Genomic DNA, 72089 nt, shown 5'->3' with positions numbered 1-72089 from the left:
CCTTGTTTTTGTCCTAAAAAAGGAAACCAGCCAAATAGCCAATAGGAGTCCTGCCCAACCCCGGGAATTTGGAGCGACTAGGTACAAATAATTGCGGTTGATTATATCAGCGGTTAGATAATACGTCAACCCCCGCTTCAATCCCCGCTTCAATTGGCAGTTCCTCTTCTCTGCATACCCCGCTTAAGTGTCCACCATCTTCATCGTCCCCGGCAGGCCGCGCTACACACTGGCACACACTCTGCAGCCATGTTGAGCGACAACGAGGACGACAGTTCGGCCAGCAGTCTGGCGCCCGATGATAGGTCAACATCGGAATCATCCCGCTCGTCTTCCATGAGTCCGGCATCGAGCCCAGACCTCGATTATATCTGGTTCATGGAAGGGACGCCGCCTCCGGACGAGGAGCCATCGGAGGACGAAGAAGAGGACGACGATGATGATGAGGAGGAATGGTCGAACGAGGAGGAGGATGATGACGACAGCAACGACGATGACGACGGCGGCGGCGATGAAAAGCCAGCGATCAGCGGCGAGAAGCATCCTCGCCAAGATGATGTCGCGGGGCCATCCAACAACAACAACAACAACAAGAAGAAGGACTAAATTAAGCCGACTGTGTATATCTCTGTTAATCTCATCGCAGACGGTTAGTAATATGTATTCAACGGAGATCTTCTACATTATCGCCCACAGGTTGGTTTGTTGAACTGTGTGCCCTCACGAGCACACACTTCACAAAAAAAAGACCGTACGGGCTGTCTATAATGATCGCACACAATTCTGATTACCGACCTGTTTGTCGGGTATCACACACATCTTGTTACGCCAAATCGTTTGTGTTCACCTCAATCATCGCAAATGGTTCATCGGAGTGAACTGTATGCCGTATATCACACACACCTTGATCTGGCTGCCCGTTTCTGTTGTTCTGTCTCATCGCAAACAGTTCGTACAGATCAACCGTATGCCCCTCATCACACACGCAACTAAAATCTGAACCGTGTTTGATGTATCATTCATCGCAAATGTTTTGCATCTTTTTTGACGGTTTTTTACATCACCGTTTGCGATTAATGCATCGCACACAGTTTCGTCAAAGGGTCTCTGATCGTAATGTCGCGTTAGCAGCATCCTGCAGTAGTGTCTTCTTTTGCTTGTTGGGATCTTTCCCGTGCAAATAGTTTTCTCGTTTTTGCTTTTTCCTCTTATTTGCTTGTTCAAGAAAACCAGAAACTCCAAAAATATTTCAGTGTGTTTCTCTGAATTTCTTTTCTCTTTATCGAGTCGTACCAAGGAGAAGACCACGATGAAAATGCTGAGTGGATCTCATATGCATAATTGTTGATCTAACAAAGAGCCTAGTTTACCTTGTCTTCTCTTGTTGAATAAAATGTTTGCAGATTCCAGCTTAGTCCACGGCACTCTTGCACTATTATTATTTTATTATCGTTCGGTCGCGCAAGTGAAAGGCAATAATGATGACATTCGATGAACTAGCCGTGGCAGAGAGAAATGGGTATGAACACGACTTGTTCTATTTTTGTAAATATGTTTAACCTAGTTCAGCCCATTATGATCAAACATGTTTGCAATGACAATTAGAGATTATAGTTTCTCATGCCATACATAAGTAGCTAGGAGTGGATAATGATTTATCTTGGATGTCAACATTGCATTAAAATGGTTGTGATGTAGTATGATGATATGGTATCCTTCTCTAAATGTTCGAGTGGCTTGACTTGGCACATGTTCATGCATGTAGTTGAATCAAAACCAACATAGCCTCTGTGATATTTATGTTCATGGTGTTCATATCCTAATCATGCTAGTGTCCAATGTTACTTATGCATAATGCATGTTCATGACCGTTGTTGCTCTCTAGCTGGCCGCTTCTCAACCTATTTGCTAGCCTTCGCCAATACTAAGTGGGAATTCTGCTTGTACATCAAAAACCTTGAACCCAAGCTATTCCAGATGAGTCCACCATACCCACCTATATGCGGTATTACCCTGCCATCCTAAGTAAGTTTGCATGTGCCACCTCTAAAAACTTCAAATAAATATCCTTTTTGTGTGCCTGAATCGTTCATGGAATGACAGGAGGTAGTCGATATCTTCCATGCTAAGCGGGTTATTCTCTGGATGAGTGTTTGTTCACTCACCATCACACGAGAAAAGGGTGGTAATAGGATGCCTAGTCCCAAATTGCAAAAAGAATTGATCTTTCAAATAATCAAACAAAAACTCCCAATGGAGTCATAACCTTTACTTTATCGCTTGGGAACCGCCACTAGCATGCTTAGCATGGAAGATATTGATAACTGGTAGTCGTGAAGTAAAAGAGAAGGGTGCATGTCTCAAAATATATTTCACCTCTGTTTTAAAAAACTTGAGCTCTGACACCTCTACAAATCACTGCTTCCCTCTGCAAAGGGACTATCTATTTACTTTTATGTTGTGTCATCACCTTCTAAAACAAGCACCAGAACCTGAGAGCACTGGTGTCATGCTGATGCATCATGTGTAGCTAATGTTGGGTGCATCATGACTGGATCTTTTCTACCACGAATTACAATGTTTGGTCGCTGCTTGACCTTTGGAGGTGCTCTGCGTTTATGTTTTGCGGTCTCAGAAAGGGCTAGCGAGATACCACTATTGTCATATTATATCATGGTTGTTTTGATAACATGTTGCCGTTTGAGATATCTTATTATTGCTCGCTAGCTGATTATGTCATTGATATGAGTTAATATAACTTTTAAGAGTTATTGTCGACATGGTTAGTTATAATATTGGCTGAAAACATGGGTGTTGTTTAAGCTTATTTATGCAAACAAGAGCAAAAGAGTTCGTAAAAGTTTTTCTTTTTCACTTTCAGTTTATCAACTGAATTGCTTGAGGACAAGCAATGGTGTAAGCTTGGGGGAGTTGATACGTCTCCAACGTATCTACTTCTCCTAACGCCTTTCCTCTTGTTTTGGACTCTAATTTGCATGATTTGAATGAAACTAACCCCGGAATGACGTTGTTTTCAGCAGAACTGCCATGGTGTTGTTTTTGTGCAGAAATAAAAGTTCTCGGAATGGAACGAAACTTTGCGAGGATTTTTTATATCAGTAAAGAGAATTTCTGGAGCCAAGAACCATCGGAGGGGGGAACCTGGGTGGGCACAACCCACCAGGGCGCCCCCCCCCCCTCCAGGCACGCCCAGGTGGGTTGTCCCCACCTGGTGGCCCCACAGACCCTGAAACCTACGCTATAAAATCACATTTTTCCAAAAAAAATCAGGGAGAAAGGATTATCGCGTTCCACGAGGCGGAGCCGCCGTCACCTCCTATTCTTCATCGAGAGGCCAGATCTGGAGTCCGTTTGGGGCTCCGGAGAGGGGGATCTTCGTTCTTTGTCATCACCAACCCTTCTCCATCGCCAATTCCATGATGCTCCCCACCAGGAGTGAGTAATTCCTTCGTAGGCTCGCTGGTCGGTGAGGAGTTGGATGAGATTCATCATGTAATCGAGTTAGTTTTTTTAGGGCTTGATCCCTAGTATCTGCTATGTTCTGGGACTGATGTTGTTATGACTTTGCCATGCTTAATGCTTGTCACTTTGGGCCCGGGTGGCATGATTTCAGATATGAACCGTTTATGTTATCACCATTGTATCCATGTTCTAGATCCGATCTTGCAAGTTATAGTCACCTACTACGTGTTATGATCTGGCAACCCCGGAGTGACAATAGTCGGGACCACTCCCGGTGATGACCGTAGTTTGAGGAGTTCATGTATTCACCGTGTGTTAATGCTTTGTTCTGGTTCTCTATTAAAAGGAGGCCTTAATATCCCTTAGTTTCCAATTGGACCCCGCTGCCACGGGAGGGTAGGACAAAAGATGTCATGCAAGTTCTTTCAATAAGCACGTATGACTATTTACGGAATACATGCCTACATTATATTTATGAACTGGAGCTAGTGTCATATCGCCCTAGGTTATGACTGTCACATGATGAATATCATCCAACAAATTACCGATCCAATGCCTACGAATTTATATTATATTGTTCTTTCTTGTTGCACTTGCTATAAAACTACTGCTATCACTATTACCGTTACTATTGCTGCTATCACTATTATCAAAACTATCATACTACTTTGCTACTGATCACTTTGCTGCAGATAATTAATCGCCAGGTGTGGTTGAATTGACAACTCAGCTGCTAATACTTACAAATATTCTTTGGCTCCACTTGTGTCGAATCTATAAATTTGGGTTGAATACTCTACCCTCGAAAATTATTGCGATCCCCTATACTTGTGGGTTATCAGCATCGCACACGCAACTAAAATCGGAATCGTGTTTGATGGCTCCACCATCACAAACGTTTTGCATCTTTTTTGATGTTTTTTTACATCACCGTTTGCGATTAATGCATCGCACACCGTTTCATCAAAGTGTCTCTGATCGTAGCGTTACGTTAGCAGCATCCTGCAGTAGTGGATTCTTATAAGCGGTTCTATAAGCCCATAATGCATCATCACGTTTCTTAGACCAATTCTTTCTAGATCTATTAATGGTCTTTTGCAAAATCAACTGTATTTCTCTATTGCTCAGTTCAACTTGACTACTAGATTGAGGATGATAAGAAGATGCAATTATATGGTTAACATCATATTTAGAAAGGAGTTTATGGGAAGCACCATGAATGAGATGTGAACCATCATTAGTCATTAAATATCTAGGGACTCCAAACCATGGAAAAATAACTCCTTTAATCATTTTAATAGAAGTGCTATAATCAGCACTACTAGTTGGAATAGCTTCTACCCACTTAGTGACGTAATCAACAGCAACTAAAATTTGTGTATACCCATTAGAGGAAGGAAAAGGTCCTGTATAATCAAATCCTCAAACATCAAATGGCTCAACAACAAGTGAATAATTCATAGGCATTTCCTGACGCCTACCATTATTACCAATTCTTTGACATTCATCACAAGATAAGACAAACTTACATGCATCCTTGAAGAGAGTAGGCCCTTAAAAACCAGATTGTAATACCTTATGTGAAGTTCTATCTCCAGCATGGTGTCCTCCGTAAGCCTCGGAATGACACTTCCGTAGAATTTGTTCATGTTCATGCTCAGGTATACAACGTCTAATAATATCATCTACTGCTTCATAAATATGTGGGTCATCCCAGAAGTAATGTCTTAAATCAAAGAAGAACTTTTTCTTTTATTGGTATGTGAAACTAGGTGGTATATATATTTAGCAACAATCTAATTAGCATAGTCTGCATACCAAAGAGTATTATGAGAAGCATTTGTAGCAGCTAATTGTTCATCAGGAAAACTATCATCAATAGGTAGTGGGTCATCAAGAACATTTTCTATTCGAGACAAATTATCAGCTACGGGGTTCTCGGCTCCCTTTCTATCAATAATATGCAAGTCAAATTATTGTAGCAACAGAATCCACCTAGTGAGTCTAGGTTTAGCATCTTTCTTTTCCATAAGATATTTAATAGCAGCATGATCAATGTGAACAATTACTTTAGAATGGACAATGTAAGATCTGAATCTATCACATGCAAACACAACTGCTAAAAATTCTTTCTTAGTAGTAGCATAATATCTTTGAGCACTGTCTAGACTAGCATAATGGATAACACTTAATTTCTTATCAACTCTTTGTCCTAGAACAACACCAACAGCATAATCATTAGCATCACACATAATCTCGAAATGGTAAGTTCCAATCAGGTGGTTGAAGAATGGGTGCCGGCCTTCTTAAGTATTTCAAAGGCTTCTACACAATCATCATCAAATACAAATGAAACATCTTTTTGCAAGAGATTAGTAAGAGGCATAGAAATTTTAGGGAAGTCTTTAATAAATCTCCTATAGAAACCATCATGATCAAGGAAACTTCGTATACCTTTAATATCTTTAGGACATGGCATTTTCTCAATTGCATCAACTTTAGCTTTATCTACTTCAATACCTCATTGAGAAATTTTATGCCCCAAGACAATACCTTCATTCACAATAAAGTGGCACTTCTCGCAATTCAAGACAAGATTAGTTTCTTCACATCTCTGCAAAACTCGATCAAGGTTGCTTAAGCAATCATCAAAATAAGTACCGTAAATGGAAAAATCATCCATGAAAACCTCAACAATCTTTTCACAAAAGTCAAAGAATATAGCAGTCATACATCTTTGAAACATAGCAGGTGCATTGCATAAATCAAAAGGCATACGTCTATAAGCATAAGTTCCAAAAGGGCAAGTAAAAGTAACTCTAATATTACTTTAACCATAGAAAACATTATGTTCAACTTTAATTTGTTCAGGGAGTCTAGGCGCTCTAATATTACTTTTGTTAACCACGGTTCAAACTTAGCATGTTCCTTAATCCTAACAGGAAAATGTGGTTTCTCATATAAGCAGTAGGCACAACTGGATCAACATTGTAAATGACACTAATAACCCACAAGTATAGGGGATCAATTGTAGCTTTGATAAATAAGAGTTTCGAACCCAACGAGGAGCTAGAGTTAGAATTTATATTCCCTTCAAATTCTATTAACCACCGATACAACTCTATGGACATTTAACGTTCGCTTTACCTAGAACAAGAATAAAACTAGAAGTACTTTGTAGGTGTAAAGGGATAGGTTTGCAAGATAATAAAGAACGTGAAAATAAAAATTAGGTGTTATTTTACTAAAAGTACAATTAGGTTAGTATAGCGAGTGTGGAAAACTGGTGGTAGGATTTGCTGAATTGTCCCTGAGCAAATGGCTAAGTTACTAGACCGATAGCAAGTTTTTATGTGGGAGAGGCCACTGCTAGCATGTCATCCCTTACTTGGAATTCTATGCACTTATGATTGGAACTATTAGCAAGGATCCGCAACTACTAACGTTCACTAAGGTAAAACCCAACCATAGCATTAAGATATATTGTTCCCTGCTCAATCCCATACGAATCAATTTCTATGGTAGGAAGAAGCTTTTGTCACTCTTGGCCTCCAATGCATAGTCCTATCAACATACAACTAACCCTAAGGTGTGATCCACGCGCGCACTCATATGCTGGGCACCAAAGGACAGCAACATAACCACAAGCAAAGTAAACCAATCATAGAAATTCACCAATCACCCGAAAGGACAACAAAAATCTACTCAAACATCAAATGATGGCAACACATCATTGGATAATAATATGAAGCATAAAGCACCTTGTTCAAGTAGGGGGTACAGCGGGTTGCAGGAGAGTGGACCGCTGAATATAGATGAGGAAAGGTGATGGAGGTGTTGGTGAAGATGATGGAGTTGTTGGAGTAGATCGTCGTCACACAATGATTGCCTCGACGGTGTTCGGGCACCACCGGGAGAGAGTGGGAGAGGGCCCCCATCCTTCTTCTTCTTCCTTGGCCTCCCCCTAGAAGGGAGGAGGGTTTCCCTTATGGTCCATGATCTCCATGGCTTCCGGAGGGCGGGAGCCCCTCCGAGATTGGGGCTCTCTCTCTCTCTCTCTCTCTTCTCTTGTATTTCGCGTTCCTGTTTTCTAGCCCTTCACCGTTTCTTAAAGTCTCGGAGATCCATAACTCCGATTGGGATGAAATTTTAACATGATCTTTTCCGGATATTATCTTTCTTGCGGCGAAAGAAGGGGGTCAACCGACTTACGAGGTTCTCACAAGCCACCATGATGTGCCCACCCCCCCCCCCCCCCCGGTGCACCCTGGTGGCTTGTGGCCACCTCAAACACCGTCTTGCATTGATTCTTCCTCCCAAAAATCATATATATTCTAAAATAAATCTTCGTAATTTTTATCATGTTTGCACTTCATTTGATATGGATATTCTATGAAACAGGAAAAAACATGCAAAAAACAGGAACTGACGCTGGGCACTGGATCAATATGTTATTCCAAAAATAATATAAAATGTTGCCAAAAGTATATGAAAGTTGTAAAATATTGGCATGAAACAATAAAAAATTATAGATACGGTGGAGACGTACCAGATAGTTTCATATTTAACTATAACTGGTTCCTCAGTCTTTTCTTTAATAGGGGGGTGATATTTAAACCACTTCTCCTTAGGGAGATCAACATGAGTAGAAAATGATTTACAAAAGGAGGCTACTATCTCAAAGTCAAGTCCATATTTAGTGCTAAACTTATGAAAAGCATCGGTATCCATAAAAGATTTAACACAGTCGAACTCAAGTTTTATACCTGACTCTTTACCTTTGTCGAGTTCCCAATCTTCAGAGTTGCGCTTAATTCTTTTCAGAAGATCCCATCTGAATTTAATAGTTTTCTTCATAAAGGTACCAGTAAAAGAAGAATCGAGTATGGTTTGATCATTATGAGAAAGTTGAGCATAAAAGTTCTGTTAGATAATTTCTCTTGAGAGCTCATGATTGGGGCATGTGTACATCATGTACTTAAGCCTCCCCCAAGCTTGAGCGATATTTTCCCCTTCATGAGGCCAAAAATTATATATATATATATTTCGATCATGATGAACTAGATGCATATGATAAAACTTCTGATGAAATCCCAATTTCAATCGGTTCCAATCCCACATTTCAATATCATCACATAGCCAATACCATGTCAATGCCTTTGCCCCCAAAGATAAAGGGAAAACCTTCTTATTAACTCCATCTTCGGATAAATCTGCAAGCTTAAAATAATCCACAAACTTCATCCACATAGATTAGGTGCATATCACGATGTATTGTTCCATCTCCTACATAACGTTTAGTTAGCAGTTTCTCTATCATACCCAAAGGAAATATCCTAATAAATATTTTCAGTAGGTGCACTAGGTTGAGGAGTCATGTCTACTACGCAACCTTCTCCTTGTAGACGTTGTTGGGCCTCCAAGTGCAGAGGTTTGTAGGACAGTAGCAAATTTCCCTCAAGTGGATGACATAAGGTTTATCAATCCGTGGGAGGCGTAGGATGAAGATGGTCTCTCTCAAACAACCCTGCAACCAAATAACAAAGAGTCTCGTGTGTCCCCAACACACCCAATACAATGGTAAATTGTATAGGTGCACTAGTTCGGCAAAGAGATGGTGATACAAGTGCAATATGGATGGTAGATATAGGTTTTTGTAATCTGAAAATATAAAAACAGCAAGGTAACTAATAATAAAAGTGAGCACAAACGGTATTGCAATGCGTTGAAACAAGGCCTAGGGTTCATACTTTCACTAGTGCAAGTTCTCTCAACAATAATAACATAACTGAATCATATAACTATCCCTCAACATGCAACAAAGAGTCACTCCAAAGTCACTAATTAGCAGAGAACAAATGAAGAGATTATTTTAGGGTACGAAACCACCTCAAAGTTATTCTTTCTGATCGATCTATTCAAGAGTCCGTAGTAAAATAAACGAAGCTATTCTTTCCATTCGATCTATCATAGAGTTCGTACTAGAATAACACCTTAAGACACAAATCAACCAAAACCCTAATGTCACCAAGATACTCCAATGTCACCTCAAGTATCCGTGGGTATGATTACACGATATGCATCACACAATCTCAGATTCATCTATTCAACCAACACAAAGAACTTCAAAGAGTGCCCCAAAGTTTCTACCGGAGAGTCAAGACGAAAACGTGTGCCAACCCCTATGCATAAGTTCACAAGGTCACTGAACCCGCAAGTTGATCACCAAAACATACATCAAGTGAATCACGTGATATCCCATTGTCACCACAGATAAGCACATGCAAGACATACATCAAGTGTTCTCAAATCCTTAAAGACTCAATCCGATAAGATAACTTCAAAGGGAAAACTCAATCCATTACAAGAGAGTAGAGGGGGAGAAACATCATAAGATCCAACTATAATAGCAAAGCTCGCGATACATCAAGATCGTATCTCCTCAAGAACACGAGAGAGAGAGAGAGAGAGAGAGATCAAACACATAGCTACTGGTACATACCCTCAGCCCCGAGGGTGAACTACTCCCTCCTCGTCATGGAGAGCGTCGGGATGATGAAGATGGACACCGGGGAGGGATCCCCCCGCGGCAGGGTGCCGGAACAGGGTCCCGATTGGTTTTTGGTGGCTACAGAGGCTTGCGGCAGCGGAACTCCCGATCTATTCTGTTCCCCGAAGTTTTTAGGGTATATGGATATACATAGGCGAGAGAAGTCGGACAGGGGAGCCACGAGGGGCCCACGAGGGTGGGGGCGCGCCCAGGGGGCATGCGCGCCTCCCTGCCTCGTGGCCACCTCGAAGCTTCCCTGACTTCAACTCCAAGTCTCCTGGATCACGTTCGTTCCAAAAATCACGCTCCCGAAGGTTTCATTCCGTTTGGACTCCGTTTGATATTCCTTTTCTGCGAAACACTGAAACAAGGGAAAAAAACAGAAACCGGCACTGGGCTCTGGGTTAATAGGTTAGTCCCAAAAATAATATAAAAGTGCATAGTAAAGCCCATTAAACATCCAAGATGGATAATATAATAGCATGAATACTTCATAAATTATAGATACGTTGGAGACGTATCAGCATTCCCAAGCTTAATTCCTGCTAGTCCTCGAGTAGGTAAATGATAAAAGAAATAATTTATGAAGTGTGAATGCTAGCAGGTGCATAAGTTTGATCAATGATAATTTCAATCACCTTTTCTAGCATCATTATATATCATAACAGTAGCTCATCTCATAAAGCTTTTCATGATCAAGTAACAAGCTATTCACATGCTAAAGTATAGATCATAAACTTTCTTGAAAACTAACAAATCGTGTTATTAGTCATCAAACAATTACAATTCATCTTATTTTCAGGAAGAGTCTATGTCAGAGCTTTGATTGAGCAAATCCCACATACTCAACTATCATATAGTCTTTCACAATTGCTAACACTCACGCGATATTTATGGGTTCAAAGTTTTAATCAGACACAGAGAAAGATAGGGGCTTATAGATTCGCCTCCCAACCTTTTACCTCAAGGGTAATGTCAACAATAATAGCTCATGATGCCTTACATCCAATTGGATATATATATCAGAATCTTTCCAACACAATGTGCTTGCCAAAGGATAAAATGTAAAAAGGAAAGGTGAAGATCACCATGACTCTTGCATAAGGTAAAAGACAAGAATAAAAGATAGGCCCTTCGCAGAGGGAAGCAGAGGTTGCCATGCGCTTTTATAGTTGGATGCACAAAATCTTAATGCGAGGGAACGTCACTTTATATTTCCACTTGTAATAGGGACCTTTATTATGCAGTCTGTCGCTTTTATTGCTTCCATATGACAAGATCGTATAAAGCTTATTTTCTCCACACTAAAAGATCATACATATTTAGAGAGCAATTTTTATTGCGTGCACCGATGACAACTTACTTGAAGGATCTTACTCAATCCATAGGTAGGTATGGTGGACTCTAATGGCAATACTGGTTTAAGGGATGTTTGGAAGCACAAGTAGCATCTCTACGTGGTGCGAAGAATTTGGCTAGCATGAGGGGGAAAGGCAATCTCAACGTGTTGGGCGATCCATGACAATATACTTTATTTCGGATATAAGAAAACATAACCCATTACGTTGTCTTCCTTGTCCAACATCAACCTTTTAGCATGTCATATTTTAATGAGTGCTCACAATTACAAAAGATGTCCAAGATAGTATATTTATATGTGAAATCTCTCTTCCCTCAATATTCTTTCATGAATTGTTCAAGTGACCAATACAATGTTTGCTAACCTTCAATAAATTTACCACCTCTACTTCTTATATGTGAAGTCATTACTCCCCATGGGATAAGCATACGACACATATATAATTTCAGATTTATGATATTCAAATCATTCAACTATTTACTCATAGGATATAAGTGAAGCACACGAGTAAATGACAAACTACTCCAAAAAGATATAAGTGAAGATCAATGAGTAGTTAAATAATTATTTAGCTATGTGAAGACTCTCCCATTTAATAATTTCATATCTTGATATTTTATAAAAATAGCAAGCAAAACAAAATAAAATGACATTCTAAGAATAGCAAACATCACGTGAAGAAGCAAAAACTTAGGATCAACGAAACTAACCGATAGTTGTTGAAGAAGAAAGGTGGGATGCTAACCGGGGCATCCCCAAGCTTAGACGCTTGAGACTTCTTGAAATATTATCTTGAGATTCCTTAGCCATCCCCAAGCTTAAGCTTTTGTGTCTCCTTAATTCTTCTCATATCACGGTCTCCCTAAATCTCAAAAGCTTCATCCACACAAAACTCAACAATGACTCGTGAGATAAGTTAGTATAAACCAATGCAAAAACCTTATCATACTCTACTGTAGAAAATCACTAAAATTATTTTTCAACATTGCATACTAAATGCCTCTGCATATTTAATAGTCCTATCCTTAAATAAATCATTAAACAAGCAAACATATGCAAACAATGCAAACATAACAGCAATCTGCCTAAACAGGACAGTCTGTAAAGAATGCAGCAAGATCCATACTTCCCTAGCTCCAAAAATTATGAAAGAAAATTCCCACTGTAGTAAATTTATCAGATCTTAATATGCAAAAGGTTTCAACATTTTATCACATTCTTACTTTTCTAGGGAATTTTTGCAACAGCGGTAAACTTTCTGTTTTCAAACAGCAACATGTATACATGCAAAATAAGCATGGTAAAGGCTATCCTTGACATTTTTATTGAAAATAGAGATGCAAAACATTATTCTAAATAACAGAAAGCAAATACTAACAAAATAAAATGACGCTCCAAGCAAAACACATATCATGTGGTGAATAAAAATATAGCTCCAAGTAAAGTTACTGATGAACGAAGACGAAAGAGGGGATGCCATCCGGGGCATCCCCAAGCTTAGGCTCTTGGTTGTCCTTGAATATTACCTTGGGGTTCCTTGGGCATCCCCAAGCTTAGGCTCTTGCCACTCCTTATTGCATAGTCCATCGAATCTTTACCCAAAACTTGAAAACTTCACAACACAAAACTTAACAGAAAATCTCGTGAGCTCCGTTAGTATAAGAAAATAAATCACCACTTAGGTACGTTGTGAACTCAATCTAAATTCATATTGGTGTAATATCTACTGTATTCCAACTCCTCTATGATTCATACCCTCCGATACTACTCATAGATTCATCAAAATAAGCAAACAACACATAGAAAACAGAATCTGTCAAAAACAGAACAGTCTGTAGTAATCTGCATCAAACGCAAACTTCTGGAACTCAGAAAAATCTACCAAAATAGGAAGACCTAGATAATTTTATTATTGATCTACTTCAATTGGAATCAGTATTTTATCACTTTCTGGTGGTTTTTAACAATTGTTTTCGTGAGCAGAAAGTTTCTGTCTTTATCAGCAAGATCAAATAACTATCATCCAAGAAGATCCTATAGGTTTTACTTGGCACTTTATTGAAACAAAAGCTATAAAACATGATTACTACAGTAGCTTAATCATGTGAACACACAAAAACAGTAGGGGTAAATATTGGGTTGTCTCCCAACAAGTGCTTTTCTTTAATGCCTTTTTAGCTAGTCATGATGATTTCAATGATGCTCACATAAAAGATAAGAGTTGAAACATAGCGGGAGCATCATGAAGAATATGACTAGCACATTTAAGTCTAACCCACTTCCTATGCATAGGGATTTTGTGAGCAAACAACTTATGGGAACAAAAATCAACTAGCATAGGAAGGCAAAACAGGCATAACTTCAAGATTTTAAGCACATAGAGAGGAAACTTGATATTATTGCAATTCCTACAAGCATATATTCCTCCCTCATAATAAATTTCAGTAGTATCATAACTAATTTCAACTATATAACCATCACATAAAGCATTCTTTTCATGATCTACAAGCATAGAATTTTTATTACTCTCCACATAAGCAAAATTCTTCTCATCAATAGTAGTGGGAGCAAACTCAACAAAATAACTATCATGTGAAGCATAATCCAATTGAAAATTAAAATCATGATGACAAGTTTCATGGTTATGTTTATTCTTTATGGCATACGTGTCATCACAATAATCATCATAAATAGGAGGCATGATTTCATCATAATAAATTTGCTCATCAAAACTTGGGGGACAAAAAATATCATCTTCATCAAACATAACATCCCCAAGCTTGTGGCTTTGCATATCATTAGCATCATGGGTATTCAAAGAATTCATACTAACAACATTGCAATCATGCTCATCATTCAAAGATTTAGTGCCAAACATTTTAATGCATTCTTCCTCTAGCAATTGAGCACAATTATCGGAATCCTTATTTTCATGGAAGACAATAAAAATATGAAGCATATGAGGCACCCTCAATTCCATTTTTTGTAATTTTCTTTTATAGACTAAACTAGTGATAAAACAAGAAACTAAAAGATTCGATTGCAAGATCTAAAGATATACCTTCAAGCACTCACCTCCCCGGCAACGGCGCCAGAAAAGAGCTTGATGTCTACTACGCAACCTTCTCCTTGTAGACGTTGTTGAGCCTCCAAGTGCAGAGGTTTGTAGGACAGTAGCAAATTTCCCTCAAGTGGATGACCTAAGGTTTATCAATCCGTGGGAGGCGTAGGATGAAGATGGTCTCTCTCAAACAACCCTGCAACCAAATAACAAAGAGTCTCTTGTGTCCCCAACACACCCAATACAATGGTAAATTGTATAGGTGCACTAGTTCGGCGAAGAGATGGTGATACAAGTGCAATATGGATGGTAGATATAGGTTTTTGTAATCTGAAAATATAAAAACAGCAAGGTAACTAATGATAAAAGTGAGCACAAACGGTATTGCAATGCGTTGAAACAAGGCCTAGGGTTCATACTTTCACTAGTGCAAGTTCTCTCAACAATAATAACATAACTGAATCATATAACTATCCCTCAACATGCAACAAAGAGTCACTCCAAAGTCACTAATAGCGGAGAACAAACGAAGAGATTATTGTAGGGTACGAAACCACCTCAAAGTTATTCTTTCTGATCGATCTATTCAAGAGTCCGTAGTAAAATAACACGAAGCTATTCTTTCCGTTCGATCTATCATAGAGTTCGTACTAGAATAACACCTTAAGACACAAATCAACCAAAACCCTAATGTCACCTAGATACTCCAATGTCACCTCAAGTATCCGTGGGTATGATTACACGATATGCATCACACAATCTTAGATTCATCTATTCAACCAACACAAAGAACTTCAAAGAGTGCCCCAAAGTTTCTACCGGAGAGTCAAGACGAAAACGTGTGCCAAACCCTATGCATAAGTTCACAAGGTCACTGAACCCGCAAGTTGATCACCAAAACATACATCAAGTGAATCACGTGATATCCCATTGTCACCACAGATAAGCACATGCAAGACATACATCAAGTGTTCTCAAATCCTTAAAGACTCAATCCGATAAGATAACTTCAAAGGGAAAACTCAATCCATTACAAGAGAGTAGAGGGGGATAAACATCATAAGATCCAACTATAATAGCAAAGCTCGCGATACATCAAGATCGTATCTCCTCAAGAACACGAGAGAGAGAGAGACAGAGATCAAACACATAGCTACTGGTACATACCCTCAGCCCCAAGGGTGAACTACTCCCTCCTCATCATGGAGAGCGTCGGGATGATGAAGATGGACACCGGGGAGGGATCCCCCCTCCGGCAGGGTGCCGGAACAGGGTCCCGATTGGTTTTTGGTGGCTACATAGGCTTGCGGCGGCGGAACTCTCGATCTATTATGTTCCCCGAAGTTTTTAGGGTATATGGATATATATAGGCGAGAGAAGTCGGTCAGGGGAGCCACGAGGGGCCCATGAGGGTGGGGGCGCGCCCAGGGGGCAGGCGCACCTCCCTGCCTCGTGGCCACCTCGAAGCTTCCCTGACTTCAACTCCAAGTCTCCTGGATCACGTTCGTTCCAAAAATCACGCTCCCGAAGGTTTCATTCCGTTTGGACTCCGTTTGATATTCTTTTCTGTGAAACACTGAAACAAGGGGAAAAAACAGAAACTGGCACTGGGCTCTGGGTTAATAGGTTAGTCCCAAAAATAATATAAAAGTGCATAGTAAAGCCCATTAAACATCCAAGATGGATAATATAATAGCATGAATACTTCATATATTATAGATACGTTGGAGACGTATCAAGGAGCAAATCTTTGTACATCTGGTCTAGGTGAAGATACCCCGAACAAACCCCTCAAAGGATTGTTTTCCATAGTAACAAGTGACATTAAATTTCAGCACGTAATATAAATGTTTCCTTACCAAATTCCACTCACCAAAGGCGCTTCACTCCCTGACAACGGCGCCAGAAAAGAGTCTTGATGACCCACAAGTATAGGGAATCAACTGTAGTCCTTTCGATAAGTGTCGAACCAACAAGGAGCAGAAAGAAATGACAAGCGGTTTTCAGCAAGGTATTTTCTGCAAGCACTGAAATTGTCGGTAACAGATTGCTTTATAGCAAAGTAATTTGTAACGAGCAATAAGTAGTAATGGTAACAAAGGTGTAGCAAGGTAGCCCAATCCTCTTTGTAGCAAAGGACAGGCCGGAACGTTCTCTTATAATAAGCAAAATGTTCTTGAGGACACACACGAATATCATCTAGTCACTTTCATCATGTTTGTTTGATCCGTGTTCGCTACTTTGATAATTTGATATGTGGGTGGACCGGTGCTTGGGTGTTGTTCTTACTTGAACAAGCTTCACAATTATGATTAACCCCTCTCACAAACAACCGCAATTATGAAAGAAGAATTAAGATAAATCTAACCATAGCATGAAGCATATGGATCCAAATCAGCCCCTTACGGAATAACGCATAAGCTAGGGTTTAAGCTTCTGTCACTCTAGCAACCCATCATCTAATTACTACTCCACAATGCCTTCCCGTAGACCCAAAGATGGTGAAGTGTCATGTAGACGTCATTCACATGACACCACTAAAGGAAGCAACAACGTACATACATATCATCAAATATCAAATGAATACCAAATTCACATGATTACTTATGACAAGACTTCTCTCATGTCCTCAAGAACAAAAGTAACTACTCACAAATCATATTCATGTCCAAGATCAAAGGGGTATTGAATAGCATCAAGGATCTGAACATACAATCTTCCACCAAATAAACTAACTAGTATTAACTACAAGATGTAATCAACACTACTAGCAACCCACAGGTACCAATCTGAGGTTTTGAGACAAAAATTGAATACAAGAGATGAACTAGGGTTTGATATAAGATGGTGCTACTGAATATGTTGATGAAGATTGGCCCTCCCACGATGAGAGGGTTGTTGGTGATGTCGATGGCTTCGATTTCCCCTTCCCGAAGGGAAGTATCCCTGGCGAAATCGCTCTGCCGGAGAGCAAAAGTGCTCCTGTCCAGGTTCCGCCTCGACACGGCGGCAGTTCGTCCCAAAAGTTCTCTCCTTATTTTTTATAGGGAAAATGGCTTCATATAGCAGAAGATGGGCCAAAGAGGATGGCCAGGGGCCCCACAAGCCACCAGGGCGCGCCCTTGTACCCCGTGGGCTCCCTCTGGTACTTCTTTCTTCCAGTATTTTTTATATATTCCAAAATAATTCTCTATGAAATTTCATCTCATTTGGAATTGTGCAGAATATGTATCTGTGATGTAGCTTTTTCAGGTCCAGAATTCCAGCTGTCGGGAATCTCCCTCTTCATGTAAATCTTGCGAATTAAGAGAGATAAGGCATTAGAATGGCACCACAAAATATTATATTGATCAAAAACATCATAAATAATAGTAGGAAAACATGATGCAAAATGGACGTATCACGTCGCCACCAACTCATCTTTTTGCCGCTCTAACATATGGTAGCAGATGTATTGAATGATAATTCTAGTGTCGGCATCCAAAGAGTCGATATTCAAGGTCAACATCTTGGAGTCCTCCGCATTGGCAGCGATCTTCACCCTCTTTTCCTCTAGTGCGACCTTCTTCTCCTCGAGCGCCGCCTTCCTCTCTTTGATCATGGTCCTCCTCTCTTCAAGCTTGATCTTCTTCTCCGTCGCCTCGATCAACTGCTTGAAACTCTCTGTCTTCCTCTCCTCCTTGATGTCTGAGTGGCTGACGCATGCCTCTTCCTTCTTTGCCAAGATCTCCTCGAACCTCTCCCTCAGCTTGGCCGCTGCACCTTCTTGCTTTGCCCTCTCTTCCTCCCACTTCTTGCCCCATAAATTTCTTCTAAACTTCTTCGGCAGTTCTTGGGCTAGGTCAGTAGGGTCATCAGTATCTTTCTCGTTGGCTTGGGCGGCGGCCTTGGCAATTAAAAGGTTCCACTTGGGTTGCCCATTAAACTTCAACCAACAATGCATGACGGTGAAGGACTTCTTCTCTAACTTCTTGTACACCACACAAGCACGAGTAGGACTGCTGCGTGGCCGTCTGGGTGTAGGACTGCCGTTGCTGATAGTTGCCGGACTAGATGGGATCCGAGTCTTCCACCTGCCCGTCCTCATAGCCCCCTCTTCCTCCCTCGCCTCCATCGTGGATGGTATCGAGCATCTCCCTGTCCGCGTCGTATGCTGGCTCCCCCGCTCTCGGCATTGCAGAAAACAGCGTGCGAGCACCCATCTGCTCTCCGCCCATCGTCCTCGCCCGGACGAGCGGCGACGAAGAATACTCAGAGAAGAGCGGCGCCACGTTAACGTCGATGATGTAATGAATCGTACCAGTGGGGGTTGCGAGCTTCTTGGCGGCGTAGTAGTACGGAGGCTTGTAAGGCTCTGGTCACGGCGCCGTCTGTACTGTGGGCGCGCCCGTTGTCCGCCACAGCCTCGCTAATCGCCTCGTTCGCCAAGCCCACTAAGGGAGTCCTGGATTAGGGGGTCCTCGGACAGCCGGACTATATACTTTGGCCGGACTGTTGGACTATGAAGATACAAGATTGAAGACTTCGTCCCGTGTCCGGGTGGGACTCTCCTTTGCGTGGAAGGCAAGCTTGGCAATTCGGATATGTAGATCTCCTCCCTTGTAACCGACTCTGTGTAACCCTAGCCCCCTCCTGTGTCTATATAAACCGGAGGGTTTAGTCCGTAGGAAAAAAGAACAATCATAATCATAGGCTAGCTTCTAGGGTTTAGCCTCTACGATCTCCTGGTAGATCAACTATTGTAATACTCATATCATCAAGATCAATCAAGCAGGAAGTAGGGTATTACCTCCATCGAGAGGGCCCAAACCTGGGTAAACATTGTGTCCCCCGCCTCCTGTTACCATCCGCCTTAGACGCATAGTTCGGGACCCCCTACCCGAGATCTGCCGGTTTTGACACCGACATTGGTGCTTTCATTGAGAGTTCCACTGTGCCGTCACCATAAGGCTTGATGGCTCCTTCGATCATCGGCAACGATGCGATCCAGGGTGAGGTTTTTCTCCCCAGACAGATCTTCGTATTCGGCGGCTTCGCACTGCGGGCCAACTCGCTTGGCCATCTGGAGCAGATCGAGAGCTACGCCCCTGGCCGCCAGGTCAGGTTTGGAAACTTAAACTATACTGCCGGCATCTGCGGAGACTTGGTCTTCGACGGATTCGAGCCCATGTCAGGTGCGCCGCAGGGTCACGACGAGCATGACTTAACTCTGCGCCGGACGGTGTTCGGGAGATCACACCTGTGGTTACTCCGGCCCTCAATCAGGAGCAGATCGCGCCGTCCGAGGACGGGTGGATGGACCCCGCCACTGAGGCCGCACACTCAGTGGCGATAGAGCCGAATACTGACTTCATCTACTACAAGACCTGTGTTGCCGGATCCTTGGATTCGTCCCCGGCCACGGGCCCCGAACCGCCTGCGTCCGTGCCTATCGAATCTGATTGGGCGTCGATCATGGAGTTTTCCTCCGCGGATATCTTTTAGCACTCGCCCTTGGGCGATGTGCTAAATTCATTAAGGTCTCTCTCCTTGTCAGGAGGCCCTTGGCCGAACTATGTCCGGCTCAAGTGGGAAGCGGACGACGAAGAAATTCGTTCCCCACCCACCACCCACTTAATAGCCACTGTCGACGATTTAACCAACATGCTCGATTTCGACTCCGAAGACATCGACGGTATGGACGACGATGCAGGAGAGGAACAGGAACCACCGCCCACAGGGCGCTGGACAACCACTTCATCACACGATATATATATGGTGGATACACCCAAAGAAAACAATGACGAGGAACGGAAGGATGCAGCGAAGGATAGTTCCCTCGAGAAGCAACCAAAGCGACGACGTAAGTGCCGCTCCAAATCCCGCCTTGGCAAAAATAGCGATAAAAGCGCAGGAAAGAATAATACCCCGGTCGACTCAAAAGGAAACGATGACCACTTGGACCCAGCGGCAGAGCAGGATGAACCAGCGGACGGCGAACATAGTACGGAGCCGCTGTCCGATCACGGCGACGCCGAGGATAAAGCTCATCAACCTCTCTCCGGAGAGGAGAACAGTCCGGACGACGATGCACACATCATCCCAGAAAGGCACTTGGAACAAGAGAACCTCCATAGAAGGCTTATTGCCACCGCGGGGAGTCTAAAGAAGCAGAAGCAAAGGCTTAAGGCCGTGCAGAATACGCTCAACAGTAGATGGAACAAAGTGCTCGACATTGAAGAAAAGTACAGTGGCAGTCGCCACACGAAGAGCTATCCAAAGCGCAAGCTGCTGCCTGAATTCGATGACGAGGCTTTAGAGCCTATACAGCCGAAAAATAAAACGGCCGATCAGCCGGATCGACCACCTAGTGGTCGCGATAGGGCGGCTAACGATGTCGCACATAAGTCAGCACACGATTCACGTGAGGACTTGCATCAAAAAGCCGGTATGACCAGGTCCATCTATGGATCTAGGAAGCGCGCTCCGGCACAGAATCAAAACCGAACACTACAACCGTCAGAACGCCATGACGCATCCAAATACAGGGGTGCCGCACACCCCCTATGCTTCACGGATGAGGTGCTGGATCACGAATTCCCAGAGGGATTCAAACCCGTGAACATAGAGGCGTACGACAGAACGACAGACCCTGGGGTCTGGATTGAGGACTTCATCCTCCATATCCATATGGCTCGCGGAGATGATCTCCACGCCATCAAATACTTGCCCCTCAAGTTGAAAGGACCAGCTCAACATTGGCTAAAGAGCCTCCCCGAAAACTCAATTGGAAGTTGGGAAGAGCTTGAGGATGCTTTTAGGGCTAATTTTCAAGGGACCTATGTCCGGCCTCCGGATGTAGACGATTTAAGTCATATAATTCAACAGCCCAGAGAGTCAGCCCGAAAGCTTTGGAACAGCTTCCTCACTAAGAAGAATCAAATCATCGACTGCCCGGACGCCGAAGCCTTAGCGGCTTTCAAACACAGTGCGCGGGACGAATGGCTCGCCAGACACCTCGGCCAGGAAAAACCGAGGACAATGGCAGCCCTAACAAGCCTTATGAACCGCTTTTGCGCGGGCGAAGATAGTTGGCTGGCCCGTAGCGGCACCAGCGACCCAGGCACATCCGAAGTCAGGGATGGCAACGGAAAACCACGATGCAACAAAAGCAAGCGTCAAAACAATGAAGACAGCCCAGATAACACGGCGGTAAACGCCGGATTCAGGGGCTCTCGACCCGGTCAACGGAAAAAGCCATTCAAAGGCAGCAGAGATGGACTGTCCAGCCTAAACAAGATTCTAGACAGATTATGTCAGATTCACGGCACCTCCGACAAACCTGCAAATCACACCAACAGAGAATGCTGGGTCTTCAAGCAGGCCGGCAAGCTAAACGCCGAACACAAGGGGAGGGAGACACCAAGTGAAGACGAGGATTAGCCTCGCCAGCAAAACACTGGGGGACAGAAAAAATTCCCACCAGAGGTCAAAACAGTGAACATGATTCACGTAACAAAAAGGAGGAGCAAACACGCACTCCGAGACATATGCGCCGTAGAGCCCGTCACCCCCAAGTTCAACCCTTGGTCGGCCTGCCCGATCACTTTCGATCGCAGGGATTACCCGACTAGCATCCGGCACGGAGGATCGGCTGCCTTGGTGCTAGACCCAATAATTGATGGATACCATCTCACCCGAGTCCTTATGGACGGCGGCAGTAGTCTTAATCTGATATATCAGGACACAACCCGCAAAATGGGGATAGACCCGACAAGAATTAGCCAAAGCAATACTACCTTTAAAGGAGTAATACCAGGAATAGAGGCCCGTTGCACGGGCTCTCTAGTACTAGAAGTTGTATTCGGTTCTCCCGACAACTTCCAAAGTGAAAAGTTAACCTTCGACATCGCTCCATTCCGAAGCAGCTATCAAGCACTACTCAGAAGGATAGCCTTCGCTCGTTTTAATGCAGTACCGCATTACGCTTCTCTTAAGCTTAAGATGCCCGGTCCGCGTGGCATCATCATATTTAGCGGAAACACTGGGCGTTCCTTACGTGCGGAAGAGCGTGCGGCGGCTCTAACAGCCGAACACTGAATGGCCTCTCCAACCAGAATAAATGATCGGTCGTCAAGACCGCGGACACGGCTAGACGAGTCTGGCGCACCACTAGCTGTAACAGCTCAGATAAACCTGAAGATTGGGTCGAGGGATACACCCCCATAAGTGGTGCTAGGGGCTTCCCGCATGTAAAAAGGACTACAGTTCGGCTTGACCTTATCTAAGATTGAATTTTAATGGTCTATTAAGAATAATAAATTTTTTGCACCAAGATTTTCACCTAAGTTTTTCTATTTTATAGATGATAATCGTGCTACACCCTTCCAGGATACGGCACAACGGAGACACAGGCGCAGACGTGCAGCAGGGCCCCGCTCAAAGGTTTCTTTTTTAGATTAAGACCCTGTGTAAACCTTTCTTACTGTCTCTTGTTGCTTGACTCCCCCCGGATACTTAACACAACCGTGAGGGATGCTGGCGTTATTGGCATTTCATTACGTCAGACTAATGCACGTACCTGGAAATTCATGGTTCATTATCAAGGGCGTTACTCAGCCCGGTATATGTTGTAAAGACCGAACACCTTAGGGAGTGTTCGGCGTCGCGAGTTTGGCCTTATATGCATCAGCTCCGAATCATGTCTTCGGTCAAATGTTGGGTTTGCCCGGCTCCCGTGTTTTGCTACCTTACATTCCGCTCTATCGGCTAAGGTGGCACCGGGAGAACTACTGCGATTGTGCCCTGGTTCATCCGGACGAGCACCTCAGTAGAGAAAGCCGAAAACTGACTGTCATGATAAAGCGCGAGACTGGTCAACCACTCGATGACTCAGCGGAATCTTCGCGATTCCTCCGCATTAACGAAGGGCCGGTTTCCTGGCCATGTATGTACGCGTCCCGTATTCGGATGAGCGCGGAAGTACCAGGGGCTATATAGTAGCCCCACTGTCAAACTCCTATGGCTAAGTGAAAGTGTTAAAGCAATATAGTCCGATTGCCTTGTTCGTCGCGCTATCACCTCCTTAATGGACCAAGACGTTGGATCAAGTGTGAATACGCGCTTTTCCGAACACCCCCGCATTATATGCGTGGGGGCTGAAGCCGACGACTGCAAATTTTCAGGTTATATATATATATACATAAACGGCCGCACAGGAGGCATCATAATACTTTCAGGCAAAAGTATAAACACAGCTTTTATAATTCAAATAGCATTGTTTTTACAATCGGGATACATGTCACTCGAATATGATACTCTTCGAGCACTGAGCCTCTATTAAACGAGCACCTTCTAGGACTTCTTCAAAACAGTGCTCGGCCGAAACCTGGCCTACGGCCGGATTCTGGGTTGCAATAGCGGTGGCCTCCATCTCTGCCCAGTATGTCTGACACGGGCAAGAGCCATCCGCGCACCCTCTATGCATGCCGACCTCTTTACAGCGTCGATATGCGGCACAACACCAAGAAATCGTTGCACTAAACCGAAGTAACTATTTGGCTTTGGTCCTTCCGGCCAAAGATGATCCACAACAGACCTCATGGCAAGCCCGGACAACCTATGGAGCTCAGCCCACTCGGCCATTTGCTCATTTAACAGCAGCGGACGCGTTGGAGCACTGAACTGCGACCAGAACAACTTTTCCACTTCGTGATCTTTCTAATCTTTGAAAAACTCAGTCTCATCAGCAACACTCGTTCCCAAGTCCAAGTACACATCTACAGAACTCCATAATTGATCCAGAAGGGCATACTTTGGTTCTCCGATCTTCGTCCGCAACAAAAAGGGCTTCCTAGCCGTGATATCTCCGGCTTGACGTAGCTCCTCCTTCGCCGCTCTGATTTTAGAGCGGGTTTCCTTGGCTGCTACCATGGCTTTCTCCAGGTCCGCCGTCTTCGTTTGGTTTTCCCTTTCAAGAAGCTCATACCGGTCGGTGGCTTCCTTCAGCTCAATAGCCATCTTGGCTATTTTATCTTCACTCTGGCGATGAGCAGCCTTTTCGGCTCTTAACTCTTCGACCGCCTTTAGGGCGGCCGCATCACTTCTCCTTGCTTGTTCCTTGGCTCGGGCAAGCTCTGCCCGAAGGGTCTCCATGGCAGCAGCTCCATCTGCAGTCACAGAATATTACAAATATTATCATCATGCCTCTCTTAACATCTGTTGACCACCGGAGAATACATACCCTGTGCCTCGTCAAGCCGCTTGTTTACAAGCACGATGTCGGCATCTGCCGCATCAAGTTGCCGCCTCAGTTTGGCAAACTCACCAGTCCGGCCAGCCACCGGACCCTCAGCTACCTGCACATGAAACATGATCATTACATGGGACTATGATCCTCTGTTTGCCGCCTTTCGATAGCAACCAGAGTCTCAGGGGCTACTATCTGCATAGGGCACACCTAGCGTGTGCGGTACCGTAAAAAAAAAGATATATATATATATATATTATTTTGCATACCTCAAAGCCTCTTAGCAGGCTCATAAAAGCTTCAAGCAACCCACTTTCGGTGGATAAAATTTTCTCAACCACCGTACCCATTAAAGTACGATGCGCCTCTGAGATGGCCGCTTGCTCCAGAAGACTCATCAGTGCGTCCGGTCATGCACCGGACAGTCCCGTACTCTTTCTGTTGCTCTCTTTAGGAGCCGGATACTCCGGACTTCGGGTGGCCGAAGGGTTACCTTCTGGCCTTGGTGGATCAGGAGAAATCCTCCGTGACGACACCTCGGGGTCGTCCGCCTCATGAGGCGGGGAGGCACGGGGAGGCGTTTCACTCTCCATCATCTCCGGAAGAAGATCCCCCGAAGACGAACTCTGTCGAGAAGGGCTACGATCCGAACTACAAGACATACATCTCGGTTATTGTCCTCAGAAATAAATCAGGATATATTCACTATAAAGTACTTTTGTTTACTCACAGCTCGGTGGAGGGCTGATCCCCTTGCGGGCACTGTGCGGTAAGGATGCCCTCCGGGGCAGGGCCCCCTGACAAAGGTTTCTTCCCTCGTTTGGAAACCCTTGTTTCCAATTCTTCAGAGGCGGTCCTCTTCCTTCCTTGGGGAGAGGGAATTTTAGATTCTTCTCCCCGGTTATCCTCCTTCGCGGAGACGCTAATTCCCCCGGTTTGGATGAGTAATGAGTGAGGCCCGCTTTCGGCTTCTTTATTCCTCCCTTTATCTTCCCCTGATGGCGCTTGAGCTCAAGCATTCTGGCTAGTACAAGATCCGGTGAGCCTTCGGGAAGGGGGGCCGAACACCTAATCGTCTTCGCCTTTTTTATCCAGTCCTGGTCAAAGAGCGACTTTTCAGAATGATGTTGTGATAAAGAGACAGCATGTTCGGCCGCAGAATTACTTACTTGGGTATCTGAACGATTGCAGTTTAGACCCGCATCCTCGGTGGTGTTTGGACACTTTATTCGTGATCCGAAGAACAATGTATACATCTCTTCAAGCGTCACGCCGAAGAATTGCTGAATAGTTCGCGGTCCTTCCAGGTTGAACTGCCACATACGGAGAGGTCGACGTTGGCATGGCAGGACCCGACGAACTAGCATGACTTGCATTACCTTGACAAGGCTGACATCTCTCTTGAGGAGATCTCGGATGCGACTCTGCAACGTCGGCACGTCATTAGCCGGCCCCCAATCCAGCCCCTTGTTGACCCATGACGCCAGTTGTGGCGGGGGGCCGAACGGAAGGCGGGGGCAGCTACCCACTTAGTACTTTGGGGAGCCGTGATGTAAAACCACTCCCGCTGCCATACGTTGGACATCTCCGGGAAGGATCCCTTTGGCCATGGAGCATCAACGCCTTTGCTTATTATAGCACCTCCGCATTCTGCGTGTCGCCCATCGATCATCTTCGGCTTCACATTGAAGGTCTTGAGCCATAAGCCGAAGTGTGGGGTGAAGCGGAGGAAGGCCTCACACACGACGATGAAAGACGAGATGTGAAGGATGGAATCCAGAGCCAAATCATGGAAATCGAGCCCGTAATAAAACATAATGTTGGGGAACGTAGTAATTTCAAAATTTTCCTATGCACATGCAAGATCATGGTGATGCATAGCAACGAGAGGGGAGAGTGTTGTCCACGTACCCTCGTAGACCGAAAGTGGAAGCGTTAGCACAACGCGGTTGATGTAGTCGTACGTCTTCACGATCCGACCGATCAAGTACCGAACGCACGGCACCTCCGAGTTTAGCACACGTTCAGCCCGATGACGTCCCTCGAACTCCAATCCAGCCGAGTGTTGAGGGAGAGTTTCGTCAGCACGACGGCGTGGTGACGATGATGATGTTCTACCGATGCAGGGCTTCGCCTAAGCACCGCTACAGTATTATCGAGGTGGACTATGGTGGAGGGGGGCACCGCACACGGCTAAAAGATCAAGCGATCAATTGCTATGTGTCTAGGGTGCCCCCCTGCCCCCGTATATAAAGGAGAAAGTGGGGAGGTGCAGCCGGCTAGGAGGAGGTGCGCCAGGAGGAGTCCTACTCCCACCGGGAGTAGGACTCCCTCCCTTCCTTGTTGGACTAGGAGAGGAGAGGGAAGGAGAATGGGGGAAAGGAAAGGTGGGGCGCCGCCCCCCTCCTTGTCCAATTCGGACTTGGGGGGGAGGGGCGCGCGGCTGCCCCTTGGCCGCCTCTCCTCTTCCACCAATTGGGCCCATGAGGCCCAATAGCCTCCGGGGGGTTCCGGTAACCCCCCGGTACTCCGGTGTATATCTGATAACCCCCGGAACCATTCCGGTGTCCGAATATAGTCATCCAATATATCAATCTTCATGTCTCGACCATTTCGAGACTCCTCGTCATGTCCGTGATCACATCCGGGACTCCGAACAACCTTCGGTACATCAAAACATATAAACTCATAATATAACTGTCATCGAAACGTTAAGCGTGCGGACCCTACGGGTTCGAGAACTATGTAGACATGACCGAGACACGTCTCCGGTCAATAACCAATAGCGGAACCTAGATGCTCATATTGGCTCCCACATATTCTACGAAGATCTTTATCGGTCAGACCGCATAACAACATACGTTGTTCCCTTTGTCATCGGTATGTTACTTGCCCGAGATTCGATCGTCGGTATCTCAATACCTAGTTCAATCTCGTTACCGGCAAGTCTCTTTACTCGTTTCGTAATACATCATCCCACAACTAACTCATTAGTTGCAATGCTTGCAAGGCTTAAGTGATGTGCATTACCGAGAGGGCCCAGAGATACCTCTCCGACAATCGGGGTGACAAATCCTAATCTCGAAATACGCCAACCCAACAAGTACCTTCGGAGACACCTGTAGAGCACCTTTATAATCACCCAGTTACGTTGTGACATTTGGTAGCACACAAAGTGTTCCTCCGGTAAACGGGAGTTGCATAATCTCATAGTCATAGGAACATGTATAAGTCATGAAGAAAGCAATAGCAACATACTAAACGATCGAGTGCTAAGCTAACGGAATGGGTCAAGTCAATCACATCATTCTCCTAATGATGTGATCCCATTAATCAAATGACAAGTCATGTCTATGGCTAGGAAACATAACCATCTTTGATCAACGAGCTAGTCAAGTAGAGGCATACTAGTGACACTCTGTTTGTCTATGTATTCACACAAGTATTATGTTTCTGGTTAATACCATTCTAGCATGAATAATAAACATTTATCATGATATAAGGAAATAAATAATAACTTTATTATTGCCTCTAGGGCATATTTCCTTCGCATAAGCCCTCTAACAAAGGGATCAAGACTAAAGCCTAGCCCTCGGAGGAAGTGGGAGACAAATACGACACTCTCGTTGGGTTCGGGAGTGGGGATGACCTGCCCTCGAGCAGGCAGCCTGTGCGAGATTTCGGCGGTTAGATACCTTGCTTCTCTTAGCTTCTTGATGTCCTCCTCTGTGACAGAGGAGGCCATCCACCGGCCTTGAAGGTTGGATCCGGACATGATTGAAGGTCCAAAACGCTTAGCCTGAGCCTTGGGTGTTGGAACTCGAGGTGGGGGAAGGGAAGGATCGAGCGCGAGAAGAAAAGGACATGCCTTGGCCTCTTTATAAAGAGGGTGAATATCAAGCGTCCTCCGCGTGGCCGTTTGGAACTTGCCTAAAATCGAGGATTCATACCAGCGGGCACGATTGGGTTACCCACGCCTGTATTGATGAGAATCCCGTGATAAGGGGAACACGATCTCTGCTTCGACAAGACGTGCCAATGAAACCGCCTCGCAACACGTGCAGTGGCAGGCTGGTTGAGAAAAGCGGTTCGAATAATGACCCGGCCGTGGCGTGATGTCACGCTGTGAAATTTGTCAGCAGATTAGATTTGTGGAAATATTATACTCTCTACGGTGGTATGTGGAATTTGTTTTGCAGAGCCGGACACGATCCTTGTGTTCAAAATCTTCTATGAAGTATTCGGAGGGAGAACCCGCCTTGCAATGCCGAAGACAATCTGCGTGTCGGACTCATCGTCATTGAAGCCTGGTTCAGGGGCTACTGAGGGAGTCCTGGATTAGGGGGTCCTCGGACAACCGGACTATATACTTTGGCCGGACTGTTGGACTATGAAGATACAAGATTGAAGACTTCGTCCCGTGTCCGGGTAGGACTCTCCTTTGCGTGGAAGGCAAGCTTGGCAATTCGGATATGTAGATCTCCTCCCTTGTAACCGACTCTGTGTAACCCTAGCCCCCTCCGGTGTCTATATAAACCGGAGGGTTTAGTCCATAGGAAAAAAGAACAATCATAATCATAGGCTAGCTTCTAGGGTTTAGCCTCTACGATCTCGTGGTAGATCAACTCTTGTAATACTCATATCATCAAGATCAGTCAAGCAGGAAGTAGGGTATTACCTCCATCGAGAGGGCCCGAACCTGGGTAAACATTGTGTCCCCCGCCTCCTGTTACCATCCGCCTTAGACGCACAGTTCGGGACCCCCTACCCGAGATCCGCCGGTTTTGACACCGACACCCACCACGCCCATTGCCACCACCAGGCCCACCGACGGCCAGACGCTTCTTCAGCTTCTCCTCCTTTGTTGCCTTCGCTTTGACGCGGCAATTTTGTCACGTCTCCGAGATGATCTTCCGGGCAGCGTGATGCTCGAATCCTGCGGCACTCCCTCCGGCTCCATCTCCGGCAGGTTCTCCGACGGTTCCATGTGTCGGCGGCGGAGGAAGGAGAGGGTGGGAGAAAAGAGCGAGAATTGGGCAAAGAGCGGCGGAGAGTGAAAGAAGCGAGGGAGGGATTTGGCGCAGAAACAGTGGGGATGCTACAAAAGCGCGGGCTCGGCCTTCCTTTTGGGTGGGCCAGGGGGCGGAGAGCGACGTTTCGCATGTCCGGACTCCCGCAAACCTCTCCACGTTTGTCTCCGGTTTGCGGGAGAAATCGCATCCGGACCGCCCAACGGATCGATACAGGACTGTGTTGGATGACTTTCGCGATCCTGACAGCGCGGTTCGAACGGTTGCGGGAGGTTTGTGGGTCGGCGTTCAAGATGCCCTAATTCTCTTACGTGAACCAGTACAATATGTGTCCACAAAGTTTGAAGCTACTTCCGCCCCTTGCTCGCTTTAAAAAAGGGGAGTGGTCTGCGTCGGCGCGCCGGCCCAATGGTTCGGCCGGTCATACTACCCTGTCCATTCAATTCTTTTATCCCTAACCGTCAGATCTGGTCCTCCAATCTCCCACCCCTGGAAAGTGCGTATCTCCCGCCCCTGGAAAGTGCGTAGTCGCCGCCAGACCACGCCTCCTCTGTCGGGTTGCTCCTTTGCTAGATGCAGCAAACGTGTTCGTCGGCGTCGTCAGCCCCGGCAGGACCGGCGCTGTTGTCAGGTTGCCGTCCCTCGCCTCACAGCCACTGGGATTGCAGCACGGCCGGCGTTGTATGCCAGCTTCTACTGTTGACCGATACACACAGTCTTCATGGTTGTAGCAAAAACTCTCGCGTCGACAGCACCGGCTCACCGCCACCATCGACTAGCACTGCCATGATCCAGCAAAAAAAACTCGGTAGCAAAAACCAAAAAATGGTCAAAAGCAAAACATTTAGTTAGTTCCAGCTAAAAACAACACCGGTTGTAGCAAAAAAAACACTGATCCAGCAAAAAAAGAACACAGTAGCAAAAACAAAAAATGGTTAATTGAAGCAAAATATTTAGTCGGTTCCAGCTAAAAAGAACACCGGTTGTAGCAAGAAAAGGCCATCGATCCAGCAGAAAAATTTCAGTAGCAAAAACCTCTAATGATCAGTTGTGGCAAAAAATAGCTAGTTCCAGCTAAAATTAACAACGGTTGCTACAAGAAAGTCATGTCAGAAAACTAAAAAAAGGATTGTAGCAAAAGAACTAGCAGGTTCCAGCAAAACATAATGTTGGTTCCAACAAAAAAACATTGGCGGCCAAAAATGCGTCCAGTTTCAAAAACAGTGGATACTAGTTCCAGCACACCACCTGGCCGGTTGCAGCAAATGCCGACACTGGTTCCAGCAAAGTGCTGGCCAGTTCGTAGCCAAACGTCGATGCAGGTTGCAGCGAAATAATGGAAACCACGGGTGGTAACAAATTACCGGGCTGGTTCCAGCAAACATTGAATACGGTCCCAGCATTTGTGGTCACCCACTGTTCTAGCATCACGCCGGATTGAAAAAAGGCCGGATTGAAAAAGGGAGTGCTCGGGGGGGGGGGCGCCGTCCATCAGAGACAGGGTGGGCGAGCGCTGCATGGAATCTAAGCACGACAATGTATGGCCATGGCTGGCGTGTGAGGTGGAGTTGTGCTCGACCATATGAGCTTTGGGGCCAAAAATGGTGGCTCTGTCTTGTGGATTTGTAGATGGACGAGAGAAGAACGAGAGGGGATAAGGTAGGTGCGCTGCGAGCGGTGGGTGGGCCCCCACAACCACGTCTTCCCACACATGCGGCTTCAACGGAGACACGTTTCACGAATCATGAGTGCGCGTTTGTTACATGGGCGTGTATGTCAACCCGATCCAATGAGTTGCAAGCAACCGGCCGAGCGTTTCGGCCGGCGCGCCGCATGTAAGGCTAGTCATAGTGGGGAGTATCATATACTAGTATCATGCATATGATACTAGTGTATGATACTACATCCATAGTGCATAGTCTCATAGATTAGTATCATAAATGGTCTCATTTATTGCCATGCATGACACATAGTAGCATCACATTTATTATGTTACGTTATCTACCTATGTTACTATAACCGTCTCTCTCTTCTTTAATTGTCTGCCACATAAGCATGTTTGTGAGTTTTTTTCGAGAGTACGCCAATGGCGTACCTTAGCTTTATAGAAGAGAGAGATATAATTACAAGAATGCCGACCGATGTGCGAACACAAAGGTCGGGGTACAACACACCCAACTGCAACACCAGGCTATCCTAGATCAACTTTTGACAAATCGTTGTAAGCCTCCCACTCCTACACCCGCCTGCCTCCACTCGGCAATCTCATCTAGAATCCTAAATGGTAAGTCACTTGCTGCCATTTGCTTGCTTCTCTTGTTGAAAACCCTAGCATTCTTTTGCTTCTAGAGAGCCCAGGCCACCGCCGTCACAAGTGTGTCAAAATCTCTGCGGTCCTGCCATCTGAAGCTCCTCCGCGCTAACATCCACCAATCTTTAAACACGTCCGACTCCCCCGGCTCTTGAACCTCGATCATGATGAGATTAAACACCTTGTGCCACACCTCCTGCGCATAAGTGCAGTTTGCCAAGATGTGATCTACATTGTCTTCCGCTTGCAAACACGTGTAACATGCCGACGGGTGATCCTGTAAACCATGCCTTCCTCTCCTATCCGACGTCCATATCCTGTGCTGCAGAGCAAGCCACACAAACAACTTGCATTTGAGTGGTGCCCAAACTCCTCCAGTTTCACTTAACCGTAGGCAACCGGGTTAGCTCCGAGCAGAGATAGTCATATACTAATTTGGCCGTGTAGGTGCCAGACGGCGATCTCGGCCAAGAGAAAGTGTTCGGACGAGACGGGTCTCGATCCACCGTACCGATTGCATGGCAAAGGTGCATGTACCGCATTAGGGCGGTGAAGGACGTTTTTTGCTCGAAGTCGTGAGCCCAGCTGCCCTCATCTGGGCTTGGTGCACCGTACGTCTATTTGCCGTCCTCGTCAGGACAGCGGCAACGATCAGTGGTGCGATCTCCGCAGCCGCCACTCCATGGATCCACTTATCCTTCCAGAAGAGCACCTTGTCTCCCAAACGCACTTTTATGCTAACCAGCACATCAAACACCTCTCTCGCCTCCTCGTCTGATGCCATGGGTAGTCCCTGCCACGACCTTTGAGCATCGGTCCTCTTGAGCCATTCCCACCGGACACGCAGCACCATGGCTTGCCACTTTAGGTTTTTAATACCTAAACCACCGCAATCTTTTGGCCGACAGATTTTATCCCAAGCCACTAGACATTGCCCACCATTGCACTTGTCTTTGCCCGCCCAAAAAAACGATCTCATCCATTTGTTCATGTCCTCAAGCACCCACTCCGGCGCCTCCGTTACCATAAGATGATGAACGGGGCGTGCCGCCACTACCGACTGCACCAGAATCAGCCGTCCAGGTCTTTGGATCAGCCCTCTTTGCCAAGCTAGCATGAAATGTCTAACTTTATCCAGCATTGGTTGCCATTCCGCTCTTGTCAGACTCTTGATCGCAAGTTGCAATCCCAGGTGTCGGCAGGGGAATTCTGAGATGTCGCATTGCAGCATTCCGGCCACTCTGATCCTGTCCTCCTCACTCCCTCGTATGAGCACAGCCGTGGACTTGCGGTAGTTCACTCTGAGGCCCGATGCCTCGCCAAATGCTTTTAGAATCTCAGTAATAGCAGCCAGGTCGAGCTCCGCGGGTCTGGTGAACATGGCCACATCGCCGGCATAAATGGACAGCCTTTGCGTCGTCGTGATTCCGGCAAAATAAGAGAGCACGCCCATCTCCGTGGCCTTATGCACGAGGGCAGAAAGGGCCTCCATAGCTATCAAAAAAAGCAAGGGCGAAATCGGATCCCCCTGTCTCAGACCGCACGCATGTAAGATCTTCCTCCCTGGCGACCCGTTGACCACCACCTTAGTGCTAGCAGTATGTAATAACACCGCCATCCAGTCTAGCCACTTTTGGCCGAATCCTTTTGCTCTCAACACCTCAAAGAGGAAGGGCTAGGAGAGGGATTCGAATGCACGCGATATGTCTAGCTTGATGAAGACACCTGGTGTTCTTCTTGCGTGGATTTTCCTTGCTACTTGGCGCACCAAAAGGAAGTTGTCGTGGAGTTGTCATCCCTTTATGAAGGCTGATTGATTCATCCCAACAAGCTCGTGCATTTGCAAGCGAAGCCGATTGGCAAGAACCTTGGCGAAGAGCTTAGGAATGCTGTGAATGAGGCTGATAGGTCTGAAATCTCCAATTTCTTCTGCCTCTGCTCTCTTGGGGATGAGTATTATGTTAGCCTTGTTCAGCTTAGCAAATCCCCGGGTGTCTCCCACGATCAGCTTCGTCATAACTGCCATGACGTTGTGCTTTATTATCTTCCAAGCTTTTTGGAAGAAAGCCCCAATGTATCCATCCGGCCCCGGTGCCCTCTCCGGCGGCATTTCCTTGACAACCTGCCACACTTCCACTTCCGTTATCATCTGCTCCAAGCATTGTAGATCCTTGGCCTCAAAATCCAGATATTGCAAGTCGAGGGTGTGCTCTCTGACCCGCGCGGTCCCCAACAGCCTCTCGAAAGCATCCGAGAACACCTCCACTTTTCTTTCTTGATCGGTGACAATCTCCGTGCCCGTCTTGACATGAACAATGAAATTCTTGGTTATTCTACCATTAGCCGCAGCTTGGAACAATCTGGTGTTGGCATCGCCCTCTCTGATCCAGCAGAGTCTGGAATGATGTCTGTCAATGGTTCTCTCAAGTGCCGCCATACCCAGCAGGGCATGCTTGAGTGTTCTCCGAGCCAAGTCTCTAAGGTGTGCAGAGCACGGTTTTCTTGCGCAATGTCCAGTCTCTGAATAACCCAAGTAGCCACCCTCATCATCAGCTTCACATTTCCAATTTTGCGTTGGCCCCAGGCTTGTAAGGTGGCAGCCGAGTTGCGCAAAAACACATCCATCCTCTTGTACGGGTCAAGGATCGCGTCATCGCACACCCACGCCTCCCTCACTGCATCCTCAAAGCCCTCCAATCTCATCCAGAAGAGCTCAAATCTGAACCGTTTTTTAGGGTAAAATCCTGCGCTTGTGGTGAGGTGCAACGGCGCATGATCCGAGACTCCCGTGGACAGCGCCTGCAATAGGTGATCCGCATTGTCCAGTTCCCAATCCACTGTCATGAGGACTCTATCAATCTTGGTGAGGGTAGGCGAGTCCCTCTCATTAGACCATGTATATTTTCTCCCGTGCATGTACATCTCGCGCAGTTGATGATCGTCCACAAACTCTCTGAATTTGTTCATCATGCTCCTGTTAAGGTTAGAATTACTCTTTTCCGAGGCTCGGAGGATCATGTTGAAGTCGCCAAGGACGAGCCATGCGCCCAGACAGATCACTCGCCTTGACCTAAGCTACTCCAAGAAGTTGCACTTTTGCTCATCGCTTTGCGGTCCGTAGACCACTGAGATCCACCAAGGATCACTTGTTTTAGTGCGCACCCGTCCCGTCAAGAAGTTAGTATCGATCTGTATGGCCTCCACCTCCAAGTCCGAGCTCTTCCACGCAAGGATCACACCTCCTCTAGTTTCAATAGCCGGCAAGTAAGCAAAACCATCGAACGATGGTCCCAAACATTGCATAACTAGATAACTGTCTATTACATCCAATTTCGTTTCTTGCAAGCAAGCTAAGTTGACCTCAAGAGTACTCACGAATTCCCGCACCTCCTTGCGTTTGGCTGGATTGTTCAAGCCTCAAACATTCCAGCAGATCACCTGTGGGTGTAAATCCATGGAGGATTACCACACCAACTCCTCGAGGTGGCCCCAGTTAGGCGCACACCGTGAATGCATTATGTGCCTCCATCTCCTCCTCGGACGGGATCGCCTTGCCGAAGAGTGTCGTGATGATCCGGACGTGCTGTTCACGCAGCGGCGAGTCGAACAACTCCTTGAGCTCGTGCACCACTCCGTCGTCCACCTCCAGGTTGTCCGGAACCATGCCCAAGGCATGGAGCAACACGTTCTCCACCGGCGCATCCCTTGGCCTTTTGGTCGTTGTGGTCTTCTTGGATGCCCTGGTGGTCCTTTTTGGCGTGAATGGTTCCACTTCTAGCCTGAGCTGAGAAGCCTGTACTTCCTTGAGCAGCGGAGGAGCCAGCCGCTTGATGATGTTCGAGCAGAAATTCTTCAGCTTTTCGTATGCCACCGCTTCGCTCGCGGTCATCCCCACAGTTTTGCTGCTCTGCGGTGCACAGATTAGTGTTGTGCAGTTGTTGCCGATCAACTCCAGACCCTCCTCGACTGGCTTCTGTTGCGCTAATTCCACGACGTGTGGTACGTACATGCTGAGTGCATGTGCATGGTTCCCATCACTCTGGGGCCCCACCATCCTCTCCCTTTGTGCCTCCGCTTCCGTGGAGTTGTTTATTCCATCCACCGAACCCTACTCCGCTGTGCCTGGCTGGGTGGGCACGCACGAAGCCCGAGCAGCAGGGCCACCACACGGAACCCGCGCGCCTAGGCCCGTTGTGGACTCCTGTTCAGCTGGTCCCGTCCGCTCCTCGTTGTCGCGGTTCACCTAGCAAGCAGCCAGTGCTTCCGGGCCCCCCTGGCCCCCTGGCCCCCTTGTCGCCATCCACCGGAGACCCAGTCCGCGTGGCCACCTCGTCCTGACCCTGATCCGCTAGCCCACCTAGCCCCGTTCCCAATGGTGGGTCAGTGGCATCCGTGAGCTGCAGCGGATCCTGTGGGGTCCTACCCGCATCGGGATCCTGGGTCGCCCCCACCAGATCCCTATCCCGCTCCTGATTGGATCTCGGGGAAGGTGCAACGTGCTCCTCTCTTGTCTCGCCGCCTTCCTTTGTCCTTGCCAAACTCCCGCCGGGCTGATTTGAAACACCGCGGATGCCGTTCGAGCGTTCTGCGGGCCCTGCCCCATGGCCAGCCGGTCAAAAGCAGATTGGCGTCGCATAATCCTGTCGACCGCCCTCATTCGTGGGGCCTCCTGTCTGTCCTCGACGACCGCGTCCATCGGAGGAAGGCGCCAGCCAGGCGAGAGATTGGCCTGGCCCACCATCGCCCCATGGGAGCGACCGCCTCCTTCATCGTTGGCGGCAAAGCCGCCGCCTCTCCTGTCCCTGACTCTGAACTGCCAATGCGACCTGCGCATCTGGGCACCCGAACCGGGGAAGCCTCCGTCCTGGTCCGGCATGCCGCTTTGCCCGTTGTTCAACGAGCCCTCGAAGAACCACGGCTCGCCGCCGTCCCTCAAATCCATCACCGCGTCCAGGTGAATGAGCACCTTGTACTGAAGTAGCGCCGACGACCGCTCCTCCCCCGGCTCCGGCACCGCAAGCCAGTGCAGCGTAGGAATGCACTGTGGATCAGCCGTCCACACCGTGGTCTTGAACGAGGACAAGTCAGCGCGGGACACAGTCTCCAGCGCAATGGTGTCGAGCTTGCACGACGAACCCAGCAGATCTTCGACCACAGAACGATCCCAGGCATGGGGCGGGATCCCTTCAAGCTCCAGCCACACCTTGAAACCCGACATCGAGTGCACGGCCTGCGACTGCCTGTTCCAAGTCCTGAAAATCAGACGATCACCGCGGTGCTCCACGGACGGGCAGGCAGAGACCCTGTTCCCGAGCTCCGCCGAGGCAAAAACCACCAGAAAATCCTCCGGGCGGTGGCGATGCACAAAGATCAGCTCCGGGGGAATCTCCAGCATGCCCTCCAGCATCTCCTTCACTCGATCTGTCAAAAGAACGTGCCTTGATCCCGCAACGTATGCCACCATGGCGAATTGAACCCGACGCTCCAGATCCGCCACGACCCTCGACCGCCTGGTGATGCAGAGCTCCGCCGGACCATCCTCCACCTCGAGCGCGACCTGGAGCCGCGGAGGCGCCAGCGGTGGCCAGGCCGTAGCCGCCGCCGCCTGGACGCCCGACCTCAGCAGCGGGGGCGGGGGGGGGGGGGGCGACACGAGGACCCAGACCCCCGGGGAAGCACCCGGCGAAGACCGGCGAGCCACCTTGGCCAACGCATCCCGCCGCAGCTCGTCGACGGGGGAGGGGCTCCGCGGTCGCTTGCAGTCCCGGGAGCCATGTCCGGGGAGACCGCAGCGGAAGCAGACGATGTCGTTCGTACAGTCGGTCTTGTAGTGGCCCTTCTCAAGACAACGGAAGCACTTGTCTCTCATCTCCGGCGACACCTCTCGCCGCACCGTCTCGCGCGCGGGGGCGTGGCCACGCACGGCCGGCTCGCCGACGCCATGGCATTTCCTCCACATCTCCTTGGTGGGAGGCGGGCGGACCCAAGTCTCCTCACCCCGCGCCGGATCCGCCGCCCCCGGCGCCTCCTCAGGCCACATGGCGAGGACACCTGGCACCCGAACCTTCGAGCCGCCGGACTCCGAGGAGATCCCCAGGCCCGAGACCACCGGGCGCTTGCCCTGCGGCCGGAACGTCGAGGTGACCGGTCTCGGGCTCGCTGCCATGACGAACGGGGGGAGTGGGAAGCGGGAGGGAGGGGGGCGGGGAAGGGCAGTGGAGTGGGCCGCGGTCCATGTTTGCGAGTTCCAAATGCATGATATTACTTAGGGAAACGTTTGAAATCAACCGACTGAATTTGTCGATCCGTAAGCCGCCTTCGACGCTTGACACGCGTCTCCATCGGGCCACGCACCGCTCACTAGCACGCCTTATCCTCCCGCAGCAAACCACAGCCACACGTCTAACCCATCCGTTTCCCCCTTCGTCTCCCTCTCCACACGTTTCCCCCCTCATCTTCTTTCCTCTCCCCACCTCTTCCGTTGCATCTGAGAGGGAGAGATGCCCATGGCGACGCCAACCACCAACCGGGATGGACGACCACCACCACCACCAGCTGCACCCTGCCCGGAGTTGTTGCTACAAGCAAGGGGTAAACGCGACCACTAGCTGTGTGCTCCTCGCCATGGGGGCGCACCACCATTGTTGCGAGCTGGAAGCAGCAGTTTCCTGCTCGCCATGGGTGCACGGGCCATAGCGCCGCTACCGCTGTTGCATCGCAGCAGGAAGACCGTAGGCGGGCGCTGCTCGCCGCCGGTGCTGCAACGCCGCACGAAGGAGGTGCTGTGTTGGAGCTTATTTTCACGCCGTCGAGGTTGCATTGGAGCGCCACCCATGGCTGCCATGGAGCGCCGCCCGGTCGTTGGAGCTGCGATGGGGTTGGCACGGACTCCGCCGAGGCTGCAATGAAGCTTTCGCCGGAGCTGCAATGAAGCTTCGCCGGAGACGTCGCGCTCGGTGTTGCCATGAAGCGCCACCCATGGCTGCATTGGAGCTCCGCCCGGTCGTTGAAGCAGCGATGGGGTCGGAACGGACTCCGCCGGGGCTGCAATGAAGCTTCACCGGAGCTGCAATGAAGCTTTTCACCGGAGATGCAATGGAGCTTCGCCGGAGACGTCGCGCTCGGTGTTGTTATGGAGGAGCCCTCCGGTGGCTCCCGGTGCTGCGTTGCAGCAGTTGCCAGCGGCTCTGAGAGCTGCGATGCAATGGTCGCCGGCGATTCCGGTGCCGAGATGTCGTAGGCGCTGATCTCGCCGGCCTCATCTGCTGCACGGCGGCGATGGTACGTGGCCCGTGCAACAGCCATGATGACGACAAGCGATGGAGTGGATGGTTGTAGGGCTGGAGAGACGACGAGTCAATTCCGCTGGGTGATGCACGTGGTCCAGCTGGCACAACGAACGGCTGCGCGGAGCCTCATCCCACGGCTGGCGAAGCGGTTTACAATTCACTCGTATCAGCCGGCTTACGCCTAGCAGCGGCCTATTACTTATGTTACTCTCACTATGGCCAACTACGTTTCCCTTCAAAAAAAACGGCGGGCCAACCGAGCAGGTGTCCCCTGCGAATTCCCCTTCCCCGTTCGCGGGCATTCCCAAAATGAAATTCCGCTCTCCCTCCATTCCCCTGATCCCCCCGAGCCGAAATTCTCGAAACACCCACCGTGCACCCGGTCCATGAACCGCCCACCCCCCCATCAATCCCACCTCACAAACCGCGCCCTCCTCTCCTCCCGTACACCGCCGCCGCTTCCCCCACAACCACCACCGCGCACCACCAACGGCAAAACCCTCCCCCAAATTCGAACCTCCCCTCCCCTCCCCTCTCCTCCGCCGATTCGATGGAGGCGCCGCCGCCGCTGACGGCGGGCGCGGTGACGGAGATATGGGAGCTCCCGAACGGGCCGGCGACGTTCCAGCCGGTGCTGCAGGTCGCGGACCTTCGCCCCGTCGTCGCCAAGAACACGACCGCGGCGGCGGCCGCGGCGCAGCACTCGGAGCGGTTCCGCATGCTGCTCTCCGACGGCGTCCACTCCCAGCAGTCCATGCTCGGCACCGGCCTCAACGACCTCATAAAGGACGGAACCCTCCGCGTCGGCTCCATCGTCCACCTCACGGACATGACGTGCAACACCATCCAGAAACGCAGGTGCGTCAACCGACATTTATTCTCTCCCTTTGGCCTCGATTGGATCTTGATCTGCTTGCCTGGCTTAGTATTCGGCTGTCGATTTGTCCGGGGCACCAGCGGTTTCAGCAAAGGTGGTATCTTTGTGTTAGTTTCTTGATTGAGTTGCAGGTAGGCGCGTCTAGTTGGTGCCTGTCAGTGGTAGATCCAGGAATTGAACTTGCCGGGGCGAAACATTTAAGGTCTAAAATTTTTAACGCACAAATGCAAGTCCGCTGAACCAAAAGTCATACAACTCAAATGCGAAGCTAGATGCACTCGAAAATTAACATAACTAATGGTTCAAAATAGTTCAAGATTCTCAACAACTAGGTGGCGCAACCACCAAAAAACACAAAAGACAACATAAATGCCATAGAGAACTACTAACATGCACTCCCGCTGCTTGAATCATTCATTCCCTGGCCCAAAATGTCCAACTCCAATTCTATAGGTACCTACAACCAGTGAAGAAGCTGCATATCAATATATATCTTAGCACAAGTATGCTAATGGTTTGAAACAATATATAAGAAAAGTATTTACTCAAGTTGTAATTATACGAGGATGGTTTGGTAGATGGCCTCTAAGGTTCCTCAAGCCAAGAAAATTTTCAATAATCTTCTTGTTATTAATTCTAGCAAACATTGCTCGCTCAGGATAGCATATCATCATATCATTCAACCAATTATCAGATATCTTATTTGTCAAATCTGTCTTAATGATGTTCGTCGCTGAGAAAACTCTTTCAACTGATGCCGTCGCTATTGACAAAGTCAAAGCAAGTTTGATGAGCCGATAAACCAAAGGAAATTGTAAATGTTCCTTAGTTTCAACCAACTTGAGAGGAAGATTAGCGAGACTATCACAACCAAAAAAAACAGCAGACCTTTTCATCGTATCAATTTATATCTTGAGCTGACCATCCAAATGATATTGGTCTTCTTGATTGAAGTCAACTGAGAAAATAGATGCAAGCTCAAGTAGCTTCTCATGATTAAATCTGCTAAATGAGTCTCTAGGATCTAGACTCGCAATGCATATCAATAACCTTGTTTAAGTCTTACTGAGTCGATTGTTCATCTCAGCTATGTTTCTTCAAGAACCTTGAGTATTTCAACCTTGTAGTGATGGAAGCCAATGTTTTAAAAGCGGTAAAGCGAAGTGAGGCGCTGGGGGGTGCCTCACTGCTTGAGCAAGCGAGGCGATGCTTTAAACAGACTCTGAACCTGACGGGCAGTAGAATAGAGTACCATTTAGTGAGACATACATACCTTGATCCTAATCCACGAGTGAGCACATATGCATTAGTAGCCATTATTCTAATCCATCCACTAAGCAGTAAGCAACCAGCCAACTAATATAAGAGGCAGCAGCAGCAGCAGCTAACAGCAGAGGAGCTGTGCATAGCATAACACATAACAGAGCAGGAAAGGCATGACAAGCTGGTGCAGATCTGAGCATGGAAGAAAGAGCAAAGGGAGGGGAAGGGGGAGAAGAGAGGGCAGGAGCCATACATTGTGGTTGCACAAGGAGAGGGGGGGGGGGGGGGGAGCTGCAGCCGGAGAGGAGGGGGAGGAGTTGTGCCCGGAGATTTGCACGCTCTGGTTTTGGTTCTCTCTCTTTCTTTCCCCTCCTGTAATGTTTAACCTGTGAGCCCAGTTTTCCCGCCCTTGTGTTCCCGCCCAGCCCCTTTTCCCGCTAGAAATCTCTGTTCCCCTGCCTGGCAAGTCTAAGGCGTCCTCTCTGCACTAAAGTGCCAATCAGGATGCCTAAGCGGGCACTTAAGACGCTTTAATGTCTATAAGGTGGATGCGTTAGACACATGTCTAAAGCGAACTTGATGCTTTGAGCCTGGAGGGCGCTCTGACGCTTAAGCATCGCTTTAGGGACGCTTTACAAACAGTGATGGAAGCACAAACCATTTTGTGGGAACTTCTTGCCGGAATATTCTCATTCATACTAGGCACTAGTATCTCTCTCTTAACACAAAACGAAGTGGCTGGCTCCTATCCTTCATCCCTTAGCTGCTGCAATAAACTTTTCACAGACACAATCATTTCCATTGCACTTACTACTATATTTTAGTCCTGTTGCAATGCTTGTGACAAGTCATTAGTCAAACCAAGCACTTTAAGCATCAAATGCAAGATTTAGAACAAATTCAAAGACCTCCATAGATTTCATCAAACCTGATACTTTGCCTCCATCATCAGCATCTTCCCCATCATGAGAAATCGCATGCACTTGAATCACCGAATCAGTGTTCTATGATGAGATCCCCATCGCGTATCACCAGGTCTTGCTAAAGTCGTCTCTTGATGTTTGCCTCTTCCTTTAAGAATCTTCCCATTCTCTAATTGCCACACAATTTTGGCATGATGCTTTTGTAGCAATGCATCTTTTCTTTCACAAGGAAGCACTGACCTACAAAACACAGCATTGGAAACAAGTCAACAAAAGATCACTAACCATGGTTACAATCATATTTGCATATTCAAAGAAATCACTAATGGCAAGAATGCCCTTCACAAAAGCCACAACTAGTAATTGAAGCTGATGGGCGGAACGGTGAACATATAATGCATGAGGAGTTTCATCTAACACTAGTTTCTTTAATCATTTAGTGCCCCCATGTATTTGAGGCTCCATCATACCATTGACGTCTCAGTCTAGACATGGATAATTTATGGTTAGCAAACACTTCACTCAAGGATCTTTTGAGAGATGCAGATGTGGTGTCGACAACATGCTTGTCACCAAGTAACCTTTCCAAAATATCTCCTTTTATGTTTAGAAACCTCAAAATGACAGCCATTTGTTGTTGGTGGAGAGAAATGACCATCCCCAAGCTCAGTCATGATGACCTCGGTGTTTTTTCTGTGCAAGCATGTACAATTTGCTTCTGGATATCATGACAAGCCATTTGATGATTCCGAGGAGCATTATCAATTTATCATTGAGTTCATCAGCTGCAGCTTTGCATCTTTTAGCATACCAATTCAACATCTCATGAAAACTACCCATGTTTCTTGAAGTCTTAGACTCATCACGGCCATGGAAAGCAAGTCCTTGACTAAGAAGAAACCTCACAACACCCATAATAGCCAACAAACGTCTTGATATTGAAGATGGCCCCTCTCAGTTTGAGTAGTGATTGCATATGCCACACTTTGTTTCTGATTCTTGAAATCTGCACAATGTCTTCTTGCATTGTTGTGAACACTCTTTATCGAACTTACATGAAGCCTGCAATATTCCACTGCCTTCTTCCAGTTTTTATACCCATCCTGCTTGAAGACATTGCCCCCAAACTTACATGGCTTGCTGACTGCTTAAATAGAAAGCAGCAAAAAACATTATTCACGGTTTTTGTCTACACTGCACTCTAGCCAATCAAACCCCTCAAACCATTCCTCTCTGAATACCCTATTATCTGTATTAATGTTGCAAGGAAAATCATGCCCAAGCGGCTGACATGGACCATTCTTCAAATATTCCCTCCTAAGTGCATCTCTAATTTCTGGGTAAGTATTTTCTCTGATTTGTTTCCGAAGTACCGGATCAGGTTCAATGTCAGCTTGGCTAAACCCTTGAATAGGAGCTTGCAAAATGTTAGCATCAGAGGTCTCATTAGCCACCTCAAGTTCAAGAACAGGAGCATGTGAAATGTTTGCATCAGATCCTCAATTAGACACTTCAAGTTCATGAACAAATTCAGGTTAATTATACACTTGAGCAGACTGCACTTGCGGTTCAGTAATTGGGGTAGTTCCAAAATAAGCAGCAATTGGTTTCATTTTCTTATAAATTCCCTATATTACAACATCACCATGTTCAGTAATTGGCTAGAAAAGTAGAAATTGAAGGTGAATGTCAGAAGAAAATGGATTGGACAGTATCAGTGTGTACCTGCTGGTTGCGCTTGCTGCCTTTGCAAACTGCAACTCTCTGTTTGTGCGAGCTTGATGCTGTGCCGCCGCCATTGCCTCCCACGCAGGATGCCCCCGGGACTGCTTTTCGTTTGCCCATTCATGGATTCACCAGGCGTCTGGCGATGCGGAGCTCAGTGTTGGCGGCGGCGACGGCGACACCTAAGTTAGGGATCGTGCTTGCTCTGTTGGGGATTTCCTGCTGCGTGGTCGGCTTGGGTGTGGGATAAGCTGCGAGCTAGTTTTGGGCTTTGGGCTGCACGTGCAACTGGGCTGCGTCGTTAGTTAAGTGTTGGCCCACGTAAAAACCAAATAATAATTTTTTGTTTGCCTGCTTCTGGCTACCGGGGGCGGCCGCCCATACCAGCCCCTACGGTGATATTCAACATGTGGAGATGCCCCATTTGCAATAACCGCCGTATGAGCCCGAGGGAACTTGCAGGATACAACAATGTTTTGGATGCTATTGTAAATTGTTATTTATTGCTTGCAGCCGGCTTCTTGGGATAATGAGTGGATTAAAGCGTTAAAACATTATGTTCGTCTTATTTCAGCTTCAAGCCTTCAATCGATTGTTTTCTGATAATCCTGTAGCATTTTACTAGCAGAACATATGCCATTACTCATTTTCTTTTCAGTTCTCATTCAATCCCAGCAGGGTACTGTTGACAAAATGAGGGGGGTTTGGTGTTTGATGCAGTGCTATGTCAATGAATGTGTTGAACGTTTCATGTTGATCTAATGCAAATAATATGCATAGCCTGCTTGCAATCTCATTCTTCCGAGGACCCTAAGAAAGTTTGATTTCATATTCTACTGTGATTTCACATGCGGTTGTCTGTTTGTGAGTGCACTCTCATCCAAATTAACACATTTCGCTTCTCATGTTTTACCAAGCTACCAGCGACAAGAAAGCTCCATCCTCCTAGTTTGTGATATATAGTTTTCTGAGAACTACCTTCCTTATGTAGGAATTTATAACCCATGGCATCATGTCTGTATGTTTGTTGCAGAAAAAAAGGTGTTCTATTTTGTGCCAATGCTTATGGCCTACGATCTGTTATTTTGATTGTTGATTGCCGTGTCAATTAATGAAACAATTTACATCATGTGTTTGGAACCTTGTTTGTTCCCTTTGTGAAAACATGAAGGCTGGATTTTTAATTCTAAAGACAAAGGGGCATGTTAGCTATTATATTCTCCGATGTCTTCAAATTGCTCGTTCTCGTACCGTTTTATGAGCTGAGTTTGTTTCTAGAAAACAAATATCTTCTGGTAGAACTAAACAGACAACTTTAAAACAATTTGATGTTTGTATATGGATTTCTAATCAGTTGAGCTGAATTCTTTTCCATTGCTTCAGGATCGTTATTGTTGTCAAACTTGAAGTTCTCCAAAGTGAGTGCCCCAAAATTGGGACACCAAAGATTTATGAGAAAAGCTTACCTGAGGAACAGGAGCCTAACTTACCGGCCAATCCTGCTCAAACAAACAGTGGAAACTATTCTGGCCCAGGCATGCTGGGGTCTGCAGTTGCTCCAAGGGTGGAACAGATTGGTAACAATCTGTCATATGGTAGACCCAACAACGGTGGCCCAGGTGTGGACTCTTCAATTTGTCAGTCTGTTCAACCTGGTGCTAACAATGTGTTGTCTGGTGGAACTTATGGTGCAATGTCAGCACATAACACAATGAATGCCAACGTGGTGCACCCAAACTCTCATCAAAACCAAAGTTTTGCGGTTCCTGGCACAGGTGGGGGCTTTGGCCCTCCTGGCAATATATATGGGCGCCCTGCACAGCCTTCATATCAGCAGCCACCTCCACCCCATAGAAATAGTGGCCCAGTTGCTAAGAATGAAGCTGCTTCTCGTGTTATTCCAATTTCTGCACTGAACCCATACCAACGTACATGGACAATAAAGGCTAGGGTGACTGCGAAGGTTCATGTCAAGAACTTCAATAACGCAAGAGGTCCAGGAAAAGTCTTCTCCTTTGATCTCCTTGATGCAAATGGTGGAGAAATTCGTGCAACATGCTTTGGCGTGGCAGTTGATCAGTTCTATGACTTAATTGAGGTTGATAAGGTGTACTTGGTATCTAGGGGATCGCTAAAACCCGCAAACAAGAGGTTTAGCCCTTTAAACAATGACTATGAAATAAACCTTGAGCCTTCATCATCTATAGAAGTTTGTTCTGGTGATGATAGCAGCATCCCTAAGCAGCAGTTCAATTTTCGGCAGATCAGCGAAATTGCAAACATGGATAAAGATACCACGGTAGACTTGCTTGGTGTTGTTACTTCAGTTAGGCCTTCTTTTACAGTAATGCTTAAGAATGGCGGGGAAACCCAGAAAAGAGTCCTTCAACTGAAGGACATGTCTGGTTGCAGTGTGGAAATGACCTTTTGGGGTAACTTCTGTGATGCTGAAGGTCAGCAGCTGCAGTCGCTGTGCGATTCTGGTTTGAATCCTATACTTGCGCTGAAATCTGGCCGAGTTGGTGAATTCAATGGCAAAACAGTGAGTACAACTAGCTCAAGTTTGTTAAAAATAAATCCAGATTTCCCTGAAGCTGAAAGGCTGAGGCAGTGGTACATAACTGAAGGAAAAATTGCTGCCTGCACTTCTTTATCTGGGGAAATGTCAAGCATGGGCAGGACTGATGTCCGGAAAAAAACTGCACAGATCAAGGATGAACGCCTGGGGCAATCAGAAAAGCCTGATTGGATCACCGTTCAAGGTGCAATTTCACAAATCTACACTGATAATTTTTGTTACCCAGCATGCACCAGGGAGGTTAATGGTAAAAGCTGCAACAAAAAGGTCACAAATAATGGTGATGGGATGTGGCTTTGTGAGAAATGCGATCAGAGCTCTGAAACGTGCGAGTATAGATACCTGCTGTCGTGCCATATCCAGGATCATACTGGGTTCACTCATGCAACTTCGTTCCAAGAGGCTGGCCAGGAGATAATCGGCCTCTCAGCACAAGATCTTTTCAGGATAAAGCATGAAGAGCAAGACGATGTACGGTTTGCAGAAATCATACAGCAGGTCCGTTTTCAGCAATACCTATTCAAGCTGAGAGTCAAGGAAGAAGTCTATAATGATGAGCCGCGTGTGAAGTGCAACATTGTTAAGGCTGAAAGATACGACCCAGTGAAAGAGAGTCGTTTTTTTCTGGGGGCCATTGATAGCCTTTTGGCGGAGGACACTTCAGGCTCTTCCCCTGGGCTGAATGGTGGTCCTGCTGTTAATGCTGGCTTCGCCAACTCAGAAGCTGGACAGAGTGTGCCAGCCTCCAACAATTCCTATGCCGTGAATATGGGTGGCCCAAATCAGTTTGGGCAGCAATTCAGCGCATCGATCGGGATGCCGGCTGCACCATCAGCGACACCAGCAGCAGGTAGCGGCTTCGCACCTAATTCCTATGGTCCTTCAGCTGCCAATGCCAGCTCAGGCTTGTGCTTCAAATGTAACCAGCCCGGGCACTTTTCAAGAGACTGTCCAGGGCAGGCTGCCCCCTACAGTTCTTCGGCTGGCGGCAACGCCAACACTGGTCTGTGCTTCAAATGTAATCAGCCTGGGCACTTCGCAAGAGACTGTCCAGCGCAGGCTGCTGGCCACCAGCGCCAGACGTATGCGAATGGCGCCGCGGCAGGAGGATACAACAGGCAATCCTATGTTGGTAGCTAAGTAGTTTGGCCGATCACTTGTTTTCTGTTCTCTACTTTGGTACTGCTTGTAGTATTTTCATGTACCTGCACTACTTGGTCTTGATTGTCAATAGATGTTGACTGGACAAGGGAACTGTTTTGCTATATTTAAAAAACAAACTGGGTAGGAGCTCATAAACCAGTAATTGCTAATGGAGCTCGGGCTCCATGGAATCCTTAATTTGAAAAATTCAAAAGTCAAAATTTGAATTTTAAATTTTTGAAAATTTCGGGCTCCATGGAACCTGAGAGCAAAGAATCCATTCTCAAACATAAGAGCATCTCTTTGTTTTGTAACTTGATGCATCTTCTTTGTACAATACACAGACAACATGGATTACCGACCAAATTTATCAAGAGTGTTTCGGATCGCTGTGGCTTTCACACCCGTCTCGACTGTCCGTCTGACTGTCAGAACCATTCCATCCGTAGTGTCTTAACATTAATCAAACCAAGAGATACTTCAAACGAGTGACAACTTTCTCGATCATCACACGACCAAAAATAGATACAACTGCAAACGGAACTGCCTGTGGTATGCTCAATGTTGTGAAGCTTGGCATTGCGCATAACACGGCGGGCGCCCCTATTTCTCGCTTTAAGCGAGTTTTTTTAGTAATCTCGCATGCTTTATTGAATCAAAGTAATGTCCATAAGTACAAGAGTTGGGTCATGAGGATTGCCCAATCAAACATGCCTACCTACGTCAAGATTACATGCGTACTTTGCGAGATTGTGAGCCTCAAAATTAAAGTTTCTGCACTCAAATAAAAACTTACAAGAAGAAAAACTAGAGCTATGAGCTATTATTTAATGTGTGATGGCTGCGTTCGAACCACCGTCTCCTGGTTGATGTCCTTGACTACTCCTGACAGTTGGAGGCAATCACCACGTTATGAGCATGATCATCTGCCAGTGCTAGCCCTTCTCTACAAGCAAAAGTTTCTAAGATCGCCGGATCAATGATGCCGCTGTAAACCACCACAGAGGAACCAAGGTAGAAGCCATGCTGGTATCGGCAGAGTGCTGCCACTACTCCAACACGCATGTTCTTCGCTAAGGCTCCATCCACGTTCACCTTGACAGCGCCAGCTTCTGGAGCGAGCCATCGTTGAGGATGGGCCGTGGCTGTAGGACTCGCCTCCTTGGGTTTCCCAATTGGGAGCAGTTACAAATCTGCTAGGAAATTATCCACGAAATTTGTGGTCTGTTGCGGAGGTTGAAAGATAACCTCGTACATAGCTTTCTTGCGTGCGTATGAAATAGCCCACATCGTGACAACCATCTTCGTGAACTCGGATCGATTCAGCCTGCTGTGTAACTCAAACATCCATCTTTTGGCACTAGGTTCTTCCAACTCTGCCATCTTCAGCACCAAGTTCTCGTCCGATAGTGCCCACACACACCTCGACATGGTACATGAGAGCAAGGCATGACGCCATGAGTCCTGGCACCCACACAAAGGGCATGCGTTCTGGGCTGCCATGTTTCTATGATGCAAAACATCCTTAGTAGGCAGCGAATGACGTGCCAATCTCCATAGAAATACTCTGATTTTCGAAGGTATTGATAGTTTCCATAAGGTGAACCAAGCCCTTCCTTCCTCCTGTTCTGTCGATGCCCCAGATTGGCCCTCTAACCACTCTTCCCGTTGTACCTTTGTGCTAACCAGAAACCTATAGGCCGAGCTCACAGTAAACCTTCCTTTTTGGTCTAGATACCACGCCCAGAAATCCTCTATATTGCTTATACAGACCGGTATTCTCAATATGGCGTCCGCATCAAAACATATGAACACTGACCTGACCAAGTCATCATTCCATGCACCCGTGGTTGGCTGTAATAACTCCGCCACCTTCCTCGGTGGATCATGCACTAGCGATGTTATAGGCCTTGGCGTGTGTTCTTTAGGGATCCAGTTGTCCGCCCAAATATCTGTAGTCTGACCATTACCAATTCGCCTTATAATTCCTTGTTTCATCACATCTCTTCCCTCAAGTATCACACACCAAATCTGAGAGGGACGAGACCCAGTTGAGCCTCTAGTAATGTCGACTCAGGGAAATAACTTGCTTTGAGAATTCTGGCACTCAGAGTAGTAGGCTCCTGAAAAATTCTCCACGCCTGAGGCACCAATAAAGCAAGGTTAAAAAGCTCTAGGTCTCTAAAACCGAGCCCCCCCAAATGTTTTGGTCTCACCATCACATCCCAAGAGACCCAAGCTAGCTTTCGCTCACCCTGTTTGCATCCCCACCAAAACTTCCGGATGATAGACTTTATATGATCACATACGCCTCTTCGGAGTTTAAAACATGACATAGAATATACCATGATCGCCTGGGCTACGGATTTAATGAGCACCTCCTTTCCGTCCGCCGATAAACATTTGCTCATCCATCCTTCGACCTTATCCCAGACTCGATCACTCAGATATTCAAAGGTTCCGTTTTTGGAGTTCCCCACATCTGTCGGCATCCCTAAGTATCTGTCGCTCAAAGACTCGTTTGGTACATGGAGGAAACCCTTTACTGCATCCCGAACTATTTCCGGGGTCCCTTTGTTGAAGAAGATCGATGATTTATCTCTATTTATCCTCTGTCCCGATGCCATACAATATGACTCCAATAGGTTTGATACCTCATGTGCCCCATTAACACTTGCCTTGAAGAATAACAGGCTATCATCCGCGAATAAAAGGTGGTTCACCAGCGGGGCCGATGGTGCCACCTTAATGCCGCCGAGCAGCCGGGATGACTGGTTTTGTGATTTTGAAAGGCACGAAAGGCCCTCCGCTACCAACAAAAACAAGTATGGAGAGATGGGATCTCCATGTCGAATGCCACGTGTAGGTTTGAATTCTTCCGACTTTTGTCCATTGAACATCACTGAGAAAGAGACAGAGCTCACCATATTCATGACGATAGTAATCCATGGTGCAGCAAAGCCTAGTCTCTCTATAATCGCCCTGAGGTAATCCCACTCAACTCTATCGTATGCTTTCATCATATCAAGTTTGAGTGCGCACAAAGTGTTACTCTTTGTCCTGTTCCTCTTCATAAAATGAAGACACTCGTAAGCAGAAATTGTATTGTCTGTAATGAGCCTTCCAGGTATGAATGCCAACTGCTCCTCAGAGATGATATCCGGCTATATGACCTTGAGACGATTAGCTAGCACTTTCGAGGCAATCTTGTAAAACACGTTACATAAACTGATTGGGCGAAATTGTGACAGTAAAGTGGCAGCTCTCGCGTCGGGGCAGCCCCAGATGGGCCGGCCCACCCGCGCAGGAGGCCAGCTACCTGGAGTATTTTTTTTGTTTTCTGTTCTCATTTTTTTGGTTTACTATTTTCGTAATTTTCTTTATATTTTAAAAATATTCTACACACAAACACACATATATACATATATTATAAATAAACACTCTTTCAAACACATTTGGAAAAATGTTGAGCAAGTATCAGGAAAATGTTGAATTAGTATTAAAAAATGTTGAACAAGAATTTGAAAAATATTGAACAGGTATTTAAAAATATTGAAGAAGTAATGTCGAAAAAGTGTTTGAAAAATGTTGAATAATTATGAAAAAAATATTGAACGAGTGTATGGAAATCTTGAACGAGTATTTGAAAATGTTAAAGAAGTATTAAAAATGTTAAACAAGTATTTGAAAAAAATGTTGAAATAAGTATTAAAAATGTTGAATAATTATTTAAAAATACTGAATAAGTATTAAAATGTTGAACATGTATTTGAAAAATGTTGAAAAAGCGTACGGACAATGTTGAACGTGTGTACAACAAATGTTGATCACTCATTAAAAAGATGTTTTTGACATATACGAAAACGTAGAGTGAAAAAAAAATCAAGCATAAGGAAAAAAATGGAAAAACTGAAGAAGAAGAAAGAAAATCAAACAAATAATGGATAAGAAAAAAAGAAAACCAAACAATAAATTGGAGAAAAAATTAAGCCAAATGAAAACGAAGAACCTCTATCCAAATAAAAAGAAAAAACATAAAAAACCGTAAAAAATGATGGTGAAAAATCGGCTTCGTACGCCTCAAGTATAGAATGCGCCACCAACTTACCGCATGCAAAGGCATTGGCGTAGTGGCTATCGTCACGACTCTGGGACCTCCTATACGACGCATTCTGCGTCAAACAGATGCTCAACGCACACTGGCGACGAACGACTGGGCCGGCCCATCGATGCGAAAGCCACTTATGTTTCTTGTATCGCGCGCGTAGTAAAAAAACCGAAAAAGGTGCTAGGATTCAATCCCACGGCCTGGATCGCACCACAGAGCATACCGCAACCAGCTAGCCACTCCACCACAAAGGTGCTAGTTCACTATTTAAGCGCGAAACACTATAACAACAGACAACATGGTTGAGATTTTAGAAAAAACATTTTACAAACACTTCTTGAAAATTTCAAACAATTTTTTTTGAGGGTGAATGACAGTGGGAGAGGCTCCCACTGACTTTGTATTACTTACAAAGGAACAGTTACATATGTGTTACAAAGGGTTTTTGTGCCCCCCCGGCCATGCAAGCTATCCACAACCCTAGTGACCCAAATTTACAATGTAATTAGACAGGAAGGGGCGAAGTTCCTCTCTGCAGTTATGTGTTAGCAGCTCCAAGAGATGCTTGAATCTAGCCAGCCATGCCCCGAAGGAATGCTGAATCCCTCTGAAGTGTTGGTTGTTTCTCTCCATCCATAGACTCCAAGCAGCCAAAAGAAATATATCCATGAAAAGAGGTTGCCTCCAGTTATCCCTACCCCCACGCAGCAGAGCCAATCTGTTGGCATCTATCGGCCATGCCAATCCAACTTTACTCCAGCAGTGTTGGCTAAAGGGGCAGTTGAAGAACAGATGTTCCACAGTTTCCTCGGGAGGGTTCTGACAGAACATGCATGTGTAGTTGCCCCCCGCGACAGCAAAATGTCTGCGTTTGAGCATATTCCTGGTATTCAGACGATCAACTAGGAGTAGCCACCCAAACATCTTGAATTTGATCGGGCTTTTGGCTTTCCAGAGCCATCCGAACGCCTCATCTGCCACAACCTGCTTGTAGCAATGGTTATAGAATTTCTTGGACGAGAAGCGCCCGAGCGTGCATTCCCAGATGTCACAACGGTCGTTGGCCACACGATTTTGTGTCAACCCCTCCTGGATCTCTTTGATTTCCTCCCTCGCCTGGATCGAGAGAGGTAGACTAAAGATCATGGCTGGGTCAGTTGCAGTAAGAACCTTAGCAATGGAGTCGTCTTCATTCAAGCAAAATGAGAAAGCCCATGGGTACATGTCCATGAGTGGGGAATCCTGACTATTATCAGACCAAACATCTTTCCAGAATAAAGCGCTAGAGCCATCCCCCGGGGTGACTTTGGTGATCTCTCGGAAGATCCCACTGAGTTGCATCACGTCCTTCCACCAGAAAGAGCCCACTGCCTCAGTTGCATGCGGTATTCTGTTTCTGTAGTAGGCGTCCCAAACTAGCTCCACCCAGGGGACACCTTCATGATTATAGAATTTGAATAGATGTTTTAGGAGAAGGGCAACATTCTGTGTTTTGATATCAATAACACCAAGGCCTCCGCAGCGTTTTGGGCGGCAGACAAGTTCCCAGGCCGCAAGGGAGTTATTCTTGACCCCATCATCAGAGTTTTTTGCCCAGAGGCAATACCTACGCAGTTTGTCCAGATGCTCGATCACCTTTGGGTGCAATTTGATTGTGCACATTGCATATATCAGCATCGAAGTCACAACAGAATTGACCAAGGTTTGTCAAACAATTCAAAATGCCGCAAATATTTTTGATATTATAAGATTTTTTTCTAAAAAAATTTGAACAGTTTTTGTAATCCAAATTTAGAAAAAACGCGGACATTTTTTGCAAAACCTAACAGTTTTCCAAAACGTGAACAGTTTTGGAAAAATTGAAAATTTTCTGATATTGTGATTTTTTTAAAATAAGAAACATTTTATGAAATTCTTGAACATTTTTTCAAACAAGAACATTTTCCTAAAATTGTGAGAAAATTTTGGAAATGAGAACACATTTTGAAATTCCTGTACATTTTTTGAAACATAAACATTTTATGAATGACATTCTGAACAGATTTTGATAAAGAGAACATTTTTTCAAATCATGAACATAACAAAGATTTGAAAATGACTAAATTTTCTAAATTACTGAAATTTTTTTAACACGATTTTTTTTGAAATTTTGAACAAAATTTAAAACATGAACATGTTCAGAAATTCCTGAAAGACTTTTCGAAACACAAACAGTTTTTGAAATTGTGAACAAAATTAGAAAACAAGAACATTTTATGAAAGTCCTGAACAATTTTCAAAACCTGAAAATAACAAAGAATTGAAAACGTGAACATTTATTTGAATTTACTGAACATTTTTTCAAACATGAACTATTTTTGAAACTGTGAACAAAATTTAAAACAAGAACATTTTTTGAAATTCCTGAAAGACTTTTTGAAACATGAACGATTTTTTGAAATTGTGAACAAAACTTGAAGACAAGAACATTTTATGAAATTCGTTAATATTTGTTGAAATTGAGAACAACTTTTGAAGACAAGGACATGTTATAAATTCCGAATAAATATGTTAAATTCTCAAACAAAAGAAATACGACAAAAGGAAAAACCAAAGATCAAAGAAAAGAAAAGAAAACAGAAAAAGAAAAGATTTTTTTAAACGAAAAAGAAAAATAAATTGAAAAACAAAAAACAAAAAGGGGGAAATAGAAAAACCGGTTTAGGAACCTCCTAGAAGGTTCCCAAAACCAGAAAAACCGGCTGGGAACCACCTAGAAGTTTCCCAAAACCGGATTTGCACAAACGTTTGAATGGGCCGGCCCATCTGAACGCTCGTCGATCTGCCCCTGTGCGTCACATCGACTACTTGCCGCAACGAGCTCAAAAATTGGCTGGGAACCACCTAGAAGACTAAAAAAAAAGAAACTTGCCGCAACGAGCGGCAAATAGGAATTTCCACGAGCTCTCTCCCTAGCGACCAGTGATCGATCCCGGCTTCTCCCTATTTCCCATTCGATTTTTCGTTGTTCGAACGCTGCGCGAAAATGGGCCGGCCCAACTAGTCTACAGCCTTCAGCGAGGCATCCTCGTGCGGTCGCTTAATGCGATAAATAGCATTCGCGTAACACGACTGCGTCGCAAATCCTATACAGGGCGCACACCCCCTTGTCCACGGTGGGCCGGCCAACAGACCACAGTCCTACTTTTCTGTTTCGAAGACGCAAAAAACAAACTGTGTATACATACCGTGATTCGAACACGCGATTACCTGGTTCAACATTCGTAACATTAACCAATCGGCCACCGTGCTTGATGTGTTTAGTTATAGGATTATTCTTCTTTATTTTTTGCTAGAATGTTTTCTTAATTTTTGTTTTATTTTTTATTTGTTTTCATTTTATCTTTTTTGCTAAACATTTTTTATAACACAGGAATTTTCGTTTCAAATTTGTGAACTTTTTTTCTAATTCGTGATTTTTTAAATTCGATGGACTTTTTTCAAATTAATAAACTTTTTTCAAAATTGATGAATTATTTTACAAATGCGATGAACTTTTTTTACAAATCCGATGATTTTTTTTACTAATTTGATGAACTTTTTTCTAATTCGATGAATTTTTTCTAATCCGATGAACTTTTGTCCAAATTCCGTGATTTTTTTTCTAAATCGATGAAGTTTTTTTCAAAACCGATGAAACTTTTTAAAATTTTGTGAACTATTTTTTTATGAACTAGTTTTCAAAATCGATTAACTTGTTTATCAAAATCAATGAACTTTTCAACTAATTTTCAGATTTACGTTAATGTTTCACTAAAACAACGGTTAAGTACCACTTTTTCGTTGCCATAGAACAACAGAATGTGTTTGGTCTAGTGGTTCTCTCATTAGGTGACAAAAGACATGCAATGCTGAGTTTGAAACCCAGCGCTGCACTTTTTCTTCACATTTATTTTTCGTGTCGCGTCGTGGTTACTGTGTTCGATCGAAGCTCACCTGGGCCGGCCCAGTAGCGTGACGCTTCGAGCGGCAGAACGCGAAACCGGCGCCTTCAGCGTTGTGTGCCATCCGCATTGGGCTTGGCCGCGATGCGCTTGCTCAACCGCAAGCCCGCCTCTGCATTTGGTAATGCCCCCAAAGCCATAGTATAGTACGTTGTGTAATAAATGATTACACTCTTATATTATGAAACAGAGGAAGTACTTTGGTATGAACCGGTCTGTTTGAGGGGTGCTTGTCATTTTTCTTTTGCCTCGGATGTTTTTTTCTCTCAAAATGAGGGATAAAATCTCCAGCCTCCGCATTGATTGGTGCACACAACTCTTAATTAATCATTGCAACTTTACAAGGTCTAGATAAGTCGAAAAAGATAAAACAAAGCCACACATGACTGTCAGAACCATTCCACCCTTAGTGTCTTAACATTAATCGAACCAATAGATACTTCTAAACGAGTGGCAATTTTCTCGGTCACCACACGACCAAAAATAGATACAACTGCAAACGGAACTGCCTGTGGTATGCTTAATATTTTTTTTTTGAGAATTGGTATGCTCAATGTTGTGAAGCTTGGCATTGCGCATAACACGACTGCGTCGTGTGCCATCCGCATTGGGCTTGGCCGCTATGCGCTTTCTCAACCGCAAGCCCGCCTCGGCATTTGGTAATGCCCCCAAAGCCATAGTATAGTACCTTGTGTAAAAAACGCTCCTATATTATGGGATGGAGCGAGTACTTTTTAATGTATGTTGTGTAAGAAACGCTCTTGTATTATGGAACGAAAGGAGTATTTTCTAATGTGTTCGGACCCTATCCAATGTGGCTAGACCCTATGCCAGAAAAAGGTTTCTTCCCTGCCCTTGCGTCCGGTACCAACCGGTGTGTTTGGTAGGTGCTTGTCATTTTCCTTTTACCTCGGATGTTTTTTTCTCTCGAAATGAGGGATAAAACATCTAGCCTCTGCATTGATCGGTGCACACAACTCTTAATTAATCATTGCAACTTTACAAGGTCTAGATAAGTCGAAAAACGATAAAACAAAGCCACACATGACTACAGGAGGGAAAGACAAACTGGACATAATCACGAAAGAATGAAGCCTCATGCACCACCAATCCTATGACTAGGTCGCCACCCATGTCGACTGAACCTTAATTTTACCTCAGATGCTAAGTTAGTTGCACTTCTAATCACATCAATCTCGATAATGCAATGTGAAACCTTAAACTTTTTTCTCCTTGCCCACCTTGGCGGCAGACCAGCCACACGGTTCCCAAAGCTGGAACTTGACACTTGGAACAAATTCTTCTGAGTACCATAGCAGGCAGCTTCCTGCTCTTTGCAGGTTGATATGATCTATACGTAGGCATTTGTATCAGCCCTACATAGATTCTGCCCACACTTCTAGTACTACCATGGGTTCTTAATCTCAAAAAGGGGAAATATCATTTCAGACGGGCAACGTCGTTGGCGAATCACCTTGATTCCAGACGCATGCAACACCTGCCGGCGTCAAGTCTTCCGGTCCGGTAGGCATCTGATGCATGCACGCCGTGCCTTCGTTACTTTGCACTTTGCGGTAACTGATGGTTCATGGGTAGCAATGCGATTGTATAGGTCGATCGATATTGCATCGGCAAAAGCAGGCGAAGATGGAGCAAGATTTGGATCAGCTAATTAATTTCTCAATGCTTGACAAACATGACTCCTGTTACTCTGAAATTGATACATTAAGTTTCAATAGATCCAATCTCTTCCCATCACCTTTAGGATTCACTCCCTCTGTAAAAAAATATAACAATATTTAGACCACTACTCCGATGATCTAAACGCTCTTATATTTATTTACGGAGTGAGTAGGATCTTAGGTCCCACACCATGTGTAAGCAACTGAAATCTCAGATGATATGTGGAGACAGGCCTATGGCAGTTGAGGCTACAGCCCTCGGCCTTGCAACAATAGTCTCTTTTACAATTTCTTCTTGTCGAGTATACAAAATTACCAAGTGCATCACTCAAGCTAGCTTCATCCTAAGCGTAACACGATGCTAGGCGATACAAAATTCTAGAGTGAGAGACAAAGCAGAGGAATCTTATAGCCGGAAAAAAAGGAAGATCTTTTGCTATTGAAACGTAGCTTTTGCTCCAGCTTTGTTAATAAGCACTGCCGAACTAAGCACTGTTTTCCCTTATTTTTTTAATGCAGGCGCATACTACCGAACTAAGCACTGTTTTCCTCTACAGAAGCAATTAAGTACCAGCCTTACCGGACTGCCAGTTGTTTATCACGTTTGGAAACCCCGCAATTGCAAATCAACAACATTTTACTGTAGTAGTTTATCTCTTTTCCTAAAGAAAGAAGACAACACCTTTCTACCTCAACGAGTTACATGTACTGCACATGGAATCTCTCCTACCCGATTAGTTCGGCAGCGGAATCAGATTAGCCGCAACAACTCACGCGATTAAGTATCTTAAAATCCTTGACTACCGCAGTCATTGCACCAAGTGTGCTTTGTTGCATACTTTTCCCGTGTTGCATTGCATGAGGTTCGTAGTCCACTGACGCAGAAGAGAGATGTGGAAACATGCAATGAATTGCCCAGCCTTGTTCTGAACGAAACAAGCAAATTAATCAAACTAACTACCCACCACAAAAGGCTGAGCTTGTCAGCTTTGCACATGATTCGATCAAATCGGCATATTTTACCTGCTCGTACACTTGCCATGCGCAGAGAGGCACCGTCTAGCAATCGGGTCATCTCACTGTCGCCACGCGTGTAGATCAGCTCTACAGCTTCAGTGGAGGCACGTCTTTCTCACTTTAAGTCTTTAAGATCGAGCGCGATGGCTTTAAGATGGAGCAGGACGATGATGAGTCGACACCAATCACAGATTCCACTGGCAACGTAGAGATGCAATCATACAATGTTCGGCAACGGGGGAAACTTAAAAGCACCAGAAAATATGAAGATCTTCTCGCGGTGCTTCATATGGTCGATATTGATACGGCAGAACCAAATGTTTTCCTTTTAGAAAGATGAGCGTTTTTTCACTATTACTGTTGGTACTGATCTAAGGCCCAACGGGCCAAAAGGGTAAACCAGAAATAAGTTACGTTAGGAGGAGGAGATCAAGAACCAATGTTCCTAACCCCTCAACCCCAACTAACGCGCCCTGATCGGGGCGACCCAAACCAACGTGGTTTAGGTTCCCTGATCGCTAGCGCCACATATAAAGAGGGGGAAGCCGGCCACACACAATCTGACTAGTTCACGTGCATCTACTCTGTCCTTCTAAATTCCAAAACCCTAATATGATCTTGGGGAGCGTTGTGCGACGGGAATGCCTTCTCCTACCTCTGCTCCGGTGCCAGGGCAGTGCCGCTAGCACCCGAAGGGATGCCGCTACCCGCTGCGAGTCTGCATCACACCTGCATGGAGCAGGCACGGAACTTCACATTGACTACACCAATAGCTGCTTCCGTTGGTGGTAAGATCATAATCTACTTCTCTGATGTATGCAATTAGGTGAGTTAAAATCTAGGCTAACGTTCCTGTTAAGTAAATCCTACGGGATTATTTCTAACAATTACCTCTAGAGTTGTGGGTATTACTACTAGTTAACAATCCATAGGCTTGTGATTTTGTGTTGCCTCGGCTATAAAGGTTGTGTATTTGCTTGTCGATAATTTACATTATAGTTTTAAATCCTAGTTTCAAAAATATTCCAGCGGTTGCCTAAATCACCGAATGTCACTCAAATTCAATTATTTCAGTTTTCATTTCGACCAAAGGACCAAAATTTTCAATTGAATTTGACCGAGGTCCAATCAAATATTATGTGTGTGATACCAATTGTTGAAATATTTTTGTCCAGAGTCAATTATTACGAGACGCCCCTCCCCTCCGTCGCCCCCCGCGCGGGCGACCGAGAGGCTTCAACCCTAGCCATCGAGTCACCGCTCCTTCCTCTCCCTCCCCTCCGCCGCCGTCGGTGGTCGGCGCCGGGCATAGCCCATGCGTGCGACGGCGGCGGCGGAGGCACTCCTCCCTCTCGCGGGTCATAGGGTGACGCGGGGCGCCCTGGCTCGAGGGTGTGACCCCGATCTGGACTGTCGCGGCACCGATCTGGTTAGTGTCGGCCTAGATCTGGACTACGACGGTGTGGCAGCCGGCCGGCATCCTAATGGCGGCTGTGGTGGCAGTGTTGGCGACGGCGATGGCTGTGGCGCGGTGGCATCGGAGGCGGCGCGAGCTACGGGTGCGGCGGCCTGCCCTGCTCGGGCGGCGGCGGCACGCCATCTGCCTTTGGATCGGCGGCGGCGGCGTGGAGGGCCTGGTAGTCACGTCGGCGGCACCTTCGGTTAGATCTGTTCTGACCGGTGCAGCCGGCGGTGGTGGTCATCTCTTCCGTCAGAGGTGTCCAGCCTGCGGCTGGGTGGTCGGATCTCGAGATTCGTCATCTAGTCTCGGCTACGAGTCGGGGAGACAATAGTTGCCGCTGAAAACCGAGCCGTTGGCAGGTGATGGCGGTGTTTTGCGCCGTTACCTTGATGAAGGCATCGTCGTGTAACTGTTGTTGACCCACTTGTGCTGCTTCGGACGAAACCCTAGGATCTGGTCTTCCAGATCGAATGATGGCGGTATTGCGGTACTGTTTCTCTCTTGGGAGCATCGTTTGTGGAGCAGCGCTGAAAGACAGAGGCAGGAGGTGGAGCGGCTTCGTCTTGCACGGAGCTTCGGTGGAGCTGTCAAGTCATGCCTAGCCGACAGGTGCTACGCTGAGTCATGCCTTGTTGGCAGGTGCTACGCACGACGGATCTTCCAGAGTCTTCGCGTCTGGACGGATGAGCGCAGGGCGGTGGCGTCGTTGGGCGCCGTGGTGGCGTCGACGGATGTCCGGACTGTCAAGGAAGATGCGGATCTCTCTCCTGAAGATGGGTTAGTGGTCCGATGATGATGGCGGCTTCTAAAACGTATGCATGTGGTGTGCGCTTTAGGTAGTCTGCACCGGCTGTTGGTCCCGATACGTTATGTGGATGGATTGGCGATGACACCGGTTTTAGATATGAGGAGTGAGAGCACTCCACATTATCGAGTTTGTAGGTGTGAGTGGTGGCTTCAGATGGATTAATGTATGTTCTTTTTTTTACGAAAAAACTTCCAATCTATTCATCTTTAATCATGGCAGTACAACGAATACCAGAAATAAAAATTATATCCAGATTCGTAGACCATCTAGCGACGACTACAAGCACCGAAGCGAGCCGAAAGCGCGCCGCCGTCATCGCCCCTCCATCGCCGGAGCCGGGCACAACTTGTTGTAGTAGACAGTCGGGAAGTCGTCGTGCTAAGGCCCCATAGGACCAGCACCCCAAAACAGCAACCGCCGCGGATGAAAAATAACGTAGATCAGAAGGATCCAAACCAAAGACACACGAACGTAGACGAACAACGACGAGATCCGAGCAAATCCACCAAAGATAGATCTGCCGGAGACACACCTCCACATGCCACCAACGATGCTAGACGCACCGCCGGAACGGGGCTAGGCGGGGAGACCTTTATTCCATCTTCAGGGAGCTGCCGCCGTCTCGCCTTTCTGAGTAGGACACAAACCCTAACAAGATTAAGAAAAACGACTAAAAACGGAGCCCTCCCGCCGGGCTAATTTTTTTTAAATAATATATTTTTTATTAAATTACAGAAATATTACGCTGAAAAAATAATTTTCAAAAATAATACACCGTCGGCCCGCCGCAGGCCGACTGGACCTAATCGGCCCACAGCAGGCCGATCGGCTTGCTGCTGGTCGACTGCTGGCCCGGCTGGCACGCGGCGGCCTCTGATTGGCCTGGCCACGTCGCGAGGGGGAGGGAGGGGGCTGTCGGCGTGGGTGCTCCCCTGTCGGCCTACCGCGGGCCGATCGGCCAGCTGCTGGCCGACAGGGTGCTGCCACCTCACGCGGCTGGCCGGCTGCTCCCTGCGGCCTTATCCTCCCCTTCCTCCCTTCTTCTTCTCCCCTTCCTCCCTTCTTCTTCTGTTCTTTTCTGTTCTTACCTTCTCCCCTCTCTACACAAAATGCCACCAATTTATACACCTAAATGAGCAAGTTTTTCGCGATTTTGGCACCGTGAATGGATTCAACTCAGTTAGGGCAGCCAAAAGAGGTCTCGATCTACTGATGGGGTAGCTCGTGGTGGTCGTGGTGAGCATTTTGGTGGAGGTTGTGGTGGTGAAGTTGGGGCAGTGTGGTGGAGGTGAAGCTGTTGTTCGTCGTTCTTCGTTGGAGGCGGAGCACCGGCAGTTTCGTGGCCGCCGTTCGCCGTTCTTCGTTCGCACGCACGCTTCAAGGGTATATTTCAGCCCATATTTTATTTTTCGTAGGTGCTCCGGTAGTATTTGTTAATATGTTTCGATGTGAAATAAATTAGGTGTGCGATTATTGTTATTTGCCCCGGTAGTATACGTAAATATATTTAGATGTCAACTAATTAGTTGTGTAAAAATGTGTAGTTGCTCCGGTAATAATCCGTACTATATGTGGATGTCAAGTATTTAGGAGTGTCAGTATTTGTAGTAGTTCCGAAAAAAGGTCCGTAATATAGGCATTCCAGTCAAATATATTAATCTGTCAATATTTGTAGTTGCTACGGCAAATATTCGTAAAATACTTGTAGGTGTGTGAATTGTATTAGTTGCTCCGTTAATATTCTGTAATATATAGCTAGGTAATATATAGACATGTCTAATATTTGTTAGTGCGGATATTAAGTTGTTGCTTAATACTTGTATTTCGTTGTTGAAAAAAATAGGTGAGTCGAGATGTCCGATGTAGTGAAGTTCAGATTTTACTACGGTCCTGGTACTGTCCAAACAACTGAGTTGGGAGCAGATCTGAGTGAATTTACTCACATAGAGGTGCCAATGAGCGCACCACAAACATGGTCAGTCAGTCAGTTGAAAGAATGGATTGCGGCAAGTTTAGGTCTTGATACTGAAACACACACCGTCGGTGTTCATGCATTGTGGACACAGTCAAGTTCAAAAATTTACTTTTATTTGAGGCCAATAGAGGGAGACTCCGATTGGGTGCGGTGGTTACAAGGTTGTGAACGAAGGGGATGCAATCCTGTTGCTTTAGTGCTTCCCGTCGTGAAGGAGGTCACTGCACATGAAGGCGAGGGTGGCTACGAAGGACAGAGCAGTCAGGTAGAAGGAGGAAATGCTTATGGTTACGAACAAGGACAGAGCAGTCAGGTAGAAGGAGGAAATGCTTATGGTTATGAACCAGGGCAGAGTAGTCAGGTAGAAGGAGGAAATGCCGATGGTGATTACAATGGCGAGGTGGACGCTGACGAGGTAGATGGGCACATGCAGAACCAGATGGAAGAAGAAGACACCGATGTTGAAAGGGGTCATGCCGATGATTCTGACGAGTCAGATGAAGAAGAAAATGCAGAGGAGGTCCCGAATCCTGCATGGTGGAATCATGACTTATCATCTGCAATGACCGTGAATGATGGACATGATTCAGCCTGGCAATATCACCAGAACAATATTGCGACGGGTGCTATGTATCTGAACAAGCAAGCCCTGAAGGATGCAATAATTAATTGGGCAATGTCCACGCAAAGGGTTTTCACAGCTCAGGTGTCCAGTCAGAAATTCCTGACAATGGTATGCAAGAACGCAGATTGTCCCGCCAGGGTGCACGGCTTTCTCCCTAAGTATGGCACAAGTTGGGTGATAAGTGACTTAGTTAATCACACTTGTCTTATTCCCTGCATCCCTCAAGATCATGCCAACCTTTCATCCACGCTTATTGCTCAATTGTTTTACGATGAGATAGTGCAGGGCAAAGCTATGGAAGTGAAGGCAGTCCAGACAAAAGTCTTCGCCAGGTTCAAGTACAGAATTTCTTATGGCAAGGCTTGGAGGGCTAAGCATGCGGCGCTTGAGAGGAGATTTGGTTCTTATTTTGATGCATATGACTCTGTTGTCCACCTCCTCCACACCCTGCAGCAGCGGAATCCAGGCACCTATATCGATATCCAAGACATGTTCATGCCAGAGTTCCCAACTGTGAGGGTGTTGCATCGTCTCTTCTTCTCTTTCGGTGTATGCATCGAAGCTTTCAGGCATTGCCGACCGGTGATATGTGTTGACGGTACTTTTCTCACAGGCAAGTACAAGGGTCAGATCCTCACAGCCATAGGTCAAGACGGCCAAAATCAAGTCGTCCCACTGGCATTTTCTTTTGTGAAGAGTGAGAACATTGAAAGTTGGACATGGTTCTTCAGGCAGTTGAAAATATCAGTTGTGAAGGAGAAGCCCAATGTGTGCATCCTTCATGACAGGCATGCAGGTATACTTAGTGCGATAAGGACACTGACAAACCCAGGCCCTGAGGAACAAGTTCCATGGCAGGACTTGCAGAGCCGTTGGTGCATGCGCCATTTGGGGGCTAATTTCTTCTCGCAGTTTAGAAATAAGAACCTGATGAATCTGTTCAAAAAACTCTGCAAGCAGAACCAGTTATGGAAGTACAATTTGATACGCGACAGACTTAATGTGTGCACGCAGAGACACGTGAGGGATAGGAAAGCTGCAAGAGATGCAGCGGTGAGGGCACATGTTGAAGCAGTAGCTGCACAGTTGGCAACAGGAACAGCGGCCGTGGAGGAGGAGCCTGTTGGGCTATGTGACCTGCCAGGCTTTGACCCACCTGGTACTAGGAGAAGGCTCGGGAGGTCGATTAAAACCTTCGAGCAGTGGATAGAGCATGAGCCTCTGGAGAGGTGGTCTTTGCTACATGACACACATGGAGCAAGGTACGGTGTCATGACAACGAACCTCGCGGAAACATACAACTTTGTCCTCAGAGGAAACCGGGCATTGCCACTTACAGCCATCGTTGAGGGTATTTTCTATGGCACCGTCAAGTATTTCAGAGACAGACATCAAAAAGCAGAGCAGCATATCTTGAACAACCCAAATACACGGTACTGTGAAAGAGTCACGAAATACATGGACAACAAGATGCAAAAAGCTAGGTCACACACTGTAGTCGCCATTGGTAATCAAGAAAGAAGGTTTGAGGTCCGCTTAGCCAACAACAAATTCGGATGTGCAAATGAGTTGAGGACGCATGAGGTGAAAATTGGCAATGAAGCCTGGCCAATGTGTGAGTGCACATGCAATAAACCGAAATTGCTTCACCTACCTTGCTCACATGTACTTGCTGCTTGCGGGCAGCTTGGAATGGACGCAATATCGTTTGTGTCTCCATTTTTTCTGAAAGAGTCTGTCCTCAATACCTGGACAGGTGAGCTGATGGGTTTTCGATCAATGGGTAATTTCAACAGCGTCAACCCCGCCGACAGGCGTTACATTCCAAACCCAGAGCATATGCGTACAAGTAGAGGCAGACGGCAGTGTCAGCGCATCCGAAATGATATGGATGAATCTGAAGCAGGAGGTCCGACTAGGCAATGCATTCTATGCAATGAATTTGACCATAGGGACACTAATTGTCCCACTTTCGTCACTGGGCGTGGACGAGGCAACCGGGGAAGAAGAGGAGGTAGAGGCAGTAGAGGAGTAAGGGCGAGAGGAAGAAGCTAAGCTAGCAGTAGTATGTTCTGAATTTGTATTAAGTGTGGCACTATGTTCTGAATTTGTATTAAGTGTGGCACTATGTTCTGAATTTGTATTAAGTGTGGCACTATGTTCTGAATTTGTATTAAGTGTGGCACTATGTTCTGAATTTGTATTAAGTGTGGCACTATGTTCTGAATTTGTATTAAGTGTGACACTATGTTCTGAATTTTTATTAAGTGTGGCACTATGTTCTGAATTTGTAATAAGTGTGACACTATATTCTGAATTTTTATTAAGAGTGACACTATGTTCTGAATTTTGTATGTGCAGGAATGTCGGGATTGTGGTTGCTGAATGGGGACATTGATAGGGGTCATCGTGCTGCGATATGGTATGAGCGCACCCTTGAGCCTCTGGTCACTCGCACTCCTAAGGAAAACTGGAAGATACACTCAGGATGGCTTCAGCGGTACGTGCTTTATTAATTTGCACACTGACATGCATATTAATGGTTGAAATAGGAGACACTAACTGAAAAGTTCTCTGATGAAGGTTGAAATGGGCCGGCCTTTTACCTTTCACGCGTCTGGTTGAGTCTATCCCGGGTGAGAAATGCCTCGCCATCGATGGGTCTTTGCTGAGCTGCTTAGTGGACCGTTGGAGGCCAGAGACCCACACGTTTCACTTCAGATGGGGAGAGATGGCTCCTACTCTGGAGGATGTGTCACTTTTGCTCGGACTACCGTTGGCAGGTCATGCCGTAGGACCGTTGGACGCACCGGCTGGTTGGGAGCGAGCTCTTACACAACGTTTTCATGGTGTTTTTCCGGATGCTCCGGATCCGGTTTGGGAGCATCACGGACCTAAGTATGAGTGGTTGCTAAATTTCCGGGTAATTTCCCCTACCTATTATCTTCAAGTTATCGTGCATACAGTTTTACAGAAAATAATTGCGGCTTACTAAAACTTTCTCTTCGCTTAATGCAGATCCAGAACTTCCGGGCGCCGTTGACTGCGGAACAGATCACTCGGAGCCTGGAGGCCTACTTACTGTGGCTTTTTGGCAAGATGATGTTCACGGAGAACCATGTCACCACTATTAGCGCGCTCTACATCCCTATGGCACTCGAGATAGCGAGCGCTCAGACGGCGGATCAGATGGGACAGAGGAGTTGGGGTTCGGCGGTCTTAGCGGCTACATACCGAGGTATGTGCAACGGTTGCCAGCTTACATCGAGAAAGCCAGCCCTTCTTGGATGCCCTCTATTCCTACAGCTGTGGTCGTGGGAGAGGTTCTCTATAGGGCGACCAGATGTACGTGTTCATGAGCCTATAGACGCCATGTTTGATGCTGACGGCATCGACATGCCTACTTTCGGTCTGTGTTGGACACGTTGCGAGGATGCACCGTGTTGTAGTTTAATGCAACTTTTTTCTGCACAAGAGATAGTTCGATGCTAGCGGCTACTAACTTTTCTTCTCTGCAGAGACGCTTTGCTAGTGATCAGACCAGGAAGGCATACACAGCATTGAACGAGCAGTTCGATGCGTACACCGGGGTCATCTGGCAGCCCTACACGGAAGCAGCCATACAAGCGAGATACCCTGGTGGTATGTCTGTGCTATGCACAAGGGACCGAGATTACTGGATGACAAAATCTAAGATCATCTTCGATGTCTTCGTCGAGGAGATGGCACAACAGAGGGTTATGAGGCAATTTGGTCTTCTGCAGTTGGAGCTACCTCCCCTATAGAGAACCCGGTGCCAGCACACATCCATAGGTATTAACCAGTTTTTCAATGTTGCATTATCTTTCATAGTACTCCATTCGAAGCTTTAGGTAATTGTTGAACACACACCACAATTTTAGGACGACAAGGAAGGGCATGACCAGGACAACTGCTGACTGGCTAGTTAGACTAGAGCCGTATGTTATAGAATGGGAGACAGCAAACACAAATCTATGGCACGAGAATCACAATTTCGATCTCGATGAATTCAATCTCTATTTGCGGCGCTACATGACCGGAACACGGTTACGCATTGTTGAGTACTCCCACCCAGAGGAGATACCGGATCCTACTCCGTCGGATATGTACCCGAGCTATGATACTTCGGGCTCTAGGCAGTACGCGGTAAGATATATTTTCTTTACGTAATGTTGTCACATACTTTGACGTGCAAGAGACAGACATTATTAATCGTCATGGAAATTTGCAGGCTACCTTGACACGCGAACTCTACGACGACGTGCCCACCTTTGGACGATCAATATCGTCTGGACCTCTTCTTCAGCATCGTCCAGTGCTACAACCCTTCTTGGAAAGAATTCAGAATAAGATACGGACTGTGTACGAGGCTATCACGTGCACCCGGAGAACCGATGTTGTTCAGCACCAGTAGGAGCAGCCGTGTCACTCCATGCACCGACATCAACCACGTCCACGTCTAGCACATCAGCCGACAACCAGGCCACCCCGTCCTGACCAACCTGGCAGTTCTACGTGGCACCCGCAGCACTATGGTCCCCACGTCGAGCTTCGTGTTTTCTCCACAGCCACAGCAACACGGTCCCTCGTCGAGCTTCGTGTTATCTCCACAGCCACAGCAGCACGGTCCCTCGTCCAGTTTCGTGTTTGAGCCAGAGCAGACGTCACAGCCAGCAGGTATGTGTCTTCATATTTATTGTTTTCAATATTAATTGATGCGACCTCATTCTTCATGATGAAACGTTCCATCGCGTAGGAGCCTACGGATATCAGGCGTCTATGTCAGCATCACATGATACGTGGGGGAGTGATCAACATCCCGAGGAGAACATACAGGCTCAGATGTCGCAGCACACCCAGTGGATGAACATGTTTTCGACTCCTCCACCAGGCCCCACACATGATACACAGCATGACCAGGGAGAGTCTGAGATTCCTCCTCGTCACATTAGGGCACCCGACAGGTTGGGATGGTTGCCGCTTCCAGATCCGCCTCCCCGCCAGGCCAGACGTCGTCACTGACGCTTCTATCTATCAGTAGAGACATTACCATCTATTTCTGTGTGAGACTTATGTCTATTCTATGTATGAGACAAATGACTATGTACTTATGTACGAGACATATGCCTACTCTATTTTAGTACTCTGTCATCCGAACTACAAGATCATATTTAGATAGAACATAATATTCATACAACGAGACATTACAAACAACTAGATAGAACTACATCTAAATTAAATGGTACGTAACTGAACTCACAACATACAGCATAAAAACTACATGAAGTCATCATCGTCATCCTCGATCGATGCAGAACTCTTGCCCTTCGACGATGAAGAACTCTTGCCCTTCGACGATGCAGAAACCTTGCCCTTCGATGATGAAGAACTCTTGCCCTTCGACGATGCAGAACCCGGAAGCGGCGGCATGAAGATATCATCTTCGTCCTCGCTCTCCTCAGTCCATAAACATGGATTATTTGCTGCAATCCTTCTGAAAGTTTCACTCTTCGACACCACTACCTTCTTCCACCTGTCATGCAACCTAAGAAGTTCTTTACGTACCCCCTCATAGGTCCTTTCAGGCCACCCAGACCTACGTAATTGCTGAGCCAACTCATTTATTATGGTGTCACTACCGGTGAGTTCGTCCCATGGAACTATCCTATTATCCATCCTGAAATCGGTAGCTAGCCTCAGAAGAGTCCTGCTCATCCCAGGGTGAAAACTACAATCGAAAGGATAATGGGACATCTCAACTACACTACACTGCAATGCTTATCCACCTCCGTCTGAAGGGGGTTTTATAGGTAGAGAGGAGAAAATGGCGGGAAAGAACGACTGCGGTATGGCGGGAAAGGGTTGGCGGGAAATGGGTGGCGGGAAACGGGTGGCGGGAAATAGTTGGCGCGAACATATGGCGGGAAAGGGTTGTGCGGAATACGTCATAGTTTTACAAAAAAACCAGGGATCGTTCGGAAAAAAAATGGTGGCATGCACCAGTCGGCCCACAGCAGGCCAATTAGTCCTTGTCGGCCCACTGCAGGCCTATCGGCCAACTGCAGGCCGACTGGACCCTGTCGGCCAACTGCAGGCCGACTGGACTTGATCTGGTGGCCGACAGCCCAATCGGCCAGCAGCAAGCTGATGGGCCACCAGTCGGCCTGCTGTGGGCTGACTAGGCTCAGTCGGCCTGCAGCGGGCCGACGGTGTATTATTTTTGAAAATTATTTCTTCAACGTAATATTTGTGTAATTTAATAAAAAAATGTATTATTTAAAAAAAATTAGCTCCCGCCGGCCCTTGCTAGGATCCACCGCGCCTCCATGGCCCTAGGGCCATCGGAGACGAGGCGGACCACGCCGGCGCCGGCGAGAGGCACGAACCCCCTGGCCGATTTTTTGTTCTTTTCTTGTTAGACCTTTGTGGAATAATTGATAAAGATGGCTGCATGCATCGATCGATGCAGAGGCCGGTGGTTTAACCTCCTTTAAAATAAAAAATAATAAAAATTTATTTCAGTATGTACCGAAATTAATGAAATTTCAACGAACTTACAAGTAAAAATAAATAAATCAGCTCGTCGATAGTTTACATTCAGCTTCAGAGCTGCAACATCGTGATAGTTCAAGGGAGCGCCTAGAGCCATAGAGCCATAGACCCAATGGCTGCTTTTACTTTTATGGTTTCATCGTCTTAAAGAAAATCTCCACTACAAGGACGACAGAGCAGCAGCAGCTGATAATTGTGTCCCTACATACTTAATCCCCTATGGCATGGCAACCACTACTGAACATTCCAGACAACAAACTGCGACACCTGCTGCTTGCTCCTGGAGCCTATAAATGGAGGTTCCATCATCCGAAGCCATGGAAGGCAAATCCTGACATCTCCTCCCCCGCCACGAAAGCACAAGCATGGCTCGCGCCATGACCGCCACCGCCGGCAACGGAGACGTGTGGGTGGAGAAGGTGGACAAGATCAGGTACGTCTACAAACCCGTCACCAGGCCTTCTGTTTCCCCTAACCCGAGGCCGGCGACGGTGACGAAGAATCTGGCCGCCGCCAACGTCGCCATCTCCAGGAAGAACAGCGGGACGACCCTGGTCCGCGGCGTGGCCTCGCCGGAGGACATCGACGACTACATCGCCAGGAAGAAGAGGGAGTTTGCTCTAGGCCTGTAGCTCAAATGGATTTTAGTACCCACGATGGCATGATCATGGGCTAGGATGCTTTAAATTAATTAACTAGTTAGCTATGAAAGCTGCCTGCTGCGGTTGTGATTATGTATGATATGGAGTTGGTCATGCTCATGCATCAACTTAATTAGCGTGCGCATCGTAAGTTCTAAGCATGTTTCTTCAGGTCTTGTTCTTTTATGGCTTGTCTGAATTAAATTCTAGTATGTTCCAATGGTCATTTCAGTTTTCTGAATATCTTGAATGGCTATTTTGGATGCTTCATCTCAGCAGGCAGAGACTTGATTACATCAATTTTCGCATGATCATGTGACCCCACTGAGTTTTGTATTCTGCTTTCTGTTGCCCCACGCGAGCTGGAGTGGATAGACACCGGACACCTTGATGCGAATAAAGTATGCAAGATCTTTTGGACTCGATTAAGCAAGAGGATTCCACTCCTTAGGTGATCGAATTGTGATATTCACGCGTAGGCCCTTATCTTAAACGGAGCTGTTTCCAAACATATGTGAATTTGTCTCTAGCTTGCTAGTGAGCATCTCTAGCCTTTCCCCCTAAAATTTATAACTTCTCAAAAAATACTTGTTTGAGAAGCCACCTCTTCTAGCCCTTCCCCAAGACCATTAACTCCTCAAAGTTGCCCCTCAAAACTTCCACCCTCTCTTCAAATTTGAGAAGCTCCTACCAATTCTCCGTAAACCTTCTCTCTCCACCATGTCACTAGATCTCAAGGTGCAACAGTTGGCACGCCGCCGGAACAAACGTGTCACGGCTATAAATTCCTTGCGTTGCCCCTCCTTCCCAGTCAGGGCATTGTTCGAGTGCCCCTCTAGCCCGACCATGGTGAGGACCCGGTCCACTATGTTGACGTAGTTCTCAACGTGACGTTGTGCCAAAATCCAGCAGAGGGCGCTACAATCATCGCCGTGTAGCACACAACCGCGGTTGCCGACTCGAGCTCCACTCAGAGGAGGAAGAGGACAAGGACGAGGAGACGTAGGATGTACGAGGCGACAGAGTGGCACTACGAGCTCACGCTCGGGGAGGAGGCGGAGCACCGCGCTGTCCTCACTGACCGTGAAGCGGTGGAGGAGCACCTCGCCATTGAGGCGTTGGTGGACTCCTAAGCGCGAGGTCGCCGCCAACCCTGCGACATAGAGGGACCTTGAGGCTATGTTCGTCAGAGCCAGCGACATAGAGGGACCTTGAGGCTATGTTCGTGGAGCTTGGCTCTGACGATTCCACGACGAGCCAAGAAGTCGTGGATTTGGAGGGGACACCCACTTCCACGAGGTGTGAAGCTCTAGCAAGGCGCCAGTGATTGACCTCTCCTCCGACGAAGAGTAGATGTATCTCATTTTAGCTGGAATGAAGAGTGCTAGTAAGTT

The 72089-nt window shown here is 46.5% G+C and overlaps 2 protein-coding genes across 2 annotated transcripts; both read left to right on the top strand.

Annotated features, from left to right (window-relative positions):
• Window positions 1–39688: 39688 nt before the first annotated feature.
• Window positions 39689–48082, top strand: LOC123180384 (replication protein A 70 kDa DNA-binding subunit C). The gene is made up of 2 exons (XM_044592429.1): window positions 39689–40170; window positions 45484–48082. The coding sequence occupies exons 1-2, from the start codon at window positions 39863–39865 to the stop codon at window positions 47816–47818; spliced, it is 2643 nt and encodes an 880-aa protein (XP_044448364.1). The 5' UTR covers window positions 39689–39862; the 3' UTR covers window positions 47819–48082.
• A 22194-nt stretch (window positions 48083–70276) lies between these two features.
• On the top strand, window positions 70277–70965 carry LOC123165608 (uncharacterized). The gene has a single exon (XM_044583296.1). It carries the CDS (start codon window positions 70420–70422, stop codon window positions 70684–70686), a length of 267 nt encoding a protein of 88 aa, XP_044439231.1. The 5' UTR covers window positions 70277–70419; the 3' UTR covers window positions 70687–70965.
• Window positions 70966–72089: the final 1124 nt, after the last annotated feature.

Source organism: Triticum aestivum, chromosome 1D (assembly GCF_018294505.1).
Source record: "Triticum aestivum cultivar Chinese Spring chromosome 1D, IWGSC CS RefSeq v2.1, whole genome shotgun sequence".
NCBI lineage: Eukaryota > Viridiplantae > Streptophyta > Magnoliopsida > Poales > Poaceae > Triticum > Triticum aestivum.
This window is presented reverse-complemented; position numbering and strand designations above follow the sequence as displayed.

Coding starts and splice junctions, on each gene's coding strand:
- LOC123180384 (XM_044592429.1), top strand. CDS start 39,863: ATGGAGGCGCCGCCGCCGCTGACGGCGGGCGCGGTGACGGAGATATGG. Junction 40,171..45,483: donor AACACCATCCAGAAACGCAG/GTGCGTCAACCG, acceptor CCATTGCTTCAG/GATCGTTATTGTTGTCAAAC.
- LOC123165608 (XM_044583296.1), top strand. CDS start 70,420: ATGGCTCGCGCCATGACCGCCACCGCCGGCAACGGAGACGTGTGGGTG.